Source organism: Ostrea edulis, chromosome 1, assembly GCF_947568905.1.
Source record: "Ostrea edulis chromosome 1, xbOstEdul1.1, whole genome shotgun sequence".
In the NCBI taxonomy this organism is placed as follows: Eukaryota; Metazoa; Mollusca; class Bivalvia; order Ostreida; family Ostreidae; genus Ostrea; species Ostrea edulis.
In genome coordinates this window covers 84553936-84619621 of record NC_079164.1, presented here as the reverse complement: position 1 = coordinate 84619621, position 65686 = coordinate 84553936, and the positions used below count along the sequence as shown (strand labels likewise).

The 65686-nt window shown below is 36.4% G+C and overlaps 1 protein-coding gene and 2 long non-coding RNA genes across 9 annotated transcripts; 1 reads left to right on the top strand and 2 right to left on the bottom strand.

The window, feature by feature from the left end:
* Positions 1 to 10687: 10687 nt before the first annotated feature.
* LOC125677770 (thyrotropin-releasing hormone receptor-like) lies at positions 10688 to 64238 on the bottom strand. Of its 7 annotated transcripts, none has more exons than XM_048915942.2 (4): positions 63019 to 64234; positions 14016 to 14244; positions 13774 to 13822; positions 10688 to 11096 (listed from the first exon to the last, which is right to left on the bottom strand). In XM_048915942.2, the coding sequence occupies exons 1-4, from the start codon at positions 63751 to 63753 to the stop codon at positions 11075 to 11077; spliced, it is 1035 nt and encodes a 344-aa protein (XP_048771899.2). In that variant the 5' UTR covers positions 63754 to 64234; the 3' UTR covers positions 10688 to 11074. The 7 variants fall into 7 exon arrangements, with proteins under 7 accessions (XP_048771899.2, XP_048771897.2, XP_048771898.2 ...); XM_048915940.2 differs by having other exon boundaries at positions 14004 to 14244; positions 63019 to 64233; XM_048915941.2 differs by having other exon boundaries at positions 13774 to 13825; positions 63019 to 64232.
* On the top strand, positions 49528 to 51535 carry LOC130054410 (uncharacterized). The gene is made up of 2 exons (XR_008802723.1): positions 49528 to 50768; positions 51269 to 51535. It is a non-coding gene; the product is annotated as an uncharacterized LOC130054410 (long non-coding RNA).
* Positions 53149 to 58150, bottom strand: LOC130054407 (uncharacterized). The gene is made up of 3 exons (XR_008802718.1): positions 57695 to 58150; positions 56592 to 56676; positions 53149 to 56457 (listed from the first exon to the last, which is right to left on the bottom strand). It is a non-coding gene; the product is annotated as an uncharacterized LOC130054407 (long non-coding RNA).
* Positions 64239 to 65686: the final 1448 nt, after the last annotated feature.

Here is a 65686-nt window from a genome sequence, read left to right as displayed (position 1 = left end):
GCTGCCCGAATACAAAGCGAACGCTTTAACTACTAATCGCCGCGACTTCTCCATATCTAGTACAAATTAATTTTCATCTTTGAACTTGTGGTGGTATATATTTCTGCCTTCTACGTACAAGATAAATTATGTCAACATTCGAGAAAAGTATGTCAACATACAAGATATATTTCCAATATTTCGGCTTGAGCATCACTGAAGAGACATTTGTCGAAATGCGCATCTGGTGCATTGGTACTGTATAAGCTTTACATTACGACCCAAGAATTATTAGATATCTTAGTGTTGGTAATAGAAAGGAAAATATACTTCATTGTCAATTGCATGACAAATTTTTAGTAAGTATCTTTTGTTTTATGTGTTCAGAGAAGAACCGTAAACCTCCAGCTAGGTAATACAACTACTCTCCTATTGTGAGTTTCAGGACGCTCTACTCACAACGTGACGCACATCATTCACTACATCATATCCATTTGGTGGCTATCTTGTGCCATTTTACATTTTGTCGTCTTTTCGTAATTTCGAGGCGAAAAGATGTCAAAACAAACAGACGACAAAACGATACTTGGCAACTTTTTGTCCCGAAATAACGAAACAAAAAGACAACAAAATACATGTGTAAAGACAACAAAGAAAACCCACAGATTAGAGACCAATTTTGTCGTCTTTTCACTTAGCGTTATGTCATTTTGTCGTTATTTCAAGGCGAAAAGATGGGGAGGAATAAAAAAAAAAAAAAAACGACACGAGAAGACAACAAAACAATAACAAGGGACTTTTCACCCAAAATATCTTAATGACAACAGACAACTTAAATCTGACATGAATTCTTTAATATGGTAGAATTCTCAGTGCCCGTATATTTCTCTGCTTATCCACCATATTAGATGAATATTCTATAATAATTATGCTTCAGAGTTAGTATGGTATTTAAGTGGACGATTTTAGTACGTTTCAATTCACCATCAGTGTTTCCGATTTACACGTGCGGATAGCCTCAATGGTAACACGTACATTTCCAATGATAACGTACATTGTATTTGCTAATTATAGTGACACATATTTTACAGAAATTCAAAACATTTTACAAATTACATAAATAAACTAACACCTGGCCCAAATGGACCAATATGTCACATTGAATCAATATATGTATCATAACAATGTCTCTCTCTCTCTCTCTCTCTCTCTCTCTCTCTCTCTTTTACTAAAATCAGACAGCCAAAATGACGGAGAAATCTATAATCTTAAATCTCTGTTCTCATATATTCAATTCAATTTATTTATGCCAACATGGTGATGTCAATAAATAAATTGAATTGAATAAATGCAAAGAGAGATGTAAGCTTATAGATTTCTCCGTCATTTTTGCTGTCTGATTTTGGTAAAAATTGATTATGAAATTTGCTGTCTGTCATGGATAATTAATCATCAAATTCACGAAGAAGGAATCCTTTAAGATTAAATCATGATTCTCATATACTTGTATTCTACTGAAGAAATTCTTTCTTAAACTACTTTGTGTACATGTTATAAGGCACGTTGAAACAGGAGGTCGCGGTGGGCAGGAGACCTGTTCGGTCTCCCTTTTACACGTTATTTTTCCCGTTATGTTAACATACAATGAACATATTTTCTACATATTTTAAAAGTTCGATTGATTTGCTGCCCCCTTTTTAAAGCAGCAGTGAAAGGCAGTTGATGTTTGAAGTGCTGAATTGAACAATACGTCGCAATTCACATCCACATATATTTTTAAAAGTACAACTCATTTTTAGCTCACCAGAACCGAAGGTTCAAGTGAGCTTTTCTGATCACATTTTGTCCGTCGTCCGTCTGTCTGTAAACTTTTCACATTTTCGACTTCTTCTCCAGAACCACTGGGCCAATTTCAACCAAACTTGGCCAAAAGCATCCTTGGGTGAAGGGCTTTTAAGTTTGTTCAAATGAAAGGCCATGTCCCTTTCAAAGGGGAGATAATAACAAAAATGCAAAAATAGGGTGGGGTCATTTAAAAATCTTCTTGTCAAGAACCACTGGGCCAGAAGAGCTGAAATTTACCTGAAAGCTTCCTGCCATATTGCAGATTCAAGTTTGTTCAAATCATGGGCCCCGGGGGTTGGATGGGGTCACAATAGGGGATCAAAGTTTTACATACAAATATGTAGGACAAATCTTTAAAAATCTTCTTTTCAAGAATCACTGAACCAGAAAAGCTGAGATTTACATGAAAGCTTCCTGACATAATGCAGATTCAAGGTGGTTCATATCATGGGCCCCGGGGGTTGGATGGGGTCACAATAGGGGATCAAAGTTTTACATACAAATATGTAGGACAAATCTTTAAAAATCTTCTTTTCAAGAATCACTGAACCAGAAAAGCTGAGATTTACATGAAAGCTTCCTGACATAATGCAGATTCAAGTTGGTTCAAATCATGGGCCCCGGGGGTTGGATGGGGCCACAATAAGGATCAAAGTTTTACATACAAATATATAGGACAAATCTTTAAAAATCTTCTTTTCAAGAATCACTGAACCAGAAAAGCTGATTTTTACACGAAAACTTTCTGACATAGTGCAGATTCAAGTTTGTTCAAATCATGGCCCCCGGGGGTAGGATGGGACCACAATAGGGGATCAAATTTTTACATACAAATATATAGGGAAAAACTTTTAAAATCTTCTCAAGAACCACTAAGCCAGAAAAGCTGAGATTTACATGAAAGCTTCTTGACATAGTGCAGATTCAAGTTTGTTCAAATCATGGGCCCCAGGGGTTGGATGAGGCCACATTAGGGGATCAAATTTTTACATACAAATATATCGGAAAATCTTCTCAAGAACCACTGAGCCAGAAAAGCTGATTTTTACATGAAAACTTTCTGACATAGTGCAGATTCAAGTTTGTTCAAATCATGCCCCCCGGGAGTAGGATGGGGCCACAAGGGGGATCAAAGTTTTACATACAAATATATAGTTAAAATCTTCTTCTCAATAACCACTGAGTCAGAAAAGCTGATATCTACAAGAAAACTTTCTGACATAGTGCAGATTCAAGTTTGTTCAAATCATGGCCCACGGGGGGTAGGATGGGGCCACAAATGGGGGGGGGGTGTCAAAGTTTTACATACAAATATAGGGAAAATCTTTAAAAACCTTCTTCTCAAGAACCATTGGGCCAAAGAAGTTGACATTTACATGAAAGGTTTCTGATGTAGTGTAGATTCAAGTTTGCAAAAATTATGGCCTCCAGGGGTAGTTGAGGCCATAATAGGGACTAAGGTTTTACATGCAAATATATATGGAAAGTCTTCAGATATGGACCAAGGTGACTCAGGTGAGCGATGTGGCCCATGGGCCTCTTGTTTAAATGTGTATTCGAGTTCACCGACAAAGAGACAGGACGGGAAAAAAAGCGACAAGCAACAATGTCGGGGGCAATCCCATTCATCTTGATGAAAAAAGTATTGAGTTAATCTAATATTCATATATTACGTGTAAATATACATTATTTATTCCAATCTTTAAGTGAACTTTTATTGATCTTTATCGTGATCATTCTAATGAGGAAAATCCTGTGAAGCCGTTAGTTAACGTCATCGCCACATCATTTATTTAAATCTTTACATTTTAAAATAAACTTTTAATTATTGATTGTTATCGGGATGATTTTAATGAGAAAAATCCTGCGAGGCCGTTCGTTACCTCATCGCCTCGATGGGAGCTAAATCGCCGCCTTAGCACCGTCTGAATTCAGGAGAGATACGTCTCCTCGCTAACTTGCATTTTCTCAGCACCGTCTGAATTCAGGAGAGATACGTCTCCTCGCTTACTTTCATTTTCTCAGCACCGTCTGAATTCAGGAGAGATACATCTCCTCGTTTACTTTCATTTTTTCAGCACCGTCTGAATTCAGGAGAGATACGTCTCCTCGCTTACTTTCATTTTCTCAGCACCATCTGAATTCAGGAGAGATACGTTTCCTAGCTTACTTTCATTTTCTCAGCAGCGTCTGAATTCAGGAGAGATACGTCTCCTCGCTTACTTTCATTTTCTCAGCAGCGTCTGAATTCAGGAGAGATACGCCTCCTCGCTTACTTTCATTTTCTCAGCAGCGTCTGGATTCAGGAGAAATACGTTTCCTCGCTTACTTTCATTTTCACAGCACCGTCTGAATTCAGGAGAGATACGCCTCCTCGCTTACTATCATTGTGTTACATTGCTGAGTCATTCTCGTCAGGAATCCTGTCCAGTGCAGAGCGTGCATTCATTTGTAATTCCCCCGTGACTTCATGTAAAAGACTCAAAATGATTACCGAGTTTTCTAGGACTTTATCTCAATGTACAATTTGTGAAAATATGGTTTTAGGTAATTATCGCCCGCTATTCTTTAAATATGCCTTAAATTTACACTTTTTAAAAAAAAAGTGCAGCATTAAAGGACACATCTCATGTTTTCAAAGTATACAATATTACATGCATTTTGTCTTCTTTATGCTTATAGTAATTAATTCTAATAGTTCGTTCGCCGAAATTTTGCGATAATTAACCACAATACAGACTTAAATCTAAGCCCCGATTTCAAAAAGTCAAGTTAATTAGGTAGGTAGTCACGTGGTACAGTGACGTCACATGCGCCCTTCGGATTGTGAAAGTACTGCGAGATATTATTAAAAACTCAACTTTTTGGGGCCTAATTAATTTACCATGGGCAACATTCAAATCGATGTTGATAAATTGTCCGGGTTTTATATGTGTTCGCCACCAGTGCACACATATAACGATGTAAATACCCAAATATAGCGAGTAAAGCGTGTATGAAATCGGCAAAATTGTATGGCATGTCAAACGTTGCAATATTTGATCTTTTCCATTTGTATTGTATAATTTTTCATTTGTATTCTATATTTTCCATTTGTATTGTATAATTTTCCATTTGTATTCGATATTTTCCATTTGCATTGTATAATTTTTCATTTGGATTGTATCCAGGGAATGTTTATTTTGATTTGTTACGAAGGATTTCATTAGTTAACGTCACTGATGTACCACATCTGTAGACGTGCTTAGCACACAGGGCCGTAGCAATGACGGTTCTTTATCGTGCCAACGCCTGTGCAGCGATACGGAATATCTGTTTTTATGGTCATTACGGAAAGACCCGTGATTCTCACTTTTAAATGCCGAGTGTTTGGCAAAGGAGCAATCACTGTCTTTGTTTATGTCTTAGGTTTGATGCAGCAATGACAGTAACGGTTCTCGAACTCACGACCTCTCGCCCACAAACCAAGCGATATATTACTGAGCTACCGCAATCAAGTCCATGTAGGACTAGTTATATTGAAAATACGTAGCTAGCTCTAGTAATGGCGAATCCCCCACCCCCTGATCTTTTTTTTAAAAAAAATAGAACTCTCCAGAAAAGCATGCACATTTTTATTTAGTCAGAATTCAGTAGATTCGGGGGACTTAATTCGGCCCTTGGGTCCCCACCAATCAGCCAATTGTTAACATCGAGTTTGGCTTGTTACAACTATTCAATGGATTCAATGGAGTTATTGTTTATCGAATTTGGTAATGCGCGAGATGTTGAAGAGGTAAAGTTCAGGAGCCACGTTTCGCAGGAATGTACCGTATTTGCTAAGTGTAATGGCGTACACCCCCCTCCCCAATTAATTGAACGCTTTTATGCGTCTAATGTGATCAGCATTCAAACTAGTCTCCTATTTAACCACTGGCTGATCTAGATAATTCTGAACGAAAGGATGCAGTAAACTGCTGGATGTCTGGGGACTGCCCGCCCCCCCCCCCCCCAATTTTTAAATTTAAGGTAAATCTTGGTATCTTCTTTAGAAAAATGTATTAAAAGATAAAAGAAGCAATAATTTCTTCCATTCCCGGAGAATAAATGACAAAATCTTTTGATTTCTTGAATTACTTTATTGAGAGAACTTAATTTTTCCAGAAACCCTTAAAATTTGCGTCATTTTACTAATTTTACTTTATTAAAAATGACATATTTCAAGCCCTATAAAATCCAGCTATCGGGGACTTCGCCCACTGGGTCATAAAGTGGCGCCCCCGTAACTGCATTTCCTGGATCCGCCCCTGTAAGCCCCCTGGAACAAGTGCGTTTTGACAAAATAAAACGCACATACAAGTATGCTTTTTTGACATCTATATATAAAATATCATATTTGTGAAGGAAAGGGGGGGGGGGGTCTCCCGGCGCAAGATTCCACATTGCTAGCTACATGTATGTTCAACAAGTCCTTATATGGAACCGATCGCGGTAGTTCAGTGATATATCCTTTGGTTCGTAACCGTGAGGTCGCATGTTCGAGTTCTACTCGTGTCATGGCTGCATCAAACCAGTTAATACTTTCCCATACGTATTGCTATCTAAAAGTGAGAATCACAGATCTTTCGGATAATGTGACCTTAAAAGCAGACATCCCGTGTTGCGACAGGCGTTGACACGTTAAAAAAAACCCACTGCTACGCCACTGTGCGCGTACATGTAGCATAGTAAGTCTATTTGTGGTACGTAACGGCTAAATATAAGTGGGACCTAAACTAATGAAATCCTTCGTAACAAATCAAAATAAACAATCCCTCGGATGCAATACAAATGAAAGATTTTGCAATGCAAATGGAAATTATACAATGCAAAACGAAAAAAATATATAATACAAATGGAAAATATACAATACAAATGGAAAATTATACAATACAAATGGAAAAGATCAAATATTGCAACGTTTGACATGCCATAAAATTGTGAGTAAATAATGTTTATATGGGTCGCTGTCTACAAACTGTTTGGGGATGTTATTCCTTTATACATCTGTAATTGGCGTTGTTTTTCTAAAATAAACAGTGCAATCATTATTTATTTTTGGATTAGACAAATTATGATACGTTAAATTGTTGACAACTAGGCCCTATGCCAAGCTATTGTCACGCGTGCATTTCGGAAAGAAAGAAAAAGACAACACACACACAAATCAATAGAAATATTCAAATTTAAAGTGGTAATCACATTATTTTATTTTGATAAAGCAATCGTATTACTATTTTTGAATTGTGATCTGCACGTCTTTAGGAAGTACGAAGTGGGAGCACGGCGTTATAGTCTACTGACGCACTCAAGATGCTACGAGTTCAATAAAGAAATAATTTTATAATTCAATTTAAAGTTAGGAAATACAATATTCTATTATTTGTATAATTAAAAGTTCAATTATTTTGTATCTTTATTTTTTGTTGTTGTAAAGCTACCAGTTGGTAGAAGTTACATTGTATCGTCGATATATGTTGTTACAAGGTGAAGGTCAGTTGATCCGAGTGTGTATTGAATTTGAAGAGCAAAACAGAATGTATGCTATAGGCCTACCAGTGCTTATAGCTTCGATATATCCATTTTCTCGCAGTTTATCAGGGTCTCTGTGCAAGCGATGTTTGAAAAGGTGACTGGGTGTGTTTTTTAAGGTAAAGTTCTTGCTCCAACAAAAAAAATATCCACGTCTTTTTTCTCGTACCTTCCTTCGAAAAATTGAAAAATACTCAGTCTAAATCCTTTCTATCGACAACTAATACACCCGAGCACGGCACAAAACATCTTAAGGCCAGATGATATAAACAATTTTTTCTACCTTTAGCACTGAAGAGTTCCCATGGTAAAAAAATAGTTTGGTTGGTTTTGGTTTTCTCATTTATAGTTGTTTGGAACTCTTCTGTGTTTTAAGAGCAGGAAAGGTGGTCAGTAAACAATTGTGGTGCCCGAATCATTCAGGAGGAAATAATCAGGAAAAATTATTAGTAAACAAGAGGCCCATGGGCCACATCGCTCACCTGAGTCACCTTGGTCCATATCAGAAGATTTTCCATATCTATTTGCATGTAAAACCGTAGTCCCTATTATGGCCCCAAACCTACCCCTGGAGGCCATGGTTTTTGCAAACTTGAATCTACACTATGTCAGAAAGCTTTCATGTAAATGTGAACTTCTTTGGCCCAATGGTTCTTGAGAAGAAGATTTTTAAAGATTTTTCCTATATATTTGTATGTAAAACTTTGATCCCCTATTGTGGCCCCATTCTACCCCAGGGGGCCATGATTTTAACAAACCTGAATCTGCACTATATCAAAAAGCTTTCATATAAATCTCAGCTTTTCTGGCTTAGTGGTTCTGGGAAGATTTTTAAAAAAAAATTCCTATATATTTGTATGTAAAACTTTGACCCCCTATTGTGGCCCCATCCGACCCCCGGGGGCCATGATCTTAACAATTTATAATCTGCACTATATTAGGAAGCTTTCATATAAATCTCAGCTTTTCTGGCTCAGTGGTTCTTGAGAAGAAGATTTTAAAAGATTTTTCTTATAAATTTGTATGTAAAACTTTGATGCCCCCCTTGAGGCCCCATCCAATCCCCGGGGTCCATCATTTTAACAAACTTGAATCTGCACTATATAAAAAAAAAACCAAAAAAACAAACAAACAAAAAACCAAAAAAAAAGAATAATAAAAAAAAATTGACCCCCTATTGTGGCCCCATCCGATCCTCGGGGTCCATCATTTTAACAAACTTGAATCTGCACTATATAAAAAAAAACAAAAAAAAAAAAAAAACTTTGACCCCTATTGTGGCCCCATCCGATCCCCGGGGGCCATGATTTTAACAATTTAGAATCTGCATTATATAAGGAAACTTTCATATAAATCTCAGCTTTTCTGGCTCAGTGGTTCTTGAGAAGAAGATTTTTAAAGATTTTCCCTATATATTTGTATGTAAAACTTTGATCCCCGGGGGCCATGATTTTAACAATTTAGAATCTGCACTACCTAATAAAGCTTATTTATAAATTTCAGTGTAAAAAAGTACTTTTGGTCTGAAGTCGTAAGACATTTCTGTAAAATAGGTTCTGACCTTTGTGTCTTTATTTTATATATATATATATATGCGCATTTCGACAAATAATGTCTCTTCAGTGATGCTCAACCGATATGTTTCAAATCCGAAATAACAATGAAGTTTTAGAGCTAAAAACAGCGTGCCAAAAAAGTGGAGTCAAATATATATATGCAATCTGATTAAAATCAGATCCTTTGATCCGCTCACGTAGATCACTACACACGGTATAGCAATCTACGTGAGTGGATCAAAGGATCCAATTTTAATCAGACTGATATCTATGTTGCATGCACCTCTTATTAATTTTTAGTGCTTTGTGTTTCTTATTTGTCAATATTGTCTGATAGTCTACCAAGCATATACATTGCAGAATACTGTCATTCTATAGGAAGAGTGTTTATTCTTGATGATATGAAGTCTCAAAGAAGGTTAAAACAGAAAAAGTACATGGGGGTGCTACATACAGAATTTAATGATGTAGATCTGACGTACATTGAAAGCCTAAACTCGCATGTCGTAGTAAGTTTAAAAGAAAAGTTAATGAAAGTCATACCTTGAGACATATTTGACATCTCCATAGGGTTTATGCTTTTTTCCAATTTCTGTATTTTATAGAACAAGAGGCCCATGGGCCACATCGCTCACCTGAATCACCTTGGTTCATATTAAATGATTTTTCCTATATATTCGCATGTAAAACTTTGATCCCTATTGTGGCCCTAACTTACTCCCAGGGGCCATGATTTTTCAAAATTGAATCTGCACTATGTCAGGAAGTTTTCATGTAAATGTAAACTTTTCTGGCCCAATGATTTTTCATGAATTTCCCAATATATTTGTATTTAAAATTTTGATCCCCTACTGTGGCCCATCTTACCCCAATCTAATTAAAATTAGATGTTAGATCCGCTCACATACTCGCTACACTAATGTAGTGTAGCGAGTATGTGAGCGGATCTAACATCTAATTTTAATTAGATTGATCTTACCCCTGGGTACCATGATTTTTACAACTGTGAATCTGCACTATGTCAGGAAGCTTTCGTGCAAATGTAAACTTCTTTGGCCCAATGGTTCTTAAAGAGAAAAATTTTAAGGATGTTTTCCCCTATTTATTAGTTATGTAAAACTTTGATCCCCTATTGTGGCCCCATCCTACCCCCGGGGGGGCCATGGTTTTAACAAACTGGAATCTGCACTGTGTCTGGAAGCTTCCATGTAAATCTCAGTTTTTTTGGTTTTTTTGGCTCAGTGGTTCTTGAGAAGAAGATTTTTAAAGATTTTTCCTATATATTTGTATGTAAAACTTTGATCCCTATTGTGGCCCCATCCAACCCTTGGGGGCCATGTTTTTTTTTACAAACTTGAATCTGCACTATGTAAGGACGCTTTCATGTAAATTTAAGCTCTTCTGGTCCAGTGGTTTTGAGAAGATTTTTAAATGACCCCACCCTATTTTTGCATTTTTGTGATTATCTCCCCTTTGAAGGAGGCATGGGCCTTCATTTGAATAAATTTGATAACCCTTCACCCAAGGATGCGTTTGGCCAAGTTTGGTTATAATTGGCTCAGTGGTTTTAGAGAAGAAGTAAAAAAATGTAAAAAGTTTACAGACGACAGACAATAGGCGATCAGACAAAATCTCTTGAGCTTTCAGCTCAAGTGGGCTAAAATGGAAGAGAGAGAGAGAGAGAGAGAGAGAGAGAGAGAGAGAGAGAGAGAGAGAGAGAGAGCACCACCCTGAAGTTTTAAAATAAGTTATGCAAGTTAAACGTTCTTCTTTTATAGACAACACAACATCAACATTCTGTTATCCTTTTCATCTGATACACGTATCATACAAATGACATAAGAGTTTTGTTTTTCTGATCTCAGCATGTCATCGACCTGGAATAAACACAATCACATTCCTTCCGTGCAGTCATTCCTTGTTTTACCGGTCGTCTTCCCATTCAATGTCCACAACGGAACGCAAAAAAGGGAACGTAAACTGTGCCCCCCACACCTTCCCCCGTTTTCGATCACCTAGTGTAGCTTCTGATCCATGGAAATGGTCTCTCCTGTTGAATAATACGGCCGTTCATCAGCATGTCTGCAGTGAACGAGTATCTAGTGGACATGCGCGACAGACGGAGGGAAGTATCCAGCCCGTCATTAAACATTCCTCTCTCCTTGCCTGTATAGAACGAAAATAAAAATAATCACATTATAGCATATTCTAATAGCTCCTTGTCGTGGCAAGTAAAAATGTAAAGTAGATCTTAGGTATTACAGAGGGTTGTATATATGTATAGTTATTGTATCAAAGAAGGGAAGAACAATCTTTGGATCAATCGGAGATCGAATATGGCACCCCCGCATAACTAGTTTAGTAGGCGATCTAATCACTGAGCTAAGCACGCCGGATAGCAATATTAATACAATATAAACTTTAAACATATTTCGGAAATCAAACAAGAACTGTTCATAAAGAAAAGTATTGTGGTATTTTTAAAAATGGCAGAAACGTCATGTATGACTTAAAGAAAATCCATGCTAAAGCAATATAAGGCATTCAATTCCTCAGCCATTTAAACATCTACTAAACTAAATGAGAGAAGCAAAAGCGTAATATATACATCCAACGCAAATGGAAATACAAAAAGAAAATTTCAAAACGTAACAAAAACAATGATCAAAAAACCCCAAACAAAACAAACATCCATGTAACACTTCTATGTTACGGGCTCGTACTAAATGGGTTTTATCATATACATTAATACGTTTACACAATTACTAGATTATATTTATACGTAGTTTAAGTTCACAACAACAGTTGTTTTGTTAGATTGAAGATTTTGACACCCCCCCCCCCCATTATTTTTAATGAAATGGTCGTACGTCAAATGGTCATCTGTAAGATTTTATATTTACCCATTTTTTTTCCACTGGCACTTGTAATAATGATGATGTAAACTTACTATTTTATTTCTGTAAAGAAATTGTCTACAATTTTCTCTTCTTTTTGTTTTTTAGTTCTAGTCAAGATTTAGTTTTAGAGTTATGTCCCTTTGTGTTTAGTTACGTGATTATGTAACATTATCTAGGATGCATTGGCTATATCACATCTCCCTTCATACTTTTATACAGAAAAGTAACAAGTATTTGCGCTTTATTATGGGGTATAATTGTGGGAGCCGGAGGGGGGGGGGTTACTGGGCTAAAATAATATGACAACTGTTTTGTCTAAAATTAGAGCTGATTTCATCACAAGATAATAATATAGTAGTAACTCGATGTCCTACAAAACAGTGATGTTATTTCTACGGAAAAAAACTTTAAAATGTCTTGAGAACTAGCTGCCCATAAATTAAAGCCCTTTTCACACATTCACAGACGAGACCCTGTATCATCAGTCCATGACAATCTGTTATCCCTGTGTCCGAACCGTTTATGCATCCGGCTTCGTCCGGGGCCATTCGACTTGTTCAATCCAATCCCGGGGAAAAATTAAACATGTTTAATTTGTTAAACATGTTAATTCCACCCCACCCCCGATTGTCCCGGAAGAAAATCCTCCGTAATGATCCGTGTATCAACCGAGAGGTCCGTGTAACATATGAAAGGTGAAGATAACTCCTATAAGCAATACAAAATAGAGAGTAGGGCAAACACGGACTCCTGGACACACCAGAGGTTGGATCAGGTGCCTAGGAGGAGAAAGCATTCCCTGTCGCCCGGTCTAACCCGCCGTGAGCTCTATATATTGATCAGCATTGACTATTTTTGTTTAAAAGCTTCAACCAAGAGGAGGGGGGGGGGGTTGCAGTCCCCGTATTCCCCTTCTAGATCACATATTCTTTTGAGAGAAGTCGAGAGGCACAACCTTCATCGACTTCTCTTCGCAAGCATTCATGTTTGATTCTGGAAAACGTGTAAATGCCGGAGTCGGTGACGGTTTATGCATCGACCGACCTTTCAACTCAGATGTGCTTGGATTTACGCAGTAGACAAGTTGTTTTTAAACATTTAACAGTAATGCACACAACTGTCACAAGGAAATCAACACTTACTTGCTTTTAATCCATTTTCAATATGTTCCCTATCCCGGGTTTAAATCACAACGCTTTTCTCTTAATTGGTCCCCTATTGTGACATAGCTTCTCCCAAGACGAGTTAACGTAAAATCGGGACTGGGAACATGTCTAAATCATCGGATCCAAAACACCCAATCTCTTTCTCTATCCCATACCTGTCTAAATCATCGGACCCAAAAGCTCGATCTCTCTCTATCCCAGACCTGTCTAAATCATCAGACCCAAAACACCCGATCTCCCTCTATCCCGATACCTCTCTAAATCATCGGACCCAAACACCCGTTCTCTCTCTATCCCGATACCTGTCTAAATCATCAGACACAAACACCCGTTCTCTCTCTATACCAGACCTGTCTAAATCATCGGACCCAAAAGCTCTCTCTCTCTCTCTCTCTCTCTCTCTCTCTCTCTCTCTCTCTCTCTCTCTCTCTCTCTCTCTCTCAGACCTCTCTAAATCATCAGACCCAAAACACCCAATCTCCCTCTATCCCAATACCTCTCTAAATCATCGGACCCAAATACCCGTTCTCTCTCTATCCCATACCTGTCTAAATCACCGGACCCAAAAGCTCGATCTCTCTCTATCACAGACCTGTCTAAATCATCGGACCCAAACACCCGATCTCTTTCTACCTCATACCTGTCTGAATCACCGGACCCAAAAGCTCGATCTCTCTCTATCACAGACCTGTCTAAATCATCGAACCCAAAAAACCCATGTCTCTCTCAGACCTGTCTAAATCACCGGACCCAAACAACTGCTTAATATCTATGTACCTTGATTTGACATCCAAAGACGTGGACGCTTCACGTTTTGCAAGTTTCTCTGCTGAAAAATTAATATTGAATAGATTGGTTACGTATAGAATGGCCAACCAAATTATAATTGAATTTCATATGATCAGCAGCATTCCATGCAACTATCACACATAAACTGTTTCAAAACAATTACAACTGTTAAAGAAAAGGATGCAAAACAACAGCAACAATACAAAATCAGAACTCACTAGGCGTCTGACCTTTACAAACTATGTCCCGGAATGCTCGGCGAAATTTGACGGATAACATGTTGTAGACGATAGGGTTAATGGCACTGTTGATGAAGACCATTGTTCTGCAGAAAAGCCAGAACCAGGAATCTTTGAACTGGAGGAGGTTATCTTGGAAGGAATTATAGACAACGACAATGCGGTAAGGGAGCCAGAGGGTTCCGAACAGCACCACTATCACGATCAGCATGCGCACAACCTGTGGAAATAGACAGTGTTTGAATGCTATTTCTTGCAAAAGCGTGTTCCTGTAACAAAAGCATAGCATTTGTGTTATATATTCTTGTAATGCATTGCAAAAGAAATACATTGTACATAGTATTACATGCACTTAGATTTGCTGGTGTTCATCTAAGCCTTCCACTTGAACTGTGCATCATTTGGATCAACAAAAAAGAAAGGAGGTTGGAATGACGGCGATTAAAAAATAAATTTAATTTTTTTATGGTAAGTTATACGAAATCGAACTGATTGAATATACATCTGTTTATTCTTTGCATAAAATGACTTCACGAGACTTGACGTCATGATTTTAACGGCAAATGTAACATCATCCACAGCCCATTTAAAGATATTTCTCACTCTCTTTCATAGTTAATCTAGTAAACACCATCGTCGGAAACCCACGGTCGGTCGCTCTACGTTTACCTAACGTGGGTCACAAGGCCGATATTTTCGCATAACTCATTAAAATGCGTGATCTTATGTGACCTATCGAGGACCAATGGGAATAGCCGTAAATATTCCCGGTACTCAAAGTGTCAGTTGTAATGGCGGCGCCCATGAAAGTGTGTGTGTTTTGTTGTGCCACTATCAAAGATATATAGATGAAAACTCCAGATTTGGCACCCAAAATGGCTGATTATTTTAACTAATACTTCACTTTCACATGTGCCCCCCTTCGGAAATCATGCATCCGTCTCTGGTATGTTTATTATCATCACTGCTTCATGGCACGTGAATAAAATCAGTCATGCATGATGCAATTTAAAAATTAGATGCAAATCTTAATTAAGATATGATCTAACAATCCCGTTCACATGTCATTTTGTAATTAGCGTAGGTGAGACATCAATTGTGTTTACACGAGAGAGGTGTGTAAAGAAGGTCACAATTACTGGCTCAAATTGTGCCGACAACACAACTGGAACAAATTATGGCAGTACTTAATACGCAAGTAAGTTTAACATACCTATAGAAACCGATGAAATACCAAGTCTGTTTTTAAAAAACCTACATTGCTCCCTTATGATGGAACTACGAACTCGTGCTGAACATGTAGACCTGTACATATATTCGTACGCAGTACGATTGTAAACGCTTAGTAACACAGGCTTTTTCCTCCCCTGTCTTTATAGACACAAATACACCCTCCGCTTCAAAAATGCAGATAAAGCATCTCACTGAAAGTTTAGTAACTTGTCCAACTTAAACGTAGTCAAAATCTTGGCTTCGAAAGCATGTTTTTCTATGCTATCGAGGACTGGAAATAAGGGGCATTTTCATTGGTTGAATATCGCAATAAGGAATGGTAAAGCGATCAATCGCATATAGAAGCCGAGACACACCTTCCAGCGAAAATACTGGCCTTGTGACCCACGGTAGGTAAACGTAGAGCGACCAACCGTGGGTTTCCAACGATGAGTAAACACATACATGTAGGTGAATCAAATTCCATGAAATGTAATTGAAAGCCTTTTTAAAATCTATTAACATTGTTTTTATTCAGTATATAGCTCATCACGTGTAAGGAATTCCCATTGTATTGTCTGTCCTTTGTGTGTGATGAATGTGCATCATGCTATCATCATGCCATACACTCTTCATTAGTGTAATTAAATGAATCACGTGGTCTAAAAGATTTTTTTTACACGAAGATCGCCATAATGAAAACTAAGTTAAAATACAGATATGGTAAAAATCAGAAGAATGAATGCGAACAATTTTCAATTTGTACAAAGTAACTTATGCATCATCGTCGCTGATCACGCCCATGATCTCCGCTCACACTATGACATAGCCGTACGCGTTTGAGGTAGGGTAGCTACGCCCGGACTCGGTAAGCGTGGCTAGCGACGATTGATGCTTGTACAACATATAAACACATTTCGCTGATATGAATTAATGTTCTGCGTATAATCAGTTTTTAAATCAAAGCAGACTACTGACAAACAAGTTGATGGTGCAGGAGTTTTAACAATCTCGTTTAAAATCAGCATTTCGCAAATTATATGGTCATCATAACGATCTAGTTTGTCAATGCAACCTATCATTGGGTCAAATGTTGCCTGACGTATTTCATACCGATTGTTAGGCCGTTCTTGGTACACTGATTTTGACTACGGAGAAGATCAAGATACAGGGCTCACGCCGGATGTCGACAGGGTATGGTTACTCCTTCTAGGCACCTAATCCCACCTCTGGTATATCCAAGGGTTCGTATTTGTCTAATTCTCTACTCTGCATTGCTTATAGGAGTTATGAGATTGATCACTGTTCGTTATCCTCACCTTTACAAGAGTTATGAGATTGATCACTGTTCGTTATCTTCACCTTTCCCTATGATACAGATTCCCAATTTTGGAACTTAGATGAACATATGAATTACATAGCTGACGTTGCATTCATTGCACAACAAACATTTATAACACAGCAAAGATTAATATTTTCATTTCCAATATTTTAATTTGCCTTCGATACCTCTGCCACCGGTCGCGGTAGCTCAGTGGTTCACTTCGTAACTGGGAGGTCGTGAGTTAGGACCCCGCTCGTGCAATGGCCGCATGAAACCTCAGACGGCAACATAGGTAGTAATTGCTCCTTTGCCTACGCTCGGCATTTATATGTGAGCATCAAAGGTCTTTTGAATATGACCTTAAAACGGGGGTCCCGTGTCGCGACAGCCGTTGGCACGTTAAAAAAATCACTCAGTGCTACGGCCCTGAGCGCTAAGCATAGGTCTAAATTTGTGGTACTTCACCTACAGCTTGTGATGTCTCAATATGAGTGAAGATTTTTGACGGGACGTAAAACAAACAAACAAACAATCAATCGATAGCTCTGGGAGCGGTAATGATAGCCATTTCTTCCTGAGTGCGATGCAGATGTGAACAACATACGTGTGAATCTTAATAAATATAGCACGTCTATTTTAACGGCTGGGAATTCCAACAGAAATGAAAGTAGAATATAAATATAAGAAATAAACATTATTTTTGAAAATACATGACGGCATGAACTGCAGCGCTTCACGCCAGTATACTTTTCTTGATGCGCTAGCGCTCACGCTAAAACGCTCCATGAAGTATGCTGGCGTAAAGTATCCAAGTTCATGCCCTCATGTATTTTCAAAAATGAAATTTATTTCTTAGGCACAGCAATGTCATTAAGAAAATTAGATATTTTCAATAAACTTGCAGTGAATAATAACTGTATGCTTTAATGAAGATATTTCATGTAAGTACATAGGTCTCTAAGAAGATGGGTTTTGAGTCAACATGTTCGCAAAAATAATAGTAAGAGTTATCGCTCAATAGTTAATCTTTATAATTATGGTTGAATTTATGGAATTTTAAAATTCTACATTTCATAAATTGCGTAAATGTTATCCTTGCATCAGACTTCGCATTTGATAACGTAAATTCGAGTCTAAGAACATTAAAATTATTTTGGTGCAAGTCAGTAATTTTATCAGAATGCACTGCAAGAACTCAAACACCACAATGTGTTTTATTACGTCAGAAATGGATTATAGCTTCTAGCATCAAAACTCCCGGAACTTGGTGATTATTTGAGGAAACGACCTTTATGGGATCGAAATCATCATAAAATGTGAAGAAAGAGTTTCAGAAATATTTTAAAAACAAGTATTCAACATCACCATAAACTGTGAAAACAAGAGGCCCAAGGGCCTAGAATCGCTCTTCTGATAAATTGTACAACCCCACCATTTCTATTCTTAGCCTCTTAGTATTCTAAATCTTTAGTTAAATCCTAAGAATTCAAAAAAAGTAGGTCAATGTGACCTACTTTTTGGTTTACACATTTTGAGAAACCAAGAAATATCAACTGACAAAGTTTGATGATTTTAAGCCAATTAGTATTTGAATATTGAAATATAGCTGTCAAATTCCAATCGTAGGTCATGGTGACCTACTTTTTGGTCAGCGAACTCCGAACATGCAAGACCCATCAACTGACAAAGTTTGATGACTGTAGGTCAAATAGTATCTGAAATATATAAATATATCCGTCAAATTCCAAAAGTAGGTCAAGGTGACCTACTTTTTCGTCAACACCCTTCAAACATGCAAGACCCAACAACTGACAAAGTTTGATGACTGTAGGTCAAATAGTATCTGAATTATATAAATATAGCCGTCCAATTTCAAAAGTAGGTCAAGGTGACGTACTTTTTGGTCGACACCCTTTGAACATGCAAGACGCATCAACTGACAAAGTTTGATGACTGTAGGTCAAATAGTATCTATATATAAATATAGCCGTCCAATTCCAAAAGTAGGTCAAGGTGACGTACTTTTTGGTCGAAACCCTTCGAACATGCAAGACCCATCAACTGACAAAGTTTGATGACTGTAGGTCAAATAGTATCTGAAATATATAAATATAGCCGTCAAATTCCAAAAGTAGGTCAAGGTGACCTACTTTTTGGTCGACACACTCCGTAGACTCAAGATGCATCAACTGTCAAAGTTTGATGATTGTAGGTCAATTAGTGACTGAAATATATAAATATAACTGTCAAATGCCAAAAGTAGGTCACAGTGACCTACTTTTTGGTCGATACACTCTGAAGACTCAAGATGCATCAACTGACAAAGTTTGATGATTGTAGGTCAAATAGTGTCTGAAATATAGTAATTTAGCTGTCAAATACCAAAAGTAGGTCACGGTGACCTACTTTTTGGTCGACACAAACCGAAGACTGAAGACGCATCAACTGACAAAGTTTGATGATCCTAGGTTTTACAGTGCCCAAAATATGCATCTAAAATTGAAAATGTGAAATTTGAATATCTGCAAAATTCAAAAAGTAGGTCATTGTGACCTACTTTTTTTTTTATAAATATGTTTCAAGGCCTCAAGATGCATCAACTTACAAGATTTGATGATTCTAAACCTCTGGGTATTTGAAATAACAACTTAAAATATATCTATAAATGATAAGCCATAAAATACAGAAAGTAGGTCACGGTGACCTATTTTTCAGTTGACGCATTTTAAGGTCCCATGATCCACCAACTGACAAGTTTTGATGGTCATAGGCTTCAAAGTGTCCAAGATATGCATCAAAATTAATTTTAAAATAAATACCTGCAAAATTCAAAAAGTAGGTCACCGTGACCTACTTTTGAGACAACTTGACACAAGGTCCTAAGATGCATCAACTGTCAAAATTTGATGATCCTAGTCCTTATAATGACTAAAATATCAAAGATTTAAGGAAATATAAATTTAGGTCAACTTTGAAGTGACCTTGAGACCACGCCCTTTGCCCCAGGGTAATGCCTTGAACAATTTTTAATCTACAACATATCCTCATCCTTATGTGTAAGTTTGGTAATAATCTGCCCAGTGGTTCTTGAGAAGAAGATTTTTTAGCAACCACTACTTTTGTTTGTATTTTCCTGATTATCTCCCCTTGTTAAAGGGTCACATCCCTCTATTTAGTATGTATGAAAGCCCTTGGGCCAATGATACCCTGTAACAAATTTGAAAAAAATTGGCCAAGGGGTTCTTGAGTTATAGCCCTTTTTCTAAAAAGTTTACGCACACCGCACACCGCACAAATGGCCATAGCATTAGCTCTTTGAGCCTTCGGCTCAGAAGAGCTAAAAATTCGGAATTTGTTAGAACCAAGAGATTAAAGTTACCATAAGATATGGACGAAAGAATTCAGCATTTATGGACATGTTTCCTTGAGTAAAAAATCTATTAATCTTTGAAACAACAAGAGGCCCATGGGTCACATCGCTCACCTGAGACATCTTGGTCCTGCCGATGTTCGGCTGTTGTAAATGATTTTTTTTTATCAATCTTTATTCCCATGAGAAGTTTGACCCCATATGGTGACCGCAACCTAGCCCCCGATTTATCACAACATAACTGAAAATGAATTCGCATTACACAGAGATGTATCAACACCAATATGACTAACATGATCGTGCTGTTCTAGATAAGACCAAGGTCGCAAGGTCATGATCTATCTTACCATAAGAAATTTATATACAAAGTATGGAAGTATGAAAGCTCTATCTCAAATAGTTCAGAAGATATTGAATATAAAAGATTTTCATTAAAGTAGGGCAAACTTCCAGGTCAAGGTCACACACCAAAGTGTAACAAAATCTACGTACAAATAATGTAAGCCCCACCTAAATTAATACTGGATATATCTAATAGGCTATGTTCTCTTAAAAGTGGGTGAAAGTTCAAGGCCACAAGGTCATGATATGAAATGAAAGGTCTTCCTATAAGAAATGTACATACAAAATATGAAGATCTACCTTAAAGACCCAACTTTAAGTTAACGCCCCCAAATTTTACCTGTGTCATGATCAATGATAAGCCGCTGGTCAATCAAACTTTTAACAATAGAGCTTAGGTTGATTGACGTTTGCAGAGACTGTGGTCTACAGCTACCTGAGAAAGATGTTTTGATAACAATCAATGCTAATGATGACCAGCAGTCTTCAGATCTCGAGGAAAGCCCCAGTATACCTGAGTTTTGATAGCATTGACTCGCACCTAGAATATTTTAATTTCTAACGTCTCCTATACAATGCAATTTATCATCGTATTTTCTCTCTCCATCTTTATACATGTATTATAGATTAAACAATCAGAAATCAAACAATAATAATAATGGAAAAAAACCCCCAAACAAACATAAGTTATTGGAATATTTTCTATTAATGATTTATTGTGGCTTTATATTTATAAAAACATGAACAATTCTTTATTGGCGCAGCACATCCACATGTATAATGATTATATTGCCCATGCGTAAAACTGTTACAGTAGTTTAAAAAATGCTTCTGTTTGAGATACCACATGGATTATAAATTACACAATCAGAAATCAAACAACAGTAAAAAAGCATACATAAGTTATTGAGATATTTCTATTTATAATTTATCACGGTTTTATATTTAGAGAGAGAGAGAGAGAGAGAGAGAGAGAGAGAGAGAGAGAGAGAGAGAGAGAGAGAGAGAGAGAGAGAGTTATTGAGCTATTTATAATTTATCACGGCATGGCAATAGTGTTGCATACGTATGACAATAATTACTCATTTAGTCAATGATTGAGAGTAAGGGAGAGAGAGAAAAAAAAGGGGGGGGGGGGTAGACTAGCTATGTGTCAGCTTCTGTTTGGGATACCATCGTTACACAAACACTACGTCCACAGAAACCCTAAAGAGAGAGAGAGGAGGTGGTGTAGACTTCGTGTCAGCTTCTGTTTGGGATGCCATTGTTACACAAACACTACGTCCACAGAAACCCTAAAGAGAGAGAGAGAGAGAGGAGGGGGGGGGGGGCTTCGTGTCAGCTTCTGTTTGGGATACCACCATTACGCAAACACTACAGCTACAGAAACCCTACAGACGGCCCATATTGAAGGGTATCTTGACCATTCTTCATTTGGTTGTACATGTACACAGATCTACTTGGATTTATTCATTCTCTCGAAACATGGATATTTTACCTACTACACCCACGACACCGCGAACTCCCAGGACACCAGGAAGTGCCTGGAAACGCCGGGTAATATTATTTTTCGGAAATTATTTATATACGATATATAACAATTTAATTAGAAGTTTTAAAAAGCAAAGGTTTAGAAATGGGCTAAACCTGTCATTTGCAATACATAAATATGACCAAGTTTGAAGGAAATAGAAATGCGGTATGCATGTAGGTAGAAATTTTAATTATTTTTTTTTTGCACAAATCAAGACACTAAGCATAATTTGTAATAACCTGAGAAATTTCCTGTGTATATCATAAAAATATACACAACAACCGATCTCTTGGCCAGGTAAATTCCAGGTAAATAACATTGACCATGGATAAGCTCCGCCCACATTCAGTCATCCGTGGAGTGACCGTACGGTGTTTTTTTTTGGGGGGGGTCTTTAAACAGTTCAGGACATAACATTTACATTCAATGAATCTTTTCTCTTATATTTCTATTGAAATTGACTTTGCTTTCATCATAGATATTGAATACATGATTGTTGCAAACCAGTTCAATCCGGGTTTTTTTTAAAATAACACCTGTCCGCATATCATTACCAAATATGAAGTGTTCCCAAGGTCAACGGGTGCATTGGCTGCTCCGTTTTCAGTAATGAAATGGTCAACGATATGGTATTTCAGTGAGGTCATGAAATTTACAATTTCCGGTCTCATTCACCTACAGATGTTACATACCAAATTTGGTCAAGATTGGCTCAGTAGTTTCTGGGAAGAAGTTGTTAACGGACTACGATGGACGCAGACCAATAGCAATAGGTCACCTGAGTCACTCAGTTGACCTAATAAACAGTGAAATGTCTTTCTTTGTTCTTTTATCGAGTGATGAAGGTAGCAATCATTGCAGAAAAAAATTACATAACCCACGTACAACGCATTTTATTGTTTAATTGAATATGTAAGATTTTTATTAAAAGTAGGTCAAACTTCCAGATCAAAGTCACAAGATCAAACTTCACTGCAGTTACTGAAAGGTCTCTCCGTAAAGAACGTACATACAAAATATGAAATCTCAAGCTTAAATAGTTCAAGAGATATTTTAAAAAGATTTTCCCCATATATCAGAATAAAACACTTTGCTCCCCTATTGTGGTCCCACCATACCCCCGGGACGATGATTTGCACAAACTTGGATCTACTTTATTTCAGGAAGCTTTCATGTAAATTTCTACTTTTCTTGCCCAGTCGTTTTTGGGAATATTTTCCCTACATACACGCATGTAAAACTTTGATCTCTTATTGTGGCCACACCCTACCCTGGGGACTATGATGTTAACAAACTTGAATCTGCACAATGTCAGAAACCTTTCTGGCAAATTTTAATTTTTCACGCCTAATGGTTCTTAAGAAAATTTTAAAAAGATTTTCCCTATATATTTGCAAGCAAAACTTTGATCCCCTATTGTGGCCCCATCCTACCCCCGGGGACCATGGTTTTAACAAACTTGAATCTACACTATGTCAGACAGCTTTTATGTAAATCTGAACTTTTCTGACCCAGTGGTTCGTGACCCCACCCAACTTTTTTTCATTTTCGTGTTGATCTCCCCTTTGAATGAGACATGGTCCTTCATTTTAACAAAGTTTAATCCCCTTCACACAGAATGCTTTCCCCAAGTTTGGCTGAAATTGGCCCAGTGGTTCTGGAGAAGAAGTCAAAAAGCTTACAGAAAGACGGACGACGGACAACGGTGATCAGAAAAGCGCACTTGAACCGCCAGTTCAGGTGAGCTAAAAACTATTTTAATGGGATAGTTTTAGTAAAAAATGCACTTCATGCTAGGTTTGATAGAATATTGAAAGTCCAATATAATTCCCGTGTGTGGTGCTCATCCATCACCGCCTTATAAAGGATAAAGGGAAGAGAAGCATGGTGCAATGAGATAATGACTTGCATGTTCGCTCTCAATTCATCAGGCACTCCAGATAAAAATATGTCCAAACAATTTTATTTCGCTCACTTTCATGAATTAAAAGGGGAGTTATCTTTTTTCCTGGAAGACATCAATCGAATTTCCTGTTCCATTGAGGTGTTTACTATTGAAGAGGCGTGTTGTCAGATTGTACTTGTTTCTCCCAGTATCTCGATACTTTCATTCAATTGAAACTTCAAAGGATTGAACCCTCAACCTATCCAATTTCATCTTCTCCGGAAAATTCCCAATTCTCTAATATCTCAATTAGGTTATTATTGTACGAGATCAAACGGTTGACTTCTTATGCTAATCCAAACTTACGTGACTTAATTAGAAGTCCTAAGTTTACAGGTACTACCCACGTACAAGAATGTTTTTCTATTTTATGAATGTAAGTAGGATTCAAAATTATTGATTTCTTTCATCGACATCAAATAAGGTAATGGGATACAAGACACTGTTTTTTCTATCTGATTGATTGTATCTTATACAACACCTACAGCCATACAGAGTTTCAGAATGTGGCCTCATCGCCCCATTATGTTGCCTCTCATAAACAAGACAAGGGGTATTGAGAGAAAAATTGAACCTCATCTGTTCGTCATATTCACCTTTCATCCCTCGGATTATATACTGATCAAAGTTTTCATGTAAAACCTCCAAAACTATCGGCAGTTGATTAAGCTTAAGATTGATTGATTTTATATTGGTTAAGGCCAGGGGACAGTGAATTATTAGATGATTATTCGGGTTTTTAGATAATAATTATTATACGAAAGCACATTGTGGGGATGAGAGCTTCAACTCTGAATATAGGAGAAAGCAAACTACCATAAGAGTAAATGCTTTTTTAACCCCATGGATGTTTATCAAACCACGAAAGTAGTATCCCACCAAAATATAATTCTACAGAACGTATAAACTTTATTTTTGTTGTTGCATACAGGGCCGTAACTGCCGATGAGGCAGACGAGGCAACTGCCTCGTCTGATTTTTTGGCAAAAAATAAAATAAAATTATATAAATGTTATATTATAGGATATATGTTTAAAATGAAGACAAGCACCTTTGTCTTTGACACCATATTACGATTCTTTACATAGTACAAATGAAACACAAACATGATAAATTGGGATTTAAAAAGTGTCATTTTCAGTCGTAAAGTCAATCGGCGGCCCCCAATCCCCTGCCTCCCCTGATTTAGAACCCTACTTACGGCCCTGGCATATTTCAATTATGCCAGGTCATGTGTCAAAGTTGCTGGATTATAAGATGTTGATTAAGTGTCTGCTTATGTCCACTCAAAATATTCAGTCATAATATATGTTTCATAATATACCAAAACGTTTGTCTGATCAGAAAGTAGGGCGACTATACACCATCGAAATGGCTCAAATTTCATTTTCATGCAAGTCCCAAATAATTAGATAGAACATGTTTTTTTCTTACTTGCTTCAAAAGGGAAATAATACACTATTATATGAAACCTTTTTATGGAATAAAGGAACCAGAGTGTAAGCTTATTTTTTTTAAAGGTGCGAGAAACAAACCCGACCAGCTCCAATCAGCGACCTTGGTCGATATCGCTACTCTAACGGTTCAAGGACAGTACCAAAACTGATGACCGCCGATTCAAAGTAAAGGATAGATAATATGAATGCCAATGTTTTACGTGATTAGCCGAATTCATTTTTAATAGAAATGAATAGTACATAAATGTTTGAATTAATTGTTGTTCTATGGAAAATGAATAGGTACTCTTATTATAATGAAGTTGACCGAGGTCTTCTGAGTGTGTGGGAGCGGTACCTGTGGGAGCTCCGAATGAAACTCTAGGTTAAGGCAACTCGTTCCTAGTACAATTCGTCTAACGAGTAATGCTACAAGTTTTAAAAGCCAGGCGTGAATATACCTTGTAATACATTTGTTTTAGAGTAGCTACATGTAGGATAGTGTAGGTGATGACAGATCAGATACCGACAGGTGGACATTAAGTTCAACTACATACATGTACATACAGTACATGTATCAAATATTTACAATAAATTTCAGGACCCCTGGAAACACCAAAGGTGGAATCAGGTGTCATGGAAGAGTAAGCACCCCCTGTTCACCGGTCAAAACCGCCATCAGCCGTCTGTCTTGATCAGGTAAACGGAGTTATCTGTAGTCAAAATCAGTGTGCCAATAACGGCCTAAGAAATGGTGTGAAACACGTCAGACAGCATTCGATCAAACAACATACTGTTTATGCAAACAAGATCATCATAACGACCATAGAATTTGCGAAATGCTGACTTTAAATGAGACTGTTGAAACCCCTGTAACATCAACTTATTTGTCAGTAGGCTCCCTCAATTGAGAGAATGTGAGCATACGCAGAACATGCCCTCGTGCATACAATTTGTTGGGAGGCATAGCTACGATGTATATACAGGTGATAATGGATTATTGCTAGATCAATATGAAAAGTTAGCGATGGAGAGGCTGAAGTCATCCCGTTTGTCAAAAAGTTGACTTGCTAGTTTAATTGCCATTTGTTCAGTAAGCCAGAGTGTTTGTCGTTAGAGTGATAATGTCAAGCAGGATATCAAATTTATCTCTTCATCATATCGGCTTCTGTCATACGCCATTATAGAATCCTTATTTCCGATTTAGAGCCATTTGTACTGAACCACGCATGTTAAATAAATCGAGGTCATCACAGTAAAAGATATAGTACGATTTCAGAGTTACACAGGCAGCTGGTGAACTCTTTACTTCATGTATCTTTTAATATTTATTCATGAGTTGTTCAAACAGAAAACGAGAACAATTGAGATTGACTTTTCTCACCCACCCCCCAATACAGGTAACAATTTTGATATAAACTGGCACTAATTAAACATAGTGATTGCCAATGTTAACGATTTGTTGGTTATAATATTCTAGATTAAGATTTATGTGGGTGAAGCGGATACGGATTAAGATATGGTATTATCATATATTCTCTTAAGGGCCTGCATCCACTTCTCTTCGCAAACCATCATGTTTAAAGTACGAATTTATAGTTTTAAAAATGATTGTTGACATCAATAGAAACATGTTTAATCAAAAGTTAAAAGTAAAAAAAAAAACTTTATGAAAAACAAGTAGGTCTACTAATTATTCCAAATTTTCAGACCTTTGATTTTCGATTTTTTTTTTCTACCGCCAATAAACATTGGGTGACTCATAATTTAAACCCGGGACATAGGACATGTTAAAATGAATTGATAACGAGTATGGTTTGATTTCCTTATGACAGATGCATGCATTAATGTGAAAGTTGTGGCAATAACATGTCTACAACGCAGATCCAGGCATATTTGAGGCGACATTTCAGACGAAGCGTAAACCGTCACCGGTTTCGGCATTTAAACACATTTTCCTGATACAAAGCATGAAGATTTGCAAAGAGAGATGGATGCAGGCTATGTCTGTCCCTTCCTCTAATGAGAATACTTTACAATGTAGAGAATACATTCACAGAACACATAATATAATAAAAACGATCGATGTGTAAAAAAGCATCTGAAATATGTCCTACAGTTTGATCCCCACCACTCTCCCAACAGAGACAGGTGATCGATGTGACCCATGGGCATTCATTCTGATGATTCGTAGACAGAAAGGTATACCAAGGAAAGAAAAAAAGGTAACTCTATTATGTTCTCAATCTGATTTGGTAGAGCACATGCTAGTATGTAACAGAAGAGAACAATTGGTCTGTTGTGTTTTCCGGAAGTGTCCATCAGCACACATTTTATGTATACGAAGACAAAACAACTAGTATTTAATAGGTACGACGAGGAAATATCAATGCGAATACCTACACTTTCTAATGGAAATGAAATGCAATTATATTTTTTGTGAATATTGCGTCAGTCATAATTTGTTGTGTAAATTACGCGGTCGAAAACGATTAATGCTTCCTTACATTCAACGCGAATGATATCATAAATTGCAGAAAAAGAAGATTATTTTCCATCGAGTTTGATAGATTGCAAATGTTGATTATTTCAATAACCAATGTCCTTCAACATCGCATGGTCATGACATATATTTGAATTAAATTGAAAACAAGGTGTGTAGCTTGTCAAGGACATTCAGAATGAACCACCATAAACTTTTCATTGGTACTTTAAAAGAATGGCACAGTTCCCCTTTGTATCGGTACATATACACACACTTTTTCATTGCACGTTCACATTTTCTTTCCATTGTATATACGTATCTGTTCAAAAATAGTATTTTTAAGACACAAGTCTTATTCAGTGGCGGATCTAGAAAAGTAGCAAAAGGGGGTTGGGATCAAAGTCTGTACCTTTATCACCCAAGGAAGGGGGTATGGGTGGAAGACACCCCCCCCCCCCCCCAAACGAAAACAACAAAAACAAAACATCAACAAACAAAAATAAATACATAAATAAAAAAATTAAAAAACCCAAGCCAAATACTTCAAAACTATGTAATTTATTATCATTCTCTTGTGCTATACCTTTGAGGTAATCATGGATATACATCACAAATGTACTGCATGTTAATAAGCTTTTAATGAGTTTATTCTCCTGAACTTTTAATGAGTTTGTTCTACTGAACTTTTAATGAGTTTGTTCTCCTGAATTTTCAATCAGTTTGTTCTCCTAAATTTTTAATCACTTTGTTCTTCTGAACTTTTAATGAGTTTGTTCTAATGAACTTTTAATCGGTTTGTTCTTCCGAGTTTTTAATCAGTTTATTCTCCTGAACTTTTAATGAGTTTGTTCTACTGAACTTTTAATGAGTTTGTTCCACTGAAATCTTAATCGGTTTGTTCTTCCGAGTTTTGAGTTTCTTCTCAGGAGCTTTTAATCAGTTTCTTCTCACGAGTTTTTAATCAGTTTGTTCTCCTGAAATTTTAATCAGTTTGTTCTTCAGAGGTTTTAATCAGTTTCTTCTCATGAGCATTAAGTTACGTGTTCTATTCCATGGTAACAGGGCACCTTTGCTGCGTGATTTATAAAATCATTCATTGTAGTTTCACAAACAATTCTGTCTAACCTTCTATGTATCACAAATACCGGATATGCTTTGATGACGGTGTTAGCATACGTCATCATGTTGTTCGTATCTTGCAATCTCTACCCAGAGTTATCGTTCCCGCTACGCTCCACTAATACCTCTGTCAACGTCTAAAACTCATATCAAAACGTACCAAAACTAACTTAACATATCAAACTGTAATGATCATATCTAAGCAAATCAAACACTTGTCTGAATTTTATAAACGCAGAAGCTGGTAAATATGAGACACCTGAGCGAATTAAAAGGTTTTATATAAATATTCATTCATCCAATAATACTAGAATAATCATGGAATTCGTTGTTTTTGTGAACTTACTGTAAGATTTTAAGCTTAACACTAAAACTTGTAAAATCATACTTTATAATGCAATAGGTAGAAATAAGTTTTGCCAAGAATCTTGACATTCAGACGTTGACAGAGGTGTTGTAGCGCAGCGTAATACGCCCTCTGGTGAAAGATTGCGTATCTTGTTGCTTCAATCAACACAACTGGATACCCTGTCCTTACCATTGCGATGAAAATTTCCCCTTGATCTGTATACAAATTGCACTGAATCAACCTAAATTCGTATATTTGCATAATAGTATAAATTCCTATATACCGGTAGAACTTCCAACTCTTATCGTGCCCCTGCGGGTCGATAATTCATTCTCCTAGATGCGTGTTTGCATAACATTAACAATTTGACTCATGTAGATCTTGTTCAGAAAAAAAAATCGAAAAATTTTTCTGTATATTACTTTATATTCATACTTTGGCTCTGAGAGTCATGATTTGAAGAGACTTATTTTCACTGAATAGAGTTGCTTGCTTTTTGCACGATTCTTGTTGAGAAGATTTTATGATAATTTTCATGTACATGTATATATAAATAAGTGTAAAACTTTAAATCCCCAAAGTAATGACTTAAACAAACATGATTTTATATCTGTATATTAGTATCCTTGTGATTCTTGAGAAAAAAAATCTTAAAAGAAATTTGTATTTTCTTGATATTTCTTAAGTAAGACTTTAAAACCCTTTCGTTACAACAGTAAATTTTTGGGCCTAGTGTTCGAACAAACTTGATTCTATATTACATAAGGGTGTATTTACAATAATCTGACAAAATTTGAAAAATCCTCTCCTCGTATCCCTCTATGTATATATTTTAAGAGCATTGTTCACCATCATCAGTGACAATTCCTCTTTACAACAAGTGTACCGAAAACTACTAAACACGTCATACTTCATCATTAACTTTATGGGCGCAACCTTTGGACTCCTTCTGCATGATAGAAAATTAGAATGTATTTATTTGAAAATATCATGTGTTATAACTTGAAGATCCTGATAGTTAAAGGGTTAAAGGACACATCTCGTGTTTTCAAAGTATACAGAATTATATGCATTTTGTCTTCCTTATGCTTATAGAAATTAATTGTAATAGTTCGTTCGCTGAAGTATTGCGATAATTAGCCACAATACGGACTTAAATCTAAGCCCCGATTTCAAAAAGCCTAGTTAATTAGATAGGTAGTCACGTGGTACAGTGACGTCATATGCGACCTTCGTCGATCAACTTGTTGTAAAAGTAGTGTTAGATATTTTTAAAAACTCGGGTTTTAGGGGCCTAATTTATTTACCATGGATAACATTTATTTCGATGTTGACAAATTTCCCGAGTCTTATATCTTTTAGCCACCAGTGCATACAAATAGCGACCCAAATGTAGCGAGAAAAGCGAGTATGAAATCTGCATAAATTTGCGAGTAAATAATATTTACATGGGATCACTGTCTAAACACAATTTGGTAATGCCATTTCTGTAAACAACTGTAATTAGCGTTGTTGCTTTTCTAAAATAAACAGTGCAATTATTATTAAATTTATTTTTGGAGAAGTTAGATAGGCCTAAATTATGATACGATTATGTATCATTGACAACTAGGCCTACTGCCACGGGTGCATTTCGAAAAAATAATAATAATAATAATAATAATAATAATCAAACTTAATTTGAAAATCACACTACTTTTAAATTATTTTATTAAAGCAATTTTATTAGGCCTAATCATTAGTTTTTGTTATCAACACGTTGTTACTTTTAGGAAGTGGGAGAGCGGCGTGCTGTTGTTGTAAACACGTACGCTTTCCTTAAAAAAAATGAAAGCATTATAATTCAATTCAAAGTCGGGAAATATTATATTTTATTATTTATAATTGAAAGTTCAATTATCTTTTATCTTTAAATTTCTCTTTTTTAAAACTACCAGTTGGTAGACACTGCAATCAAAGTTCTGCCTATATGTTGTTACAAGGTGAAGGTCAGTTGGTGCGAGTGTGTATTGAATTCGAGAGCAGAACGGAAAGCATATGCCGTAGGCCTATATGCAACAGTGCGTAGCTTCGATAGAACCATTTTCTCGCAGTTTATCTACGTCTTTGTCCAAATGCTTGTTTGAAAAAGTACAGGGACAAATTCTACTGGTTTTTTTTTTATGGCAAAGTCGTTGTGCCGACAAAATATATTCACGTCTTGTCCCTCATACCTTCCTTCGAAAATTGAAAAAACCAGTCCAAATCCTCTCTACTGACAGCAAGTACACCCTTAAACGGCACAAAACACCCTAATACAGTGTTATTTACAAGCTGTTAATGTGATAATTGTTTGTTTGTCAATTAAATCTAATCTGTTTATGAAATGGCTTTCAACTGTTTTCAAATCTTCTCGCTTGAGGTCGCATATGACGTCACAGATAATGGCGGGTAAAATATCGAAGAAAATATGCATATCGCAAGATTTGAATTTCATCGCTTTCAAACTCGAAAACTACGCAAACTGTTTCATTTAAAATACATGTAAAGTAGTTTTAGGCATGAAATGAATTAATTTTGCTGAAAAAATTAAAAAGTTTAAAAACATGCGATGTGTCCTTTAAGGATCCATATTTGTTTGAGTTTAACGTGTAAATAGTTCAATAAAACTTTTTGCACAGATTCCAAAGGATAAGAGCGTAATCAAACCAACCCTGTCAAAGAGCCATCAATTTAAAACATAGGTACAATTCTTTTTTTCTTTTTTTTAAATTAAGAAGGTACTGCAATTCGTGATTATGAAGCTGTATACCAAACTTTGAAACAAGTATCGCAAAGTTTAGATTTACCAAAATGTAATCTACCCATTGAAAGTCTGACGTGATACTGTGCAGGTACCATCTTTTAAAAAATCAGAAAACCAAAAAATTAACGAATCATAATTTTAACAAAGTGCAATTTCTAAAGTCAAAATCCATGTAATATACACATTCTCCTTCAAATTGCAAAATTGTGTGAATTGATACAAACTGTTAAGCGAAACATAGAATTGCACTTAAAATCCCCCCTCAGTACAGCAATCTGCACTTTCCATTAAAAAGAAAATCAAAATCGGTGCAATTTGCACATTTTCAATACCCATACAATGACTACATGAAATGATTAAGTTCTAAGTTTTAAAAAGTTAGATGGACAAACCATGTACCCTCAACAACATTCTGCAGAAATTTTCTTAAAAATTAAAGTCAATAGCCTGCGATTTTCATGAAGAAAAAGCATTAAAATTAAAAAAATGAGCAGTATTCACACCTCCAATACACTTACAGGTCTGCGCTAAATAACAAAACCCTGTGTGTTGACTGAAAACTGCAACAAGAATAATAATTATAGTAAACCACGAACAAAGCATATACCCTTCATACAGGAATATAATCTGATTTTACAGAAAGGGCCCTAACTTTTGTGAACGTGGGATGAACCGAAACAAAAGTTTAACATGGTCTGTGGTTTTCCAGACAAAGAAGGTACAATAGTAAGTTTTAGTTCAATCAGACAGACTGATTGACACACTGAGAGACTGACCAAGAGACTGACCAACAGACACACTGAGAGACTGACCGAAAGACTGACCGAGAGACAGACTGATAGACTGACCGATAGACAGACTGACCAAGACACTGACCAACAGACACACTGAAAGACTGACCGATAGACATACTGAGAGACAGACCGATATACTGACCGATAGACATACTGAGAGACAGACCGATATACTGACCGATAGACATACTGAGAGACAGACCGATATACTGACCGATAGACATACTGAGAGACTGACCGATAGACTGACCAAGAGACATAAGTAAATCATAAGTACTAATTATACTTTATAATATTGAAAATTTCCAGTACTTGTTACCACACACAGTATTACGATTCTTCTAACAAACAAATATACATGTACAGGTGTATATATCATTTTGGCGTTAATAAGTGCAAATATAAAATTCCTTTAAAATCAAGGGACTTGTGAATCTTCTGTGATGATCAAAAGTTGAAATATGTTTCCACTGTTTTGGACTTCATTTAGAAATCTTAGGAATGAATTACATACGGCAAATCGTATTGATTTTATTCATAAAAACATAAATTTAGTTTTCATTTTTGAAAAAAAGTTTGTGCGTAACAATTGTCATTAAATAACTAAATTGAGGAAAAAAGAAAATATCCAGGCATCGTCGGAACGTATGCGTTTTCTCTCCTCTACACTACATTCCGAGAGAAAACCCATGGGTTCCTACAATTCAGTTGCACGAAAATGAGTTAAGCTTAACTGACAGTTAACGTCTAGATAACACTCTAATATAAATGTAAGTTAGCGGGAAGTTAACTGTCTGTTAATGTCAACCAACCGCCGTGCCGTGCAACTGGATTTCAAATAGAAAACTGAAATATTCATCGTCACGTACTATTATTACTTATTATTTACTTATAAAGTGTATCATATATTGTATCTAAAATCCATTCAATCAAATGGCTTCTTTCTCGGGCGATCGATGCTCGTCATAAAGAGAAACCTACATTTAGCCGATCTTTTGGATTAGATTCTGACCGGAGGCTGAAACCAAAAAGCACACCGCCGGGAGATCAAGACTTTGTGATCCAGAATTCAGAAAAAATTCTATTTCTATAAAGAAATGACTTCTTTTATTTTGCCTACGGTAGAAATCGGAAAGAACATCAATTTGGATAAGTTTCTTTTCCCTCAACCACTTTAAACACGAAGAATATTTGATATTATAGATGTATTATAATTGATTTTTTGGGTGACAAAAATATATTTATTCTCAGAGTCCCTGTCTGTTCATAATATATTTCTTTTAATTTTTCACATTTCTGATATGAAGAACGAGAGCAATGCGAACACTCCCATCCAATATAATGCAGTAGTAATCAAAGAAAAGATTAACATCCAAGGTCAAAAAATGGCTCAGATAGTGCCAGATTGTGGGAAAAACACAATTTAACTCCAACCCCCAACCCCCCTCATTTACACACAAGAAGAATGCATATCCATGAGAATATATGTCTCTAATATTTAAGAATATGAATAAGATATTAGCTCTAAGTGGCTTTGTTAAATTGCAGAAAAAAACCCTTTAAAAAGTATACCATATTTTGAGAAACAAAACATTTACTTTCCTAAATGCAAATCTCTCTCTCTCTCTCTTTCTCTCTCTCTCCATTTGATTCTCCCATATATAAAATGCATCACACATTTCTGCGTCCATTTCATGAGACCGTAGTGGTGAGTGCGTAATTATGTAATGAAGTCTAAGCACTCCGTGTGATGGATGTCAATACTCTAAAACTCTTAAAGAACAACTTTAAATCAGTACTGCTATTTGTCTTGGGACAATTTAACGATAAAAACAAGCTACCATCAACAGTGATGTCAACCTATCTTTTAAATGCTTGCGTAGGCTATTAAAGATCTTCGACCCGGCCTACACATTATGTCGAATCGTGAACGGTATATCTGGCATCCGCTGTCTTCCCCAGCGTCTTCAGAGACATATACTCTACATGTTACATTGTATATGTTTCGGTGTTTACAAATGTTGGGCGGTCATTGTAACGGTTGGCGGTGATTCGATTTGAGTAATTGTTATATTGATTAATTTAAAAGATTTTCTTTTGGCAATGGCAGCATTTTGCCTGTATTTTATGAGAGTATGATATCACCAAACCATTTAAAACGAACCTCACTTTGATATAATGTCGGATAGACATTAGGATTGCTGTTCCTTTTGATGTTACACACTAGTATGTTAGTAGGGGATAGTTTCGAACTATAGGCCCGGAGGCCCGGTCAACGTTCTTAAAAAATGGAAATAGCCCATATATGAAGTGATTTTACATGTGTAAAAATATGTGTAGAATAATTTTAGGATACATGTCTAGTGTAGTTGAGTGTTAAATGGAAAAAATGATATGCAGCATGATTCCTAGCATATACATCTATATGGGTGTAAGTACGAAACTAAGAGGCGTGGTCAGTTCCTTAAAACCGACATGGTCCAGTAAAAGGTCTGTAACTGAGAGGGAAGGTGTATGGCACCTTTTTAAAGAAGGGCAAAAAGAGTTTTTGATCGTGCACAGTGTCTAAATCCCCTCACACGGTACTCTGGTGGCTTTGGGTGGTGCGGGTTTAGCCCAAATGAGAGAAACCCATTTGAAGCGAGATAGGTGCTCGGAGAATGTTTTGTGCACCAGCATCAGTATGACATGTAATAAAGGGTCATAAATTAAAAACTACACCTATGTGAAATACAAGTATTGACATAAAAGGGAAATATGATTTTTCATTAGTCTGTCATAACCTGACTTTGATGTATATACCTCATACCTACATGTTTAAGAACCAAAACTATTTTTATGCTTGCACTTACGAATGCTGGGCGGTCCAATATAACAATAAAATTCGATCACTGACAGGTAAATTTTGACACAACATAAAAAGAAAGTTGGACCAGCGAGCGCATTTGAATACACTCAACATAATCATGGATATCCATAACGAATTCAGAAACAGACATCCACTTGGCAAAACGGAAATCTGCATGCAGAAAAGGAGAGGGTAGTACTATGCTATACATTGTGGGCACCATGCATGCAAAACGAGGACAGAAGAAACACGCTGCTCTTGAACCCAATCAACAATATATTTAATTCATTGCATCAAATCATTGAACATGCAAGTCTGATACAAATCCTCATTTTCTTGAAGAATTGATGGAAAAGCAAAGTAAGGTAAAGAAAGGATTGGCTACGCTGAAACAAAGAACTTTTACATGCATTATCACAGAGTGATTGATGGAACATGTTAAATCCTGTCTGACCGACAAATCCAAGATTAGCGGCATCCAGCTGTGTGTCTTCTTAAGATTATGAAATGTAGTTGAATAATGCACTTAACTTTTCTTCACAATTTGTAATAGCCACTTCTTAGAATTGCCTTAATAGGATATCAGACTTGTTTTAGCGAGAAAATGAAACATGCATTATGTCTTTCAAACACTGTTATAATTCATGTATATTCAGCGGGGGAAAATCAATATCGGTGTTTCCTTTAAAAGAGGCCTTTGGATCACATCGCTACCTAAACCATATTCTATAATAATTCTACACTAACTTGGATTCCTATTGCTAATTTAAATGCTTTTATTTCAATTCCACCGATTGAAGCTCAGCTGTTCTACAGAAGGTTTGAAGAAATGTCTCTTTATATTCCGACATAAAACTTTAGACCCCTGTGTGGTCCCATCCGGATATCTGGGATCGCCTTTTGAACAATCTTGAATGCACATTATACAGTATAACAATCGTTTATGTTAATTTCATTATTGCAGTCCATTGAAGCAATTCCTTATACATGTATTTACCTATACACATCCTTTATAGCTCCATCCTGATTCTAGCTTATGGGGATCCGGGTTAGAATACGTCCTCAGTGCTCCTCCCGAGGATCCGGGTTAGAATAGGTTCTCAATACCCCCCTCCCGGGGATCCGGATTAGAATAAGTCCTCAGTACCCCTCCCAAGGATCCGGGTTAGAATAGGTCCTCAGTACCCCCTCCCAGGGATCCGGGTTAGAATAAATCATCAGTACCCCTCTCCCGGGGATCCGGGTTAGATTAAGTCCTCAGTACCCCTTGTTTGTCGTAAAAGGCGACTAAATGAGGCGGTGAGACCGTAAAAACCGAGGCCCTGTGTCATAGCAGGTGTGACACGATAAAATCCCTCCCTGCTCATAGGCCGTAAGCGCCGTGAATAGACCTAAATTTGCAGCCCCTCATTGGCATTGGTGATGTCTACATTTGAGTGAAACATTCTTGAGAGGGACGTTAAACAATATACAATCAATCAATCAACCATCCTGTTCCCCATGCCTGCCTGCCTAGTCCTTGTTGCGCCCGTGGGCACATAGGGCAAGGACTAGTTTCTTCCACTCCTCTCTGTTTTTAGCAGTCTTTTTAATTTCACCCCAGGTCATGCCAACCTCTCTCATTTCTGTTTCAACGGTCTTCCTCCAGGTGGTCTTTGGACGGCCTTGCTTTCTTTTTCCTTCTGGAGTCCATCGAAGTGAGACCCTAGTTATGTCATTGATGGGTTTCCTTAAGACATGCCCAATCCATCTCTAGCGGTATTTCATAAGTATGATGCGCATGTCTGAGGATTTTGTTCTTGCATGTAATTTCTCATTTGAGATTTTTTTTAGGCCAAAATATCTTGCAGATCTTTCGGAGACATCCATTGTGGAAGCTTGCTATTTTATTAATGTCTTTCTCCGTCATCCTCCAACATTCCGCTCCGTACAACAGAACTGACAGGACACAGCTGTTGTATAACCAGCGTTAAAGCAAACATGAGTCAACATTATATATGGATGCTTTCATAGTACATACATGTACATGTAATTTAACTAATTTTTAACTAAAATGTTCGTGAAAAGAAGATTTATAATGGTATCTCATTCCTATTTTAAAATCCAATTTTAGCCCGTGGAGCCACCATTCGAACACACTTGAATCTACACTAAATAAGGATACTTGCTATCTCCTTGTTTTAAGGAAGAAGATTGATTGATTGTATATTGTTTAACGTCCCTCTCGAGAGGAAGAAGAGTTTGCCTACAATGTATATTAAATTGTGGACTCCTTTTTAGACCCATCATGACCCCAAAGGCCACCTTTTGTAAAATTGCATCTAAATTATTTAAACATGCTACCCAGAAGATTAGTCTATTGGTTCTAGAGGAAAAAATGTGCATTTTAAATTATTTCTGTTTCCTCATTATGTCCTCCTGGAAAGGGACAGACTCTTCAATTAAACAAACTTGAACTATTATCACCTTACAGATAAAAGGTGAAGATAACGAACAGTGATCAATCTCATAACTCCTTTTAAGGAATACAAAATTAAGAGTTGGTCAATCACGGACGCCTGGGTATACCAGAGGTGGAATCAGGGTGCCTAGGAGGAGTAAGCATCCCCTGTCGACCGATCACCCTACATCTTGATCAGGTAAACAGTTATCCGTAGTCAACATCAGTGTGCCAAGAACGGCCTAACAATCGGTATGAAACACGCCAGACACCATTTGACCCAAAGATAAGTTGTATTGGCAAACTAGATCATTATAACGAAAGGTGAAGATAACGAACAGTGATCAATCTCATAAATGTAACTCCTATAAGCAATACAAAACAGAGAGCTGGACAAACACGGACCCCTGGATATACCAGAGGTGGGAGCAGGTGCCTAGGAGGAGTAAGCATCCCCTGTCGACCGGTCACAATCGCCGTGAGTCCTATATCTTGAGCAGGTAAACGGAGTTATCCGTAGTCAAAATCAGTGTGCCAAGAACGACATAACAATCGGCATGAAACACGCCAGACAGCATTCGACCCAATGATAGGTTGTATTGGCAAACTAGATCGTTATAACGACCATTCGCGAAATGCTGATTTTAAACGAGACTGTTGGAAACCCTGCACCATCAACTTGTTTGTCAGTATCCTGCTTTCATTTAAAAACTGACCATACGCAGAACAAGCTCTTGCGTATCGAATCAATTGAGAGATGTAAACACCATATACAGGTGATGATGGTATATTGCTACATAAATATGAGAAGTTGATAATGGAGAAGTTGAAATCATCCCGTTTGTCATAATATCTACTTTCAATAAAATATCTAAGTATGAAGCAGAAGTGGACGATTCTGTGGTGTCTTTTATTTCGAGTTCACTGGGATATATTGAATCGACATATGAATGAAAATTATCATTGTTAATAGATAATACATCGTCGATATATCTAAATGTCGAATTAAAGGCCACAGCAAGAGATTTTTTCTTCTCACGTAGAAGTTTTTGAATAAATTCTGCTTCATAGGAATATAAAAACAGGACAGCTAACAAAGGAGCACAATTCGTGCCCATGGGGATTCTAACAGACTGTTGGAAGACCTGATCACCAAAGACCACGAGGATATTGTCAATGAGGAACTCCAGCATATTTTTATTTCAACTTCAGAGTACTAGTGCGTGAAATCAGAGTTGCGTTTAACAACGTGATTTTTTTGGATGACTGATGACTAGATAGGAATATTTGCGTTTTCCGTTTTTGTTGAAGAACCAACTGTCTATGATGTCAAAAAGTCTAGTCTTTAATTTATCGTGAGGTATGGTCATGTAAAGAGTTGAAAAGTCATACGTTTTGATGTTGTTGATTTGAGAAAAGTTTTGTGATTTTAAGTTTACTAAAAGTTCTTTAGAATTATTAGATTCCACATTTGATGTACACCACTTCTGGCATATGTAGTCGCACAGTACGTATGAAGTTTCTCCTTCACAGTTGTTAATATTTTCGTGAGGAGCAAAGATAGGGCTTTGGTAGAACATTTACTGGATCCAGCAATGTATCTTTGTTTGTAAGGGTTTTGATGAAGTTTAGGAATCCAGTATAGGTAAGGTAACTCATATTCATCCGACCCATTGATTGGGATGTTAAATGTGTCTAAAACTGAAGCATGGTTTTGAAGAATTTCGTCTTTTAAAAGGGCAGTTGGAGTATAGGTACGATTACCAAAAGTGGAACGACTATAGAATTAATTTACGACTGTTAAACAGATGCTTTGTTCCAAGGTTGTTTTTTTTTGGCACATCAGTTCTGGAAAAAGTCGAATATGTGATAAGAACCTGGGCTCGAGTGAGCTAAAACGTACTTGATAAAAATTGTATGGCGGCATATCACTGCCATCCATGTAATTTGATCAACGTAAGGGTTTTTTTCCCCCGCCAAGACGCGTGGTATCCATAAGTCAATATAATGTCATGCCATGTTGACAAAATCACATTTTTATCTCGCTTAGTTTTGATAGTTTTTACGGCTACTACTTCCGCGAAATTTCGTTGTTTTGACCGATGCTGTCCTCCCCCACTTAACTTTTGGTGACGATAGCTACAACCATTAATAACATCGGTGAAATACAAATACATTGATTTATGAGTATATCTAAGGAGAAATTGCACACTCGTTAAGCATTACAGTGACATATAATTCAAGGAGAAATGGTTATAAATTGTTCCAATTTATAAATTAGAAATTGCACTGTAGTATCAGACACCTACTGGTATGTAGGGTTCGTCTTTGTTGGGATTTATTCCCTGTCTGTCCTTAGTACTGAGTCACACTGACCAGTCTCACAGAATTCTGTCTATGTGTATGTTTATGGGAAGGGTGTGTAACATGTAGACTATTCTCTACCAATCAACTACATGTAGATATGTGTGTGAAGTATGCATTTAAAATTTTGTGACATTACCTATCAAAAGTTCCATTGGCAAGATATGCGTTAAGAGTAAATCTTTTAAAAAACAAAAGTATTAAAATTTAGAATTTAAAACATCACATGATTGATTACAGGGCACACTTCATGGTACTAACATGAAAACATAAGTTTAATATATATATATATATATATATATATATATATACATATACATATATATATATATATATATAAAAGTTTAGTGGATGCCATGCCAGCATCAGTCAAAGCAACACAGTTTCGTTCAGACGTCTCGTCAGGTCGTGGTAGCTATTCACAGCTAAACATGGAAAGTAATCTTGACTAGACGAGACATAAATGTTGTTTTTTATGTCGACTTAACCTAAATTGATATTGACTTATCGAAGTAGCTATATATCAACTACAATATGTACATGTAACTTTGTTGACCAAAAGTTACATGGATGGCAGAAATATGTTATTACAAACTTGACATCTTAAACAAGTTAACTGAAGACATACTCCTGGTTTCAGTCTGTGAGATATAGTATTAGATATTGCATAGTATTCAGGCACGTAGAATGGAGGTCGGTGGGTGATCTCCCCACTTGTTTGACAATGATCATTATCTGTTATTTTCATATGCAAGAAAAAAAATATTTTGGGTGACTCGTCCCCGCTTTTTTCGACAGTTACTTGTCAGCTGCCAGCGTCTCCGCCGGCTGTAAACACCCCTACCCCCCCCCCCCCCCCCCACCACCGCCACTTTGAAAAACGATTCTATATGTACATTCTTGGTATTACTATTAGAAGAAATGTAAACACAAACTTTAACGAACATTTGAAAATCCCCCAGAAGCATGTGAATGATTTTTACATCATCTTTTGGCTTGTAATGTTTTCCTAAACGTTGGAAACGTGCGGTTTTAAAAAGATGATTTTGGTAGGTACATCTGTATGCAGTGTTTTATTCTCAATATACTCTACTGTGACGTGTTTTATGAAGTGATTTGTCAATATGGCAAGACATTGGGAAAGGGGGATGGAAATTGGATACAACTGTCCTCAAATGAAAGGAACCCATTAGTATGAGCATAAAAAGATCCAAAAAGCTTAACCCACATAAAGCCAAACATTTAAAGGCTTTTTTCTCTAAGCTTCTTACAAAAACCCGGAGTTCATTAGAAAAATAACCGCTACAGAAAGTTTTCATTCCTAAATATTGCCAACAGGCACAGTGCTCTTAATCGAGTGGATGTTGGGAAATCTGCGTGTGTCGTTATTACTGTAGGTGTTAAACATGACTTCTCATCGATATCAAGAGATTGCTTATAGAGATATCTTTAACAAATAAAACACAATGAGAGATGCACGTGCCTCTAGGGATTAAATAATGATCTCATTTTGGAGTACACATTGTACATATAACACGTTTAATTTCAAACAGAACTGTTATAGAGTTCAAAAATCATAAAGCGAAAGAGATGCATGTCTGTACATACAACACCGTAACTTAAATAAAAGGTATCGGGGCGTTTTTCCAAGTAGACATCCTTGCGCGACAGAATATATTTTCAGATAGATACAGGGATCTCTTTCAGGTCAGAGATATTACATCGGGTCATGCATACATCTTTTATTTATTCTAGGAATTTCGTAAAGTAATATTCATTTCTTCTCCTATTTCTTAACTACAAAATTATGGCTTGGACAAATGTATTTAACTTATTGATTGATTGTTTTATCTTGGCTAAATGACCACAGTGAACGTCCTAACACTGATTGTTTGATCTCGGTCAAATGACCACAGTTAAGGTCATAACACTGATTGTTTGATTACAAACAACGCTCTGGTTGTAGGGCTTGAATGATGATGTGTATCTCAAAGTTAATGAATAGAAAAGTTTTTTCTTAGTTTCTTACAGAGAGTTTGACCAATCGTAATTATTTCAAGGACATGACATACTGGCTTTGTAAGCATTTCCAGATTTGTTGTCGACACCATACATGAAGTATAACAACCGTTCCTTTGTCGATCGTCTGTTTGTCACCCGCCCCTCTGTCCACTCTTAGGATCGTAACACTATATGCATACTTTCTAAAACTATGAGATTAATGTTGAATTGTGGAGATTACGAATTTAAATTGTCCAAAGAAGCTCCAACATTGTCTGCTGATGATTAGTTTCAGAAAAACGAAAGAAAACTATGCATACACGACAAGAGGTTAAAAGTCAAACCTCCATTTCCCCCCGTTTACCTCAACCCAAGCTGTCAACTTTCATGGATTTGCAGCATTTGTTAGTTTGCATTATCATTATAAAGACAAACCTTCTAAACACGGCTAAATTGCACGTTGCTTGCCAAGGAAATGTCATATTTTGCTTTCACAAGTGTCACTTCCTCCCCACTAATAGGCGATTTCAAACAATATTCCCCATGGTTCTTTAGACCATCTTGCTCATGCCTAAATGTTTTGTTTCATTCATTTTCTAAGAATTATACAGTAGCGCTCTCGCTTGGTGGGTGGGTGGGGGTGGAACTCGTGAGTTGCCACCCTTTAAAATCGGCAGAAATGGCATGGGAAGGACGACTTAACACGAACATAGGAAAATAAATATGCACTCAAGTTTCATTTTTGAAGATTTGTATCAAAGTATGTATGTATTTTGAATCTCAAAAGTAAACACATAAGATCAGTTCACAGTTGGTAATTTGTTTTTCATTCACAGGTCGAATCAGTGCTAAATGATCCCACGCATTATATAAGGGTCAAACCAGTGCTAAATGATCCCACGCATGCACAGAGTCGCTCAGGATATTTCACTTCTTCGAAAAATAGTATTATTGCAATGTTATTCATATGATATCAAACCAAAATCATTTATCTTTTGGTTGTTTTCACTCCCATATAGCTAATATTAAGTGCACGTGATGGCTTAAAATGGTACTTAGTCTCATAAGAAATCATTACCTTCTTACATGTTACAAATTGTCCGTTTTGCTATCATTAAAAGGGGTAGAAGTTGATGAAAATTGCTGGTATTTGTCTATTGGTTTGTCTCATGATCACACCGCGCAGCTACTTCAAAAGCAATTATCTTCAAATACCAAGCGTTCATAAACATTTCCACTAGGGGTGAATAATGTGGGTTACACTCGTATCTACAAAATGCATTACGACATCAATAAACAGATAAACAGGGAATGATCAAATGATAAAGGAAGAGAAATAAGCAGAGAAAAATGAAGTGTTTCAATCGCTAGAATTTCAGTAGAATCTTTTGTAGTAGGGTTGTAAAATTCATTGATTTATCTGCTACAGTACACGTTTCAGTCCCACCATTCTCTTAAATGCATTGAATGGCGATTCGTTTTGTTTGTTTACTTAAAAAATAAATTTTATTTTTGAATATACATTATCTAAACTGCGACGCTTTATGCCGGTGTATCTAATTGTCAACTAGAGCTTCACGCCGGCGTATTTAATTGTCAACTAGAGCTTCACGCCGGCGTATTTAATTGTCAACTAGAGCTTCACGCCGGTGTATTTAATTGTCAACTAGAGCTTCACGCCGGCGTATTTAATTGTCAACTAGAGCTTCACGCCGGCGTATTTAATTGTCAACTAGAACTTCACGCCGGCGTATTTAATTGTCAACTAGAGCTTCACGCCGGTGTATTTAATTGTCAACTAGAAATTTCACGCCGGCGTATTTAATTGTCAACTAGAGCTTCACGCCGGTGTATTTAATTGTCAACTAGAAATTTCACGCCGGCGTATTTAATTGTCAACTAGAGCTTCACGCCGGTGTATTTAATTGTCAACTAGAACTTCACGCCGGCGTATTTAATTGTCAACTAGAGCTTCACGCCGGTGTATTTAATTGTCAACTAGAAGTTCACGCCGGCGTATTTAATTGTCAACTAGAGCTTCACGCCGGCGTATTTAATTGTCAACTAGAGCTTCACGCCGGCGTATTTAATTGTCCACTAGAGCTTCACGCCGGTGTATTTAATTGTCAACTAGAAGTTCACGCCGGCGTATTTAATTGTCAACTAGAGCTTCACGCCGGCGTATTTAATTGTCAACTAGAGCTTCACGCCGGCGTATTTAATTGTCCACTAGAACTTCACGCCGGCGTATTTAATTGTCAACTAGAGCTTCTCGCCGGCGTATTTAATTGTCAACTAGAGCTTCACGCCGGTGTATTTAATTGTCAACTAGAGTTTCACGCCGGCGTATTTAATTGTCAACTAGAGCTTCACGCCGGCGTATTTAATTGTCAACTAGAGCTTCATGAAAAGTATGTCGGTGTGAAGTGTTGCAGTTCATACCCTCATGTAATTTAAAAAATGAAATATATTTCTTATATTTACAATCTACTTTCATTTCTGTCAGAATTTCCAGCCGTTAGAATAGATTTATAAATTTATATTTATCAAGATTCATACGCGCAATGTTCACAGCTGCATCACATTCATGAGGAAATGGCCGTCATTACAAATTGTAAAGATATCAATGAGAAATTTGAATATTCATAATTGTAATTCTAACATATTCGATCTTCGTGTTATACACAAATAAGTACATGTAATATAAAATGAAAAGTTTGTTATTCCTCTAGACGTAAATTAAGCTCTTTGTCGTTAAAAAGTAACCCTTATAAGACCCGTGGATTTAAGTTAATATTCAAACTTATTTAAACAAGACTTTATAAATCGAACTGGAATTATTTAACTGGAAAATATTTATAGCTTAACATACATGTGCATAGCTTTGTTTCAAAACATAAATCGAAATTATTGAGAAAAAATTGGGTTCGAAATGCAGTTTTGCTTCTAATAGCACAGGGATGACCATCACACCCTTATATATCAATCAGGCCCTAGTATGTTGATTCTTTGTTTTATGTCCCCAGAGTGGATACCTTTTCACTAAAACCCATAAGAAAAAATTAAAATCTCTCGCATTTGCTTTTTTTTTTTTTTTTTTTTAAATCTATTATCTATATATATGACTTTATCTTTACATTTCTTTTTAATGCACAATAATGAAATTTATTCCGAGTCAGTGATGTACTTGAATTTTATTCCGAGTCAGTGAAGTACTTGAATTTTATTCAGAGTCAATGATGTACTTGAATTTTATTCAGAGTCAGTGATATACTTGAATTTAAAGATACCACTACTGTCCGTTAACTACAAAAGTGTCTCGACCTACCTTGAAAATCTAGGACGGATGACCGTTCCATCTCAGTTAGATATCTGCACCTAATCTATTAGAATACATATATACCATTGATATTATTGATAACAAAAACAGCTTAGATACTACTCACAAATTCAAGGATTTTCAACTTATATTGATCGGTATTTTCCAAACTATTTAGTCTGTTTTTGCTTTTGAAGTAAAAAAAAAAAAAAAGTTTTGCTTTATTTCTACTTTTGTCTGTTGCCTACCGGTATGTTATGGGTGGCGGGACGTAAAACAGATGAAATACATACAATGGCCTTATTCGCCTATTTCCCTTACATCTTATTCGCGCACTTGCATCTTGTATTTGCAATCTAAACACTAGAAAAAAACCTAGATGCTGTTAGCACATTCACAATGATGAATACACGCGAACGAATTCCTGAAGCAATGTTATCTCAACTGAAAGTACAGTAAAATAGCAAGACAAAATGTCATCGGGGGAGGGGGACGGGGAATGGAATACAAATAAGATATAGATTAAAAGATTCCAAAATTAGGTACAGATACTGAAACAATTATAGATTAGACAACGAGACACGAAATCGTAAATCGGAGAGAAGGAAGAGAATGATTAAATGTCGTTCCGTGGTATGGAGAAGTTTTATGCCATTGTTGTTCTGATCGGTGACGTTAAATTTCCCATGGCGGAAGCTGAGGGGGTTGTCGTGGTTTCCAGATCGTTGTTTGTCTTGGCAAATGTTTAAATCAAGCCGCTGTAGCCAATTTGATGCCTGGCTATGAACAAAGTAAGATATATTTAGGAGAGGGCTAACATAGATTATGCCTTCTGCCCAATCCCCTTCACTATTTGTGAATAAAACTACTATAAATCAAAGTAAGTTATACAATGAGTTTCACAATGAAATAAGAATAAACAAGCACTTCTTTCTTTTTTCTCCCGTTCCCATAAATACCTGTAGAAATACAATACCTAATAAGGCATGAACATATCCATTTCATATTCTCATTGGTTTCGGGGGGTGGGGGGTGGGGGGGGGGGGGTCTGCAGTCATTCTGCGGTTACACTGAATCCGCTTCTGTAAGAGCTTGTTCTGCGCATGGTCAGTTTTTAAATCGAGGCAAGCTACTGACAATTGTTAGGCCGTTCTTAGCACACTGATTTTAACTACGAATAACCCCGTTTAACTGATCAGGATATAGGGATCACGGCGGGTGTGACCGGTCGACAGGGGATGCTTACTCCTCCTAGACACCTGATCCCACCTCTGGTGTGTCCATGGGACCGTGTTTTTTCCAACTATCTATTTTGTATTGCTTATAGGAGTTATGAGATTGATCGCTGTTCTTTATCTTCACCCTTTATGCAAGATCGTTTGCAAATTTGCTTAAAATCAGACGAGAAATGTGACTGTACACACGGCTGAACCAATGAACACACCAAAGTATGAACGAACGGAAGTTACTACTATATACATGTATATCCAACTTGAACTTGGAACTTGAACTTATAGGAGTTATGAGATTGATCGCTGTTCTTTATCTTCACCCTTTATGCAAGATCGTTTGCAAATTTGCTTAAAATCAGACGAGAAATGTGACTGTACACACGGCTGAACCAATGAACACACCAAAGTATGAACGAACGGAAGTTACTACTATATACATGTATATCCAACTCCGTAATGACGTCATATTGACAGGTCTATCTCTTCAATATTTTTTTTTTATATTGAGGTGTCACCTGTTGTGTCGATTAAATTTATATTGTTCCCTCTCGAGAATTTTGCACTCAGATGGAGACGTCGCCATTTCCGGTGAAGGGCTGAAAAATTTAGACCTATGCTCAGCGCTTACGATCAGTTTTCTTTAACGTGTCACACATGCTGTGACACTGAGCCTCCGTTTTTGCTGTCTCATCCGAATGACATGCTGTAGGTGGTTGGTTGTATATTGTTTAACGTCCCTCTCGAAAATTTCTCAATCATATGGAGACGTCACCATTGCCGTGAAAGGCTGCAAAATTTAGGCCTATGCTCAGCGCTTACGGTCTTTGAGCAAGGAGGCATCTTTATCGTGCCACACCTGCTGTAACATGAGACCTCGGTTTTTACAGTCCCACTCGAAGGACCGCCCTATTTAGTCGCCTTTTACGACAGATAAGGGTTACTGCGGACCCATTCTAACCCGGATCCCCATGGAACACCTGCTGTAGGTGAAGTACTACAAATTTAGACCTATGATTAGCGCTCAGGGCCATAGAAATGAGGGTTTGTCGCGACCTCCGTCTTCAATATCATATCCGGAAAACCGTGTTTCTCATTTCAAAATGCCAAACGCTTGGCAAAGGAGCAATCACTACCTATATCAGCGCGGTCATGGCACGAGCGTCTCTCTCTCTCTCTCTCTCTCTCTCTCTCTCAACATATTGAAGGAGCAGGAGTGGTCAAGTCTATGCTTGTCAGAGGAGCAGCCTAATCGACAGATAGCGGTCAAGCTTTTCTGTCATTGTAATGATATTTTCAAGCACTTGTTTTCTATACAAGGTGCATGCATTTCCCTCTCTTGCTAGACAGGGTGTTTTATCATTACCAATTACTTTAAAAAAAAACGTTTCTGACTCGTCTCCCTCAATTATTTTATTAGAAATGACAGAATGGGGTTTGTTTATGACGAGTTTGTTTTTACTTGAAGGATGACGAACGACAAGGTGGATGTATTTCTTCAGTACTTGGTAATAGTGGTATTTAGAAATTGTCGGTAAACCATACTCTGTTGCATTGTCTGACAATATATTGAGAAATAATAGAATGTGTCCGTCAGACGGGAACCAGGGACAGTGAAGGGAGGAGTGAGGAAGAGAGATACAGGAAGGAGAGAGAGATGGAAGTACTTCCTGAAATCAATAGGATACCATTCTTTCTTTAAAATTCATTAGAAATGGAACACATAATAATTCAAAATGTCTCGAATCACAAGAAGACTAGTACAATCAAATATTTTTATTTCGTCCGAGAAATGTCCAGATTTTCAAATGTCTATAGATTTTCTGGCATGATTTGATGGCACATACTTGGAGGTTTTATTAAAATTGCCTGTGTAGCGCAGGAAGATCGGAGGCCAATTTTATGTCGCTCATTCCTATTCCACTGAGGGTCATTTGGATTCAACTTAATTTTCCTTGAACGAGGAGTTCTACCACAGGAGAAAACCGTCCGTTTGTTGATTATATCATGGTTACCAAATAAAAAGCATGCTGACTTACTTCACGAAAGGAGAAACTACCCTATTTACTTGATATTCAAATTAAGGGGGGAAATGATTTTGCTTTAGCAGCATTGTTTCTCTGCAGCGCATTCCGTCATCAGATAATCCCAAAAGATTTATCAATTACAATGGCAAGTGACGTACAACTTCGACGTTCAGGCTGTTTTCAAATCAAGCGAATTAATTTTGAAGGCGTTTTGATTTGATTACCTCTTTAAATTAGTAACCACAAAACCACTGCGACATATATATACGATTTAGTGTACATATGAATGATTTTCGTTCGGTGAGAATGCATATGAAAATTGATGCCTTATACACAAGACCCAAAAGTATGACAGCACCATTTCTTTTCTCAGAAAACATACACCATTATCTTCCATGGATATTTTCATATTTCCAATCAAAAAAAAAAATAGCTCCACGAATTGTTGTCTGAATAATATTACAGCTTCACCTTCAGTCTTATGATACCATTACGATGCATACCCTGGGGCCGTCCTTATGGCACACGTGTTAGTGACCACCTTAATCGGTTCTCTGTGGAGTCTCTCATACAAGGGGTGCAGACGACATGTGCATCAAAGATCTAGCAATATACAATTCTCGGATTACGATCTCAACCATGATCAAGCTAGTGCTTATCAAAGATAAGTAGTTTCTGAACAACATCAAGAGATATGTTTGAAATTTTCATTTTTTTTTTAGTCATGGAAACAAATTTCATATTGCATAGACCCCGGGTTTCCATTCTGATATTATAAATGTGTTATATTACGTAGAACTAAACATAATTCCAACAAGTTCAACCCTTTTCCATTTTCAACCCCTTAATTTTATGGTCAGAAGGTGGTAAAACTGTTTATTTCCTAAGTTTAAATTTATTTCAATATTTGGTATATTTGTACTAGAATTAGATACTCATGGAAAAGATACAGCCATCAGCCATCAACCAAGAGATCATCCGGAATCTATGTTTAATAGATAAGATAAGTATAATTAAAATAGGATGACAGACGTATAATATACTGATTATGGCTAAACATAATAACATAAAATAAAATTTTTGTACTTCGTAGTTTCAGAGAATTCTTAGTCAGTTTAGTATGAATCAACATTACCTCTTTTCGGAGCAGGCGGCTATTTTGTGACGTTTTGCATGGTTTTTTTTTAACACCATCTATAGTATGTATTTTGCTGGAATAGGGGGTCAGCTTGCATAATATAATGTAAAATTGATGAATTTACATTTCCAATGATTTTTCCTTTGATATCTTTACAAATTGTAATGATAGCCATTTCCTCATGAATGCGTTGCAGTTGTGAAAAATGTGCGTATGAATCTTGATGAATATAGTACGTCTATTTTTTGCAGAAGGGAATTCCGACAGAAACGAAATTAGAATGTAAATACAAAAAAAAATTCAGGTTTGAAAATACACGAGAGTATGAACTGCAATACTTCACGCTGGCATACATTTCGTGAAGCGCAAGGTAATGCGTTTTATGACGTTTTATGACGTATGCTGATGTGAAGCGTCGCAGTTACATGCATAATACCCTCATTCATTTTCAAAAAATTAAATCGATTTCTTAAATGCCCAATGTTTACTAGTCTCCTGACCCATATATATTTTTTCTGTGTGTACAACTATATTTTATTGCGTCATTTACATTATAAATAACAAGTTTTAATGCAATTGGTTTTAGGTTTTACCTACCACAAGTAAACCCAAAGTTACAAACGAAAGTCTTCTTGACAAGGTTGTCCTAACGTTGGAACATGGATTTACATTACGGGACACTTGTAAGATTAGGTGCTTGAAGATAGATTGAGATAACCAATAAAGTAAAATTGATATGTTAAACATTTCATTATGCTTAATAGAATTTTTGAGTCAGATCTAGCCAACCTTTTTTCTCTCTTCTATATACGTTTTCCGTTAATCCTTGTCCTACCGTAGCCATTTAGAGTTTGCGAAAATGATACGCCCCAAGATCCAATTTTGATCCCCAGAAATAGCAAATATCAAATACACAGCAGACCTGAGCCCCACAAAATTGCTCTTCCTCCTTTTCAAATGCAAAAATTGATTTTGATTACTTAAATCATTACAGAAAACGTTTTGAAGTATTTTTAAAATGTCTGATTTCAATATTAGGAGAAACTCTAACCCTTCAACGTTACCCTCTTTTGTGAAAACTTCGATCCACCTCTGTAATTATTATTGTGGCAAAAAGAATGTTAACAGTTTTAGCTGACAATACAATACGTATATGATCATTCAAATTTTCTTCCACTTTCAGTTACTGTACTGAAGTTCACACAGAAGCTGGTGTTTGTACAGAAAATCTAGGTTTCCGAAGTTTCACCCATTGTATAACCCTGTGTGTGATTGTGAGAAATGTACAGAATGAACCAAAAGACCGTCCAGAAAAACAGTTCTTCTAGGACAACGAACTAAAGAAATAATGCCGGGGGAGGATATGATATATAAATGTCATGACCAAACACGATAACGTGAAAGGATTTTTTTAAATACTTTTTATGATTTGTAGGCATTAAAAAACTGCCTCCTAATTTTGTTTTATATATATGATTGATGACTATTTCAAAGCAAAACACTCTCATATAGATACAAGTATATGTCTTTAGCACCTGGGAGTGCAGATTCATAGAAGAACGCAATATCTGCAATAAAGAGCGGCTGATGAAACAAAACAATCTCTCGAAAATGACGAATTATCAGGACGAGATCAATGTTGAAGTGGTTATGATTTTCTCATCATACAGCTTAAAACTTTACACGCAATTTCCAATCCAATATCATAAGATAAAGATATTTTTATTCGGTTTGGTGGGTGAATTGATCCTCTTATTGGCCTCTGTGAATATCAGAAGATCGTTTCAAGCTGATTTCGTTCAAAATTTGAACAATTTACGACAGTGATACAATCTGTACCAATGATTGTTCATTATAAGGAATTCGTGCGCATTTGAAAGTACATTTAATGTCACTCCACAAAAAAACGAATGGCTCGAATGGTCAAAATCAGGAAAATTAAACATACGTATACGTGTATTCTGGTCAAGATTGGAAGCCACACTGTAGTTAGTGCATTCATCGTCTGTACGCTGTTTGCACAACCTCAGACGCCTGAGGGAAGTGTTATATTGGGGAAAATATGCACGGAAAGACACACATTCATGAAGACCTAAGGGAGAGTCTGTAGACTGAAGACCAATGGACCAAACCAATTACACTCAACCACGTCTCACTGAATTAATAACAACAACTGTCAATGTATCTGCAGCGTTAATAAAGCGATTTTGATCATTTATGTAAATGATCGTTACCTGCGGGAAATGTCATATCAAATGAGGAAATGGACAAGATTTCAGAGATAGTTCTGCTCTATTCTGAACTGAGAAATTCTGCAATGATATTTCAAAAATATTTGCCATGTGTTGAGCACACGCACTTGGGGCATGGATCATGATCATTTTAACCCCCCACCCACCTGATCACCTTATTTTTTTTTTTATCTGGAAAAGACTTTTTGCTACTTACATGTATGTTTTGTAAATATGCATTACAGATCATCCAAAACTGTTATTTTTCGTCTCTGTCCCGTGTTAATAAAAATCTCGTTATCAGTGATTATAAGAAGAGTTAAGGTGTAGTCTTTCTGACATATTTACAATTCTTAAAATGAAAATTTGCATTATGAAAGTAGTCCTTATGCATATCTTATTTGTTGATATTGATTTCAAACGTCCTTGGCGTTAAAGAGGAAGCCATTAATATTTTTGATAAGTTAAGTATTACAACAATCACCACGATATTAGAGTAATTGGATACTTCACTAAGACGCACGGCTTCCTTCAGACGTCATTAAACACTATCACATGTGTATGGCTTCCCGCGTTTGTCGTCCACTATGGGCGAAAACGGAATGAAATTTTGAAGTTAACGAATATACATGTAAACAGTAAAGGGTTTCTTAAATTCCCCAAAATTTAGAATAAAACATTTGTAATGATCTAGCAAAAGAACCAATGTGAAAATTGAAAGGATTTTTTTTTCTATTTGAGTTTTGCAATATTTTAACCAAGGTTCCTATGAAATGTACCTCCCATCGGTTTGCTATAATGCCGCGATCGTTAGTAAGTTGTTCAACAATTATTTCATTAGATTGTTATAGACTACCAAAGACCTCTAAGTGGCACACCAAGTACAACATGAGACAGTGAAAACAATGCTAGTTTACACATGTGTAGTTATGATTGATTAATTGTATGTTGTTTAACGTCCCACTCAATTTTTTTCCACTCATATGAAGACGTCATCACTGCCGGTGAAGGGCTGCAAAATTTAGGCCTATGCTCGGCGCTTACGGCCTTTGAGCAGGGAGGGATCTTTATCGTGCCACACCTGCTGTGCCACGGGAACTCGGTTTTTGCGGTCTCATCCGAAGGACCGCCCCATTTAGTCACCTCTGACGACAACCCGGATCCCCACGGGACGTGTAGTTATGCATGCCCTCGTATTGTCATGAACGCAAAATGGAATAGAGTGCGTCTTCAACCACGTCTTGAAGTACATTACAAGTCAAGACAAGACTATGGTCGGGCTCAGCACCAAGTCGTAGACTAAATGCCGAGAATTCTAGCTGATGTCTATCATAACTCGCTATTTCATTTATATTTTGCTGGTGATGTCTGGATTATTTAGAAAAGAAAGAACCAAATATATTTAGATTTTTACTGACCTTAACAAAGCCCATGGTGATTATATTCTGGATGATGTGATATGAGTTCTGGCTATTTTAAATGTAAGATACCCATTTTAAAAGTGCATGCAAAAATAGCCAGTATCAAATTTAATTTCAACAAATATGTTCCTTTTCTGTTTGGAATTTTGTTTTATCTCACCGGAGCGACTTTCGGGACTGTCAATTATACATGTATTTTAAAATTAATACCGGTACAGTCGTGGTGACGTAGTACGGTCGCGGTAGCGTAGGACGGTTGCGGTGACGTAGTACGGTCGCGGTGACGTAGTACGGCTCGCTTAGTAGCCGGCAAGCCCGGGTTCACGTTGATAAGGAGGTATGCTACACTAGAGAAATTTGATATCGATGAAATGTACAACACTATTTTGAAATTGAAAAATTTCATATCTACTTTATTTAGTTTAAAAAAAATGCAGTTTTAGTAGAAAGCATTAAGGTAGAGATTGATAGGTTGATGCTAAAAAAAATAACCATTGAATTTTTTTTATTTTGATATATGTTTATAATGAAGCTTCGATATAAAACATAATAAAAAATCAATGTAGGTAATCGACCTTGTTTTTGAGAAATATGGCGATTTTAACAACACCTTCTTTAGTCCTTGTAAAGCGTAAAAAGTGAAGAAAAATAAGTAGAGAGCAATATACAAATAGAGCTATAACATTTTTATTGTAAAAAGGATAATAACTTGTCATATATGGTTCCAAACAACCTTTCACATAATTGTATATTACACATCAATTTCAAGTTCAGCAATCATTATTAACATGCAACAACATTACTTCAACAGAGCTACATTGGCCAATTACCTTAAAACAGTGCACAATATTTGCACACAGGGTCATACCTTTGCTTACGCTGCAAAAAAATTACCCATCAAATTTCTTATTTTATTTCATTAAGTGGTCAGTCTATTAGTAAGTAAAATATATGAAAAAAATTATACACCATAATGGGGTTCAATATGGAAGTAGCAAAAAATTCCTAACCCCACCCCCTTTTAACAAACTACACATTTTCGTAAGAAAAAGGGTTATTAAAAGATGTTGTAAACAATCCATCAAAAACAGCTTGCTGAAATTCGAAGATTCTTTGTAATACCTTTTTTAAATTAATAAATATAATACAGAAAGTATGTATTTCAAATTTTAGCTTATATTTTGTTGTAGTTCTCGTTGTTGACCTTTGTGCACTTACACTCAGAATATAGATTTATCATACGTCATCATATTTGATGATTAATATCAAGAGTTTTCCCAAATAAAAATCCCCACAAAAAATTGAAATACAATTTATATTTGTTAAAACAAATGTCTCCATTACATCCCAACCCCTTTAATATACTGCATGGTATGGAGGAGAAAGAATGAGTAGGAACATAGACGTCATGAATTGCACTCGGTGCATTGAGAAGAAAGATTCAGCCAGCAGAGATAAACTACTGACCTTTTTATAACTTAGAATGTTTAAGTATTCCCAAATTACCTCTTTGAAAATTGAACATGACAATAAGAAGGTTTCTATAAGCTATTTCAGGGGCGGATCAGGAATTGAAGTTGGGATGGGGGGGTGCAACTGTATGAGGCAGGGGTCTGGGGGCCGCCTTGAAGGGGGGGGGGATTCCCCAGAAACTCCTGGATTTTACAGATTTTTTAGGGCTTAAAATATGTCTCCTATGTAGTAATTTTTATTATTTTCTGTCATTTTTAATAAGGTGAAATTAATAAAATAACGCAAATTTTAAGGGTTTTTGGAAAAAGTAGCAGTTCTCCCACTAAAAGTAATTCAATAAATCAAAAGATTTTGTCAGACATTTATTTCTCTGAAAGTGGAGGAAATTATGGCTTTTATCGTATATATTTCTCTAAACAAGAGACCACGATTTACTTTAAACTTGAAAATTTTAGGGGGGCTCGCGCCGGTTGCCCCCCACCCCACCCCTTATATCCGCCAATGCATTTATGTATGTGCTCTTGCGATTGACCTTTTTGCACTCACAATGATTGCATTAATATTTAGTTATTTTTCATACATTTTTTTTATAATAACCAGACACGATTACCTATTATAAGAAATTGATATGATTATACAGCATAGTGCACCAAATATGTTTAAATAACAACTTTATATTTAATATCAATGGAAAGATTTCCACCCAATCGACCCATGGATTGATTGATTGTATCTTGTTTAACGTCTCTCTCGAGAATTTTTTACTCATATGGAGACGTTACCAAGACCGGTGAACGGCTTTAAATTTAGGCCTTTGCTCGGCGCTTACGGCCATTGAGCAGTGAGGGTTCTTTAGCGTGCCACATCTACTGTGACACTGGGCATCCGTTTTGAAGGTCATCTCAAACACATTGATTAAAGTTATAAAATTGGTATTTTATTTTCATTTAGAAATGTTTACTGATTTTGATATATCAAAAACTTAGAATAATCAACAATGACACTTCCTCTATATTTATACAATATTATTGTCTTTAAAAAAGACATGTAATACATGAGTACATGTACTTGTTTTCCATTAAATTCACACTTTAGTATGTTGCACAATATATCCATTGCTCTGGGCTCACAAATACATTATTGATTCTATCCAAGTCCCACATTTTGCAGAAGTTCTTGAATTTTCTCTGTAACCTGTAAAGTTGTGGGGTCCAGGGGATATGACATCGTCAATGTAAATGAAGTACCTGTTATAAAAAATAAATTCTGTATATTCAAATATTGAAAAAGAGATGAATATCTAATATACTAAGAATTGTCTTTATAAATGTCTGGTGTTAAAATGAAAAATTCTATCTTACTAAGATAGAAAATATTGTACCTTTCTTGCTGATTTTCATGGCAAATTGCTGTTGAAGTTGTTGGCTGGAATCCCATTTCAACTTGCACTGGTCCTTAGGATGATGCTTAGAAAAAAATCATCATAATTAATATTTGCACAGTCAGTATTAATCATTAATTATACTGTGTCAGACAATGTCAATTTTAAAATTGTGTGTCTCAATGCATGTTTAGTGAACTTTAAAATGCTGATATATTGAAAATTACACACATAACATGTATTTTATTATGTTAATTTTTAAAATCTTGTCTGAAATCAGTATTGCATATGTAACACTACATGTATGTTAAATGTGTGCAGTGCAGCAATGTGAACTCTTGCAGTAGTAGTACATCTGCATGATTGTTATTTATTTCATATTGTTATAGTTACCTTCTATTTAAACTGTACATACCCTCCCACCCCCGGGTCCTTAATGAGGTGAATAAACATCATAATTATCATATTACAATATGAGATGACAGATATGTTTTCATAAACTGCCAGTTCATTCTAATAATATCAAAGTGTGGGTCAAGAGAAGGACATACATATCTTATTTTCATACAATACATTTATTTGCCTATGAGGGGGGCTTGTGATTTTACAAATATTTTAAATAAAGTTTTGTAGACCTACATGCTTGCATGAAACATGAAACCCCAGATTTGAAATATCTCTTAGGTCAATGAAATTTCAAGATACTATAAGTACTATCATTTATACCAAATAGAATTTTAGTGCAACACTCTCTCCCCCCCCCCCCCCCCCCCCTCAAACTTGTGAGAGCCCTATTTTTTTTTCAAATCTGGCATATACATGACATCCATTTACAATTACATGCACATGTAGGAGTTATATTTTGGGCACATATGGAATACATAAATGCACAAAAAATGAAACAGCTCCAAATTGTGCGTTTATAGATGTTATTATAAAATCGCGTTGTGAAATAGCAGAGGAAAAGTGGGTTGAATACAAATTCACAAAAATGAAACAGCTCCAAATTGTGCGTTTATAGATGTTATTATAAAATCGCGTTGTGAAATAGCAGAGGAAAAGTGGGTTGAAAACAAATTCAATTTGCCATTTTTTTCACTTACCAAACGAAATTATGATTTCGTTGTCCACGTTGAATACATCCATCGAATTCCTCTTCTCAGAAGAAACTTTGTTTAAACTCTCAATGACTACATAAACAGTATTGAAACTCGCAGCACTCGGACATCACGATCACGCTACATCAACAACTTTGTTTACGTAGCGCAGCTATGCATGGTGGTGGATTTCGTGAGGTAAAAAGTGCCATTCTGCACGGACGAAACATTTAGTCCACTATTATTACATTGACGTACTCCTAATCTAAACTATGGCCAAATTTCTATATCTTTCGTCGAGACGACCCTCTCAATCATCGATTCAGTCACAGCAACAACTTGTACTTTCGGAACCCCTTTTTGTTTTTCAACTACTCTATGGCGATGTACGGAATTCCGAAAAATAATTTCACGTGAAAATACACGATTTTTACTGATCACGTGGTTGCTATCGGTCTCTACCTTAAAACCCTGCTAGACTCGAACCCGCGATCTACAGTTCAGCATTCGACGTGCTACCCTACTGAGCTACTCAGCTAGGCGATGACTTTTAAAGGAAAAGACAACTATTGCTGATATAAATATTTCCATCCATGTTTTAAAAGGAAGTCAGCCATGATTATGACGATGTAGAGTACATCCTTAACATAAAGGAAATAACTGTTCCTTCGCCAAGCACACGGCACTAAAAGTGAAAGTCATAAAAAGGCATGATAAAGAACTGTCACTGCTACGGTCCTTAGGACCATGCATGGGTATAAAGTGGTACATCGTTGACCGTTTCTCCTTTCAACATTGTTGTAGAGTTTTGATTCTTAGTGACATCAATATTGGAGGAATTTGTTCCATAAGCACCTGTCCACTGGACTGTGTACCCCATTGATAAATCAATGTCAAGGGGAGATTAAAAAACATGACCGACGACCAATGGTGCACTGCATTACAGTAAACCATGATTTTCAAAACAGGTTTGAAAGCTAGTTGAACCCATAATCCAAAACTCTCTATTTGCAGCTAATTCGCCTTATTTACCAGGTACATTACATAATATTACACGAGTCACCATTGATCCATACGAGTTACGCTAGTTACCATTGGTCATTGCATACGAGTTACACGAGTCACCATTGGTCACTGCATACGAGATACACGCGTTACCATTGGTCACTGCATATGGAATATCACGAGTCACCGTTGGACAATGCTTATGAATTACACAAGTCACTAGTAGTCACAGCGTATGAATTATATACGAGGCATCATTGGTAAGGACGTATGCATTAACTATAATTTGGGTAACTAGTTGTCAGTTGGAGAACTATATTTTCCACATCAGCGAGCTCTTTCGTAGAGAATTGCTTATGAAATTCCGCAGAGGACAGACATCTACCACTCAGGAGAGTTCGAAGACTCGCCTTAGAGGACAATACTAGTAACCTACAATTTACTGAAAGTACTGAGAAGGACAAACAATTATCAATTTATCTTCTCTGAGTGTTAATACATTTTACATAATCTCTAGTACAGGTTTGGTATTTTAAAAAAACACAGGAGAAAGTGTATGGTGTGACCAGAATTATAAGCACCTTACACCAAATGAATATCGCCATTTTGGACGACAGTATTTCTAGGAAAGAATAGCGATATGTCACATGGACCAAGTCAAACAATCAACAGAGACAGCGCTCATCAGTAGGCATATCTCCACCTTGGTGTTCTATATAAACAATTGATTTGAAGAGGAATTTTTTCGTGATCCAGGGACTTCAAATGCGTAATGAATATCTAGATGGGTTCGAAAGTTACTCTATTTAGGGTTTTATTTTTCTTTTGGGATCGCTAAAGTTTCTTTCATGAATCACAAAAATTAACATGTATTCGTAACAAGTAATTCGGAAAAAAATTGATATTTCAAAAGAGTTGGAAGTACTTAAGCAGTAGTCTGATGTTAATACTTGCACTGTACAAAGGCTGTGTACTGCGAGTGCCATATAATAGATAAAATTTACGATTCTTGTATCTCGCAATACTGCGTCTTTGGTAATTATAAGGAATATTTCCATTTTCTTTTTTGTCTTTGATATCTTTACAAATTGTAATGATGGTCATTACGAAATCATTTAAAACTGGGAGTTTTAAGGTCGAATGGGGCTTTAATAAATATTTGAAGGTATGTTTGGACACAAGTATTGTAGGAAAATATGTTAAGAATTTTTTTATATTAAATTTATAAGACAGCAACTTAAGAATACAACTATATAAGGCCTCAACCGTGCGCAGCTTTTTGTGCGCCGTAAATCGAAGGTTTTTATAAGGGGTGGATCTGTAGCTCTCTGTTATGTCAAAATATTTTTTTCAGAGAGCTACAGTTCTGCAGCTAAATGTATATATAAAGGAAAACAGAAAGGAATGTACCAAAATTTTGAACCACAGAGTTCTGACAGGTACTAAATAGTCATACATTGTTATATAACATATTAGTGGATCATATTTTGCATCACCGGATACTTTCGTTATTTCCAACCAATGAAAATTGTCCTTACTTTGATAGAACACCATTGCTTCATATTACCCACAATGCAATAATTGCACATACATCACAAGATTATCGAATATAGCAATATTTTACACACCATACATGGGGATCATTGTATTTGAGATACACTTTGTTCATTTGGGGTCATTTTTCAATGTTGAAATATGACCCCCACCACTTGACTTAGATGTGGACTGTACAGAAAACTTTTTGTATATGTGGGGTATTTTTTAAATGTTGAAAAATGACCCCCTGCTACAAATACCTGACGGAGATATGGATTGCAAAGAAACATTCAGTATATTTGGGGTCATTTTTCACAGTGTTCAAATATGACCCCCACCACTTGTCCGAGATGGACTACATGTATACAGAAAACATTTTGTACATTGAGGGGCATTTTTCAATGTTGAAATTTGACCCCACCAGAAATGATCTCTTGAAGATACCATGTCTAAGGGTCATTTTGTTTAACAAGGGTAAAAATTTCAGGCTTGGGAGGGTAATCAATTAACGGTCTGGGTCAGTTTTTAACGTTGAAAATTGATCAAACATCCGTTGAAAACGCCCCTGGGGGTTGTTTTTGACGGGGTCACTATTCAATGCTACACCGGCGTGAAGCGTCGCTGTTCATACTCTCTTGTATTTTAATAAATGGAATGTTTTTCTAAAGATACATCCTACTTAAGTTAAAATCGGTCATTCAATACTTGTTATCATATTTCAAAGAACATTGCAAACAGCTTTAGAAATATATTTGCAGATTGACATCGAGAACAATTAGTATGTTAATTTCAACTTTCTTTTTAAACAATTATGTAAATACAAGAGACCGATAAAGAAAATTAACAATTTCATACTAGTATGATGCGTGATCACCTTACTGTGACTTACGAGCTCTCATACGTCATTCAAACAATACCTAAATGTGTTCTATCAAATTTAAGATATTTGCCATAAAATAATTTGTATGGAACCAGTGTGCCTCCGAAGCAACAATGCCTTCACGTCAATACTAACACTCTTCGGGTCCGTCTGGGTCGTAGTTCTGCTTCCTTCAAGCGACCCCTCACCATTAGGTGATACTGACCAACATATATCTCTAGACAGGGACGAGAATTCTTCATTCAGGATGTACATTAGTGCTAATTCTAGCAGTAGTTCGCATTTCACAAGCTAGCTCCTCTCTACTCTATTGAATCTTGCGTAAAGCGCCCTCTGGTGAGAGAATGATCTCTATCCTCAATCGTCAAGTTAATTTTAGGTATTTTCATTCTTATGGATTTGTCTTTGAAAATAGTTCTTACACAAAATAATGATGGTTACATTTGAAACACGCATGAAATTTTATGGTTTCATCTTTTTAAACCAAGGATTTTATCTAATTCTCAAGACCTTTTAACCATTTTGTCACTATTTTCATTCTTATATGGATTTGTCTTTGAAAATAGTTCTTACACAAAATAATGATGGTCACATTTGAAACATGCATGAAATTTTATGGTTTCGTCTTTTTAAACCAAGGATTTTATCTAATTCTTTTTAACCATTTTGTCACTTTTTTCGTAATACATGTATTACAAAGTTTAGAGTGACCGATTAAAATGCTCACTTTTAGAAATTAAGGCCAAAATTCAAGTTCTACATGTTAAAAATGTATTGATTTGACTTATATAAACATAAATTCAGTGTCCATTTTCAACATTTCTGATAAAAAATTGTTTGTAGCAAGTGTCCCTAAGTGCTATACATAATTGAATAATAAAGTTGATTCCTGATTTATTGGAAATGGAACTTTCAATTTTGATAAACAGAATCCACAAAAAACAACAACTAAAAAACACATTAGTTAAAGAAACTTCCTAATCAAATAAAAGAAAATTGTTCGTGGTCTGACACGACTGTGGGGGTGTAGCTCGGTGTAATTCAAAAAGAAAGGGAAAGGACCAGAAATCACCAGTAATTTGGCTTCTTATCAACCCGGTAACGATAACACAGAGCGACGTATTTATGAGTTATGTTGTTGCTTGAACAACAACAAAATTGGATGTCAGCAAGCATATATTTCTTTTGATTTATTTTTAATGACTATGGCGTGTAATGATATTACAAAACTATTTTTGTAGAGTACATATTTAAATTAGCATGATTAATGTTTAATTACAAGTATGTTGTTTACCATATACTCAGTACAATCATTACAAGAATATATATATATATATATATATATATATATATATTGGAATTTTGTCGAAATTATACCCTACGTATTCTCAGTTGTTTTTATGCACTGTCGTACGTTGTGTGGGAAATCTTTATTACTAGTGTATTTCCACATTTAAGGCGTGGATCCAAACTTTCAGGAAAGAAACTTTATTCATGTTTGTTCACTTCAAATCGAACTACATATTTTATGTCGAAACTGGAATACAATAAAAACATTCAGATTTATTAACAAGACGAAGATTAAAGACAATTTTCAAGTTGTATATGCTGAGCATGATTTTTCTGGGCCTGTCTTCGTAGTTTTTCAATTCTTCCATATGATCCATGAAATCTAGATTCTGGTTGAAAACCAATTTGAATGAAAAGCATCTCTATTTGATGAACAGAGACGTGGAATTAACCACTGTATGGCTATCATGGTCGTTCTGCTAAATTTATTAATAATGTTTAATTCCCCCATATACAACATATATTCTGGACTTTGGGAAATTACTGATATTTTTTTCACATTCTGCTCCAAGCAGAGCGAGAAACGTGAATGGCAATAAAAATTTTCATCAAACCTTACCTGCATCCTGGCCGCCACCCCTCGGCTTCTGGATGACCTGCCTTGCAGACATCGGTGTTCCGTTGACCTTGGAGCTATGTCCTTCAACAGCAATCTGATCATTAAGACGTAAAGCACCGAGGAGAGGACTAATGGAACAACGTAAAACATAACAAAGTCAAACGCGTAGTATATCCCGTAGTACCGCCTTTTTAAGGTATAAGTACAACTATGTACCACGGTGCCATTCCTATAGCTGGGGACCACTTTGGCCAGCGCAAGCCACGGGGAACAATACAACACGGCCACCGTCCATAACACGAACAATATCCTCCTGGCTCGGCTGACCGTGCAGATAGTTTGCGCTTTCAAAGAATGGCATATCCCTATATATCTTTCCACTGTAAAGGCACCGATGGAGAGTGATGAAACATTTGCCCCCAAATAGCCAAGAAAAACTAACAACGTGCACATGAACGATCCATATGGCCAATCCTCCGCCGGGAGGAGGGGCTCAGGAATGGTTGGGAGATTGGAGGAGAGCAGGAGTATACAGTCGGCAACACACAGACTCAGGAGGTAGCAGTTAGTGGGTGTCTGAAGGCTCCGTCTCCTCACGATCACAGTGATGACCAAAACATTACCGGCCAGTCCGATGATGAAGATGACCAGAGGTAGACCCACGGCTACCACTGTGTATTCCAAAGAGGGGCCTGGTCTTGTGTCCATGGTGACATTGTCAAATATGTCACCCATCCGCTTGAGACGTTTTGAAGAAGAAAAAACTTGTAGGAGTTCGATGATAGGCAAAATACTAGGCCCAAAAAATATCACTAACCACCAATTATGAATCGTCTATTGGCGGATTTGAATACACATTTCTCTGAGGAACTTTGGTATTTTTCCCAAGATCTTTACACAGTTGTTGCTTCCTTAAAGTTGCTCACAATTGATGTTTTAATTCCCTCTCCTGCGCTCAAACCCCACGCTAAGCTTTAACTGAGATATATCCAATAACACGAGTACCAATCAGCACTGACAAGTTTCAATTACAAATTCACCTTTCTTCTGAGATCTTTTACTTTAATCATGTTGCGATTTACACAATGTTTTAAATATGGTACGATTCCTCGTAATTACATCATTGACGGTTTATATATTATTCATAGCTAAGATAAGAATTTGTCGCGTGTATGACAGGAATACGGATAGCCTTTTCTTTTTATTTTCCTCGTGAACAACTGCAGTTGTACGTCCCGTGTTGGTAGTATTGAGCGCTATTTGATTTTACATCGTTTAGCATCACACTGATGAATCGCGATGTCAATATCTTGTCAAATGTTGACTAGTAACATACAAGCGATCGGATATAAAAAAGTTTATTGTGAAACATTGTAAATTTCCACAGATATGACTTCATCGAATTTACATAAATAATTTAAGAAATGCAGTTCCTTGTAGACAAAGCAGACACGTTAGCTGTGGTTTAAGGACGTTGATACTTAGCAGGTTAAAAGCATGCATGCATTATTTATTAATGTCGACAAGAGACAAATTACTAATGAGAAGCTTATATAGGTATAGATAAAATCCTCTGGGTTGGACTGAATACATTACTGTGTTAATAAAAGTAAACATTGGGGAAGAGATGGTAATAACTCGTATATATATGAAACAATTTCTGGCAATTTTAAATAATGGACAGAAACACCTGTACATAACTGTATATCCCCGATAAATCGAGGAAAGGACTCAAAGTTTGAATTCATTGGGGTAGGAAAGTAGGATTTCAATCAAATATGCGTCATCGTCAATCTTGTCATGCTAAGTGGCGACTAGGAGTTTTGGACGATTGCGTATTCTATGTTAACATCTTGTACATGTACACGAGCACGCCGACCAGCTCATTTATGGGAAATGACGCGTATTTGAGGAGAAATAAGTTATGAAAATTTGTCTGTTCAAGGATAAAAAATCCAGAATTAATCATTCTGTTCTTTTGTTCCTCGTGATTACATGTATGTGATTATATTTACATCCTCGTGTTTATAGTTGATGTTTATACACTTACGTTTACATCCCTGTGTTTATAGTTGATGTTTATACACTTATGTTTACATCCTCGTGTTTATAGTTGATGTTTTATACACTTATGTTTACATCCCTGTGTTTATAATTGATGTTTATACACTTATGTTTACATCCTCGTGTTTATAGTTGATGTTTTATACACTTATGTTTACATCCTCATGTTTATATTTGATGTTTTATACACTTATGTTTACACCCCTGTGTTTATAGTTGATGTTTATACACTTATGTTTACATCCTCGTGTTTATAGTTGATGTTTATACACTTATGTTTACATCCTCGTGTTTATAGTTGATGTTTTATACACTTATGTTTACATCCTCGTGTTTATAGTTGATGTTTTATACACTTATGTTTACATCCCTGTGTTTATAGTTGATGTTTTATACACTTATGTTTACATCCCTGTGTTTATAGTTGATGTTTATACACTTATGTTTACATTCTCGTGTTTATAGTTGATGTTTTATACACTTATGTTTACATTCTCGTGTTTATAGTTGATGTTTTATACACTTATGTTTACATCCCTGTGTTTATAGTTGATGTTTTATACACTTATGTTTACATTCTCGTGTTTATAGTTGATGTTTTATA

Bases quoted from the DNA above. Each gene is read 5' to 3' on its own strand.
- LOC125677770 (XM_048915937.2), bottom strand. From the start codon at position 63,753: ATGGGTGACATATTTGACAATGTCACCATGGACACAAGACCAGGCCCC. The intron at 14,245-63,018 runs GTAAGGTTTGAT...CTATTTCCACAG, and splicing joins GGGTGGCGGCCAGGATGCAG to GTTGTGCGCATGCTGATCGT. The intron at 11,097-14,003 runs GTGAGTTCTGAT...CGTTCTATACAG, and splicing joins TTGTAAAGGTCAGACGCCTA to GCAAGGAGAGAGGAATGTTT.